Raw genomic sequence first — 72,089 nt, forward strand, 5'->3', positions numbered from 1 at the left:
AGAAATATTAATCCATATAAAATCCCCGACATTGTCACATTTGTATTTATGGTGTTTATGTCAGTGCCAGTTTGGATATTCTCACAGTAATTTGGGAATAAGGCAAACTGCAACGACAACGCTTCCGAACGCGCACCACTGTTTAGTCGAGGCGCCCGGCTCTAGCCTCCCTCTTACAGCTGCTGCTGTATCCCCGCTACAGACAAGCTATTTGGGAAGAGCTGCATTCACTTTGAAGGAGGGCCATGTGACAGACTTGTATCGTCCTAGTCGTCGCATTGGAATGTCAAAAATGTTCAAATGTGTGTGAAATCTTATGGGACTTAACTGCTAAGGTCATTAGTCCCTAAGCTTACACACTACTTAACCTAAATTAGCCTAAGGACAAACACACACACCCATGCCCGAGGGAGGACTCGAACCTCCGCTGGAACCAGCCACACAGTCCATGACTGCAGTGCTCCAGACCGCTCGGCTAATCCCGCGCGGCATTGGAATCACATCTTGTGCACACGAGACAAGACGTCGTATGCATATGCGTGGGCCCTGACTCATCCAGTCACATTAATGCGACCACTTGTCAAAAGCTTGAATAACCACCATTTGCAGCACAGGCTGCTGCTAGGTGTGCACGAAGAGTGTCAGTGTGGTTCTGCAAGGTACCGACAGGGAGGTGTAGCCAAGCCAATTCTAGTGCTATGGCCAGCTGTGCTAAATTTCTCGGTTGAGAATCCATGATGTAAACAGCCCCATCGAGATGATCACATAATCGATTGGGTTTAAATTCGGGAAGTTAGGTGGCCAAGAAAGTACGGTAAACTCATCCTGGTGCTCTTCGAATCACACATGTACAGTGCGAGCAGTGTGACAGGTCGCACTGTCTTGTTTGCTAGATGCCATCATGCCGAGCAAAAACAATCCGCATGAACTGGTGAACATGATCTCTAAGGATAGATGGATATGTGCAATGTTGTATAGAAGTATACTCGTGTTGATGCACTGTGCCTTCCAGAACGACCAGATCGCCTGGGGAATGCCACGAAAAAATTCCCATATGAAAAGGCCACCTGTCGCCACTCAGTGGACTACCGGGTTTCGGTATTGGCGCGAAAATTCCAGCCTTCGTCGCTGATGAGCAGCAGTCAGCTGGTTGCATGAAGCAGGTGCCTGCTGCGGAGGCCATAAGCAGCCACGTCCGCTGAAGAGTCGTTGAGGAGACACTGTTCGTTGCCCCTTGGTTCATCTGAGCGGTAAGTTGCTCAACTGTTGCACATCCATTCGCCCGTACAGATCTCCGCAGCCGTCGTTCACTGATATTATCTAGGGCCCGTATTCACTGATGTTATCTATGGACAGGGGTGCTCACCAGTTGCCTCGGCGCCGGTTTTGGATAGCGCCATTTTGCCATGCGCGATGTACTCTGATATGACAACCGTCTATGTCCGACGGCATCGTGCAACAACGATTCCCAGACGACAGGTGGCAGATCTAGCAGTGGACAGCATAATGTGTTGTTGTTGTTGTGGTCTTCAGTCCTGAGACTGGTTTGATGCAGCTCTCCATGCTACTCTATCCTGTGCAAGCTTCTTCATCTCCCAGTACCTACTGCAACATACATCCTTCTGAATCTGCTTAGTGTATTCATCTCTTGGTCTCCCCCTACGATTTTTACCCTCCACACTGCCCTCCAATACTAAATTGGTGATCCCTTGATGCCTCAGAACATGTCCTACCAACCGATCCCTTCTACTGGTCAAGTTGTGCCACAAGCTTCTCTTCTCCCCAATCCTATTCAATACTTCCTCATTAGTTATGTGATCTATCCATCTAATCTTCAGCATTCTTCTGTAGCACCACATTTCGAAAGCTTCTATTCTCTTCTTGTCCAAACTATTTACCGTCCATGTTTCACTTCCATACATGGCTACACTCCATACGAATACTTTCAGAAATGACTTGGAAAACAGTGCGTGCAGTCATTGTGGTAATACGGAAACGAAGCGGTTCAGCTGCTGTACAAAAGGGCATGATCATTGGGCTTCGGGCCAAAGGTGGGAGCATTTCCGAAAGAACTAAGTATGTAAACCAGCACGAAAACCTGCCGTCTGGGAGTCGTTATTGCACGCTAACGCGGCCATAGGCAGCTGTCACATCAATGAGACTGGACCATGTAAATCCGTCTAATTTACGATTTCCAGCCTCGATCTCCACACTCGCTTTCATCCGTCGTACATCGATATTCTTCAAATAGAAAAAACTATCAAAGGCAGGGGGGGAAACACATTTATAAGCCGCGCGGAGTGGCCGCGCGGCTTCAGGCGTCAAGTCACGGACTGCGCGGCCACTCCCGCCGAAGGTTCGAGTCCTCCCTTGGGCATGTGTGTGTGTGTGTGTGTTGTTATTAGCATAAGTTAGTTTAATTAGTGTGTAAGTTACCGATGGCCCAATCAGTTTTGTCCCTTAGGAATTCACTCAAATTTGAACATTTGTACACATTTATAATTTTCTCATTAACAAATGTGATTTATTAGCCACAAAGGCCGCATAACAAAAACCGACCATAACGCGTTTAGAAAGATTATGAAAAGTTCGACCCATCATCTGCAAGCCGGACAAAGATTCCTTTAGCCAAAACCGGAAAATGGCTATGGCGTCTACAATAGTCATTAGGGTCAGCCCGGTGGCAAACAGGATAAAAAACTGACTGAAACACTATAAGTTTGGTATTTACCATCCCGTCGACATCTATGTCATCAGAGGCCCACAATTTTAGTATTCATTAATTACTCACAATATTCAAGGATAACGCGATCTGACTGTGTTTCTGTGTTTGTATGTTGGCAGCGCTATGTAGCGCTCTGCATTAATAACACTGACAGCGCTGTGCGCGCTCTGTAAGAGACTCTGTAGCTTCTCGCACTATCAGTTGGAGGTGAACAGCCAGCAGTGATGGAAGTTGGAGGTGAACAGCCAGCAGTGATGGAAGTTGGAGGTGAACAGCCAGCAGTGATGGAAGTTGGAGGTGAACAGCCAGCAGTGATGGAAGTTGGAGGTGAACAGCCAGCAGTGATGGAAGTTGGAGGTGAACAGCCAGCAGTGATGGAAGTTGGAGGTGAACAGCCAGCAGTGATGGAAGTTGGAGGTGAACAGCCAGCAGTGATGGAAGTTGGAGGTGAACAGCCAGCAGTGATGAATGTTGGGTGTGAGTAATTAATGAATTCTAAAAGTTTGAGTTCTGTTTGTCAGGGAAAATGGTGGGTCAGTCTTGAGATGATAAGAATAAGTAAAGAGACAGTACGTTCAATTTCACTGAGCAATATAAGCAGAAAAATGAAATCAAGAAGTTTCACTTGAAAGCTCCTTGTGTCACATATATTCTAACAGCCTGGGTAGTACTTCTGTCAGAAGCACAAGGAATATTCAAAAGGTTAAACATAGAGGGTACAGGTACGGACGCATTGTCTGTTGTTCAGAAAAACGCTGCAAATCTGTGTCAACAATCCTTCGCAATTGTAGTGTGAAGGATTCTCGACGGCACATTATATCTCGGTCTCTAATGGAGAAGGCTTCATTAGGAAAATGTACGTCTCCAGAATATTGGATATCAGCCTCATAGGCGAACATTACTCATTGACGGAAGAGGCCGTGAGATCACATATCAGCAGCAATTACAGTGTGAGCTTCCTGTGATTGGCGGGATTAGTTACCTCCGACTCATTCTATTAATTTCTGCATTTACAAAATAAACAGTTGCGCAACGGATAACGCTCGCTGTGACAGTGGCAGACCAAAGAGTGGTGGTGGTGGGGGGTTGAAGTTTTATGCTTCGTGCTCGACATTTAACTAACTGTCCTTCCGATCTGTTATCCCTATCATTTACCTTCTTCCTTAATAATTTTTAACCGTTCTCTTATTCTTTCCTTACTTTTATTGTTGGACATCAGAGGCTGAAGGTTTTTCAAGTGTGGAAACCACTGCTATGATTTCAAACAAAGGTTAATATTTTTATTCATAAAACAGATGTTTCTCATATTCACGAAAATAGTTTAGACTCAATTTTTACACAAGTATCCAAGATAAATTTTAATTCCCATCCTGGACATTAATTGGTGTCCTAAACTAAATTTATTTGTGCCATACTGCTAGGATTCTGCAGGCAGGAATGACAGCACAGTAACAACGATTCTATCATCATTCGTCTCATCCAGAGCTCTCTTTTCATTACGAACTATATTTTAAACATTACTAAGTGCCCAAAAATGATCGAAGTTGAAACCTACTTACTGTGGCTTATGATCTTAGAACGTGGAACAGAACCTATCACATTTGTAATTCATAAGTAAACACTAACTTTAATCGAAAAATAATCAAATGTACTCAGCATTTGTATTTCCCTCGTACCACTTATTACCACTCGATAGCGGTGAATCAAGCTACCATAGATTTGGAATAATCTGCATCTATCTGACTAAAAATACAACCACTAAACCAAACCATAATTTGTGAAGAAAAATCAGAAATGCACCAAAATTTATCACTTTGTATCAGACATGATTTCTATTCTCACTTATTCTGGCAAGATTTAATATTTTATTCTCCCCAGTACGTTAGCCGGTACACAGATGGTCAAGTAATGGTACCAAAACCCGTCACAAAGAAAACTTATCTAAAAGCACATAAAATGTTCCTGATGCACATTACAAAATAGCCGAGAAGTATTTTAATGAGCACCACCTACAGTGAACAGTGTCTACCACACTTGGCTCGAAGTGTACAAGCTCTCGCTCCACAAAGAAAACTACCTCTAAATTGAAATAAAATTTCCGTTAAATTATTCTACATGACCCTCAGCTCATTTTCACACTTAACATAGTGGGTAACTCCACTTAATCTCAAATAATAGCGAAGTTAAAAGCTCCTTACAACAACGTGCTGCGGTACGTCGAACAACAGCACGATAGAAAGAAAACTGCAAAAATATGTATATTTAGCCGGAATCGCTACTTTGACAAAATTTTCACACGTTTAATATACATTTGAAAGTTTCTTACTACATTAAAATTTCCACTTTATAAGCCATGAACAATTAAAAAAAATGGTTTGTACCAAACACATGTACAACTACTACACAAAGAAAACATTGTTAATTTTGATAAGAATCCCACATAACCATATATCAGAATGCAACATTTTACTCCCGCTTTTACGTACTGAACATTCGGTTTAACGTTACCCTCACAGAAAGATGCCACGCTGAGGGCCTGCACCACAATACCAAGTCCCAACTAGCTAAACGATCAAAATTACGAAAATTACACCATCTTCTGGTATTTCCCTGTCAACGGTGACTTTAATAAAGACGTTTCTTCCTGATCGACGATGATGTAGCTCGTTTTGCTACAGCACTGTCTTGCCAAAACAACACCGAAGTGAAGGCGACAGCACACATCAACTCCCGGCGACAGGGAAGCGAACGAGGCCACCTGGCCGCTAACGTGACCCTCGTTGAAAAAACTGGGAGCGGAAGAAAGCCTCATTGACTGACCGGCCAAACTCCCTCTAAACTATTGATACAGACCAAAGCCTCTGCTAGCCTCCTTGCTGAACCTTCACTTCTACCCTTTCTTTGTAAACCACCATCTCGTACACATCTTTGGTTAATCGTCTGCGAGTTGTCTGTACACATATTTTCGTTCATCATACAACTGCCGGGAAGGGAAGGACGAAATGAAGGAAGTGTGACAAAAGAGATAAAATGAAACACTGTTTGCACACATTTCTTCATTCCACTGCCCACAGTGTAATCAAGTATTGCTTGGTAGCTTGCCATTATGCTATCAGAATTGTTAATATCATACAAAACTAAATATTTAAATGGAGCGTACTTCCAGCACTGCTTCAATTGTAACGTCCGAGACACTATAGTGTCTCGTGCAAAAAGACCAGGTGTCCCTTATTTTGCACTTAAAATATTATTTTTTCGGAAACATTTTCCTCTCACGCCTTCAATTTGGTGAGGTTTTCTCTGGACAAAAATTTCATCTCAAATTTTAATGTTTAGGATTTCAGGTTCTGCAGTTTTAATCAGCGTAAAAGTTACTGACGATGGCGTAATATCGAAATACCTTTCTGCTTTTTAGAATGCATTTAGTATTCTTGAGAATATTTTTTTTTAAAATTGTTTTATACAGTTTGCGATGTTCTTGAACACACGCAATTCAAATTCCTTTTGCTACTCCTCTACGGTCAATAGTTCTTGAATATCTTGCATTAATTTAACTCACTTTTCAGCAGAGTAATAAACAACTTTTAACTCCTATGCAGTGCTGCTTCTCCATGTGGAAGGGCACTCTTGAATAAAATTAGTGGATACAATATTTAGGCAGTAGCAAAGACGTCTGCTGTTGTATGACACGAAGTACACTAATGATTTCTCTGATATTAAGATGAGATTGAACTCGGAGATGAATTAAAAACCGGTAATGAATGCTACTCAGAATAATATTTGACTTAACATATTATGGTCCAATCGGCTCTCCAAAAAAGGAACATATCTCTTTTCTATTTTTATCTTATGTCTGTCCAGATTTGCTTCTAATTTGATTTTGGGTTCTACATCTGCTACATCATCAAACAGCGATAAGAGAGACAACTGTTCAGATAAATAATGCAAATGATGACTAAATTTCCTTATAGTTGCCTTTGAAATTGGGGAATCTTCCATATGACTTCAGATGTTTTAAGAAGCAGAGATCCAGATGAGTTTCTACAGCTTCATTACCACGAAGCCACGGTTTGATATAATCACTTACAATGAAAAAAGAGTCACACCCCTCAACACGATTTTATTTTCAATGGATAGTTAAAGTTATGATCTTAGCAGAAACATTTATTAACAATATATTGTCCTTACAATCCATCTTGCTTGATCCACTGCTCTAGGAGCGTATATTTTTAATATTTTTTGCAAAGTTACCTCAGGAAAATATTGCAAGAGCTCAATGAGTTTATGGTAATCACTTCTCGCTATTGGTTTAACTAATTCATTTTCTAAAAGTCTAACATCTCCCTTCATTCTGATTTTGCTAGTGTGTAAATTACTGACGTTGATACTCTCCCAGTTTTTGTATGCCCCATTAGGATAGCCAGTGTTTTAGGCGGATGTGCCGTTGTAGAGAATTTTCACGTTGTCTCCAGTACTATAATACCTTAACGTATTCCTAACAGCGTTCGCAGTCCAGCTTTCGCTTTCTTTTTACCAGAAAATTCTACAATTTTGGAATTCCAGTGAGCTATTTACTATCCCGAAATGTGACAATGATTCGAATTGTTTGTTTGAGTCACTGTCCCGTAATGCTGACAAAATTTTAACATCCTAATGAACAGTAAGAACCGCGGCAGCATCATTCTTGAAAGATGATTTTACTGCCTCAGACCGTTCTCTTCTCTTCTTTTGTCTGATTTTGTGATCTAGAGCCTCTGCTGTAGCCTGACGTCCTGGAAATGGAAAAAAGAACACATTGACACCGGTGTGTCAGACCCACCATACTTGCTCCGGACACTGCGAGAGGGCTGTACAAGTAATGATCACACGCACGGCACAGCGGACACACCAGGAACCGCGGTGTTGGCCGTCGAATGGCGCTAGCTGTGCAGCATTTGTGCACCGCCGCCGTCAGTGTCAGCCAGTTTGCCGTGGCATACGGAGCTCCATCGCAGTCTTTAACACTGGTAGCATGCCGCGACAGCGTGGACGTGAACCGTATGTGCAGTTAACGGACTTTGAGCGAGGGCGTATAGTGGGCATGCGGGAGGCCGGGTGGACGTACCGCCGAATTGCTCAACACGTGGGGCGTGAGGTCTCCACAGTACATCGATGTTGTCGCCAGTGGTCGGCGGAAGGTGCACGTGCCCGTCGACCTGGGACCGGACCGCAGCGACGCACGGATGCACGCCAAGACCGTAGGATCCTACGCAGTGTCGTAGGGGACCGCACCGCCACTTCCCAGCAAATTAGGGACACTGTTGCTCCTGGGGTATCGGCGAGGACCATTTGCAACCGTCTCCATGAAGCTGGGCTACGGTCCCGCACACCGTTAGGCCGTCTTCCGCTCACGCCCCAACATCGTGCAGCCCGCCTCCAGTGGTGTCGCGACAGGCGTGAATGGAGGGACGAATGGAGACGTGTCGTCTTCAGCGATGAGAGTCGCTTCAGCCTTGGTGCCAATGATGGTCGTATGCGTGTTTGGCGCCGTGCAGGTGAGCGCCACAATCAGGACTGCATACGACCGAGGCACACAGGGCCAACACCCGGCATCATGGTGTGGGGAGCGATCTCCTACACTGGCCGTACACCACTGGTGATCGTCGAGGGGACACTGAATAGTGCACGGTACATCCAAATCGTCATCGAACCCATCGTTCTACCATTCCTAGACCGGCAAGGGAACTTGCTGTTCCAACAGAACAATGCACGTCCGCATGTATCCCGTGCCACCCAACGTGCTCTAGAAGGTGTAAGTCAACTACCCTGGCCAGTAAGATCTCCGGATCTGTCCCCCATTGAGCATGTTTGGGACTGGATGAAGCGTCGTCTCACGCGGTCTGCACGTCCAGCACGAACGCTGGTCCAACTGAGGCGCCAGGTGGAAATGGCATGGCAAGCCGTTCCACAGGACTACATCCAGCATCTCTACGATCGTCTCCATGGGAGAATAGCAGCCTGCATTGCTGCGAAAGTTGGATATACACTGTACTAGTGCCGACATTGTGCATGCTCTGTTGCCTGTGTCTATGTGCCTGTGGTTCTGTCAGTGTGATCATGTGATGTATCTGACCCCAGGAATGTGTCAATAAAGTTTCCCCTTCCTGGGACAATGAATTCACGGTGTTCTTATTTCAATTTCCAGGATATATACTGTGCTGGCATCTTTTCAAGACAGCCCCTAATTTTTTAGTAATAAAATCTTTGGTACCTCGCCTTGCAGCATCCTCCAATGAACTTCTCTCAGAAGTAGGTCACAGAAACGTACCTTCACTACTAACATCTGTTTCATCTCCATATGCGTTCTGATTCTTCAGATGAAATACAGCAGAAAATGTAGTAGATGCTGTGCGCATTTGTTTTTCTTGCTTTTTCTCTTCTTCCCATTTGCTGTGCCTCGATCTTTCTTCTTTATCCGGTCTGCTCCTTCAAGGTGACCTTTACACCCTGGGACACTCTGTCGAACTAAAAACATCCTGTCTTCATCCAATGTGATCGTTAGTAGTGGCTTGTGCGATATCAAATAAATTTTCATAAACATTTTCATAAACATTTCTTATTACAAACACGCGTTCCTTGACACTGAGTAAATGACGCGACATCTTAGATAGCGACTGTAAAATACGTACGATGTGATCGGTAACAAATCATCTATTGACTGCACTGCACATGCGCAAACTGATGAGGTTCTGTCAGCGCGACGTCTGCGCCTAATGTGAAAGATCACGTTCCTCATGCGAGTTCGCGCTGCAGTCAGCACCGATTATAGTGCTTCATCTCAATAAAGTTTTGTACATATACATTTTAGAGTCTTTCAAACGATATTGAAAGGTGGGCGCTCAAAAATACTGGTCAGAAAATAAGGGAGACTAAAGTAAAGAGGTCTCAGTAAGCTGACGATCGGTGAAGGTGAAAAAGTGTTTGTTCTATGCACTGCTATGTGGACATTAATATGGCAACAACAGAATTCTGAAAAAACAAAAGCTTTAATGCCGGCTGCTACAAGCAGGGCGTAAGTTTGCACAGTGTTATACCAGAGAGCCGACCGTTGTGGCAAAGCGGTTCTATGCGCTTCAGTCCGAAACCACGCTGCTGCTACGGTCGCAGGTGCGAATCCTGCCTCGGGCATGGATGTATGTGATGTCCTTAGGTTATTTAGGTTTAAGTCTAGGGGACTGATGACGTTAAGTCCCATAGTGCTCAGAGCACTTTCAACCATTTTTGTTATACCAGAGTCTTGTTTTCAATAGCCATGAAACAAGTTTCGAAACATGGTGTGTCAGATGTCTCCTACATGGGTACATAGTCCAATGAAAGCTATCAGCCTTGAAATGCTCCCACTCCTTTTTAAGCTGTGGGTTTTCTTGCAAGATCATGAACCGTGTTTCCGGCCTGAAATACATCCCTACACACTGAAGATGACACATTAGCTACGAAGTATGACTTCAAAGCTTCAGTGTGGAGATGGCAAAGTTTACGAAACTTTACGAAAAAAGGGCGGCGAGTGGGGAGAATGTTTCTCGGAAGTAATATACACTCATGCTCATAAATTAAGGATAATTGCAGAATGTGGTGCCACACAACGTGCACTACACAAAACTGGCTTTAATAGGATAGGCACATAGGGAACACACACGACACAGATCTGTAAGTCCACGGTATTGGTGATAAGTTGAGAAAACCATCCCGAAACACATGTGCTACAAAACGACACTGTTTCCTGCGCGTGTACCCCGACATCAATTTGGGATATGATCACCATGCACACCTACAAAGGCCGCACAGTGGGTTGGCATACTCTGGATCAGGTGGTCGAGTAGCTGCTGGGGTATAGCCTCCCATTCTTGCACCAGTGCCTGTCGAAGCTCATGAAGTGTCGTAGGGGTTTGAGGACGTACAGCGATACGTCGGCCGAGAGCAACCCAGACGTGCTCGATGGGGTTTAGGTCTGGAGAACAGGCAGGCCACTCCATTCGGCTGATATCTTCTGTTTCAAGGTACTCCTCCATGATGGCAACTCGGAGGGGCCGTGCGTTATCATCCATCAGCAGGAAGGTGGGACCCATTGCACCCCTGAAATGACGGATACACTGGTGCAAAATGACGTCCCGATACACTTGACCTGTTACAGTTTTTCTGTTAAATACATGCAGGGGTGTACGTGCACCAATCATAATCCCACCCCGCGCTATGAAACCACGACCTCCATACAGGTCCCTTTCAAGGACACCAAGGGGTTGGTATCTGGTTCTGGTTCACGCCAGATGAAAACACGGCAAGAATCACTGTTCAGACTATACTTGGGCTTGTCTGTGAACATAACCAGAGACCACTGTTCCAGTGCGCATGTACTGTGTTCTTGACACCAGGCTTTACGGGCTCTACTGTGACCAGGGGTCAGTGGAATGCACCTTTCAGGTCTCCGGGAGAATAAATCATGTCTCTTCAGTCCTCTGTAGACTGTGTTCCTGGAGACAACTGTTCCAGTGGTTGCAGTAAGGTCCTAAGCAAGTCTACCTGCAGTACTCCGTGGCCGTCTACGGGCACTGATGGTGAGATATCGGTCTTCTTGTGGTGTTGTACACCGTGGACGTTCCGTACTGTAGCACCTAGACACGTTTTCTGTCTGCTACAATTGTTATCATAATCTTGAGATCACACTTTGTGGCACACAGGGGGTCCGTGCTATGACCTGCTATATTTGACCACCCTCCAGTCGCCATAGTATTCTACCCCTCATAACACCATCAATATTTCTTTGAGCCACTTTCAACACACAGTCACCATTAGCACTTCTGCAAACGTCTGCACACTTACTCGCTGCACCGTACTCTGACATGCACCAACACACCTCTGCGTATCCACGTGGACTGCTGCCAGCGCCACCGTGTGCCGACCGCAGGTAAAATACACCGCATGGTCATACCCCGAGGTGATTTAGACCCGCAAACTCCCACCATATATCAGCATTATCCTTAATTCAGTAGCCTAATATCAAACCCGGAAATCTGACCTCCTGGTCGAAATTCAGTTAGCAGTCGATTCTGATAGGAAATTTTCCGCTCTTTTCATTGGTGAAGTCCATTTGTTTCAAAAATGGACCTAAATGTGATAAATTACTCGTTGAAGTTCACTGTTCACTTTCAAACGTGGACACCTACAGAGCTTGGTATCAAATACGGACATTTGATTAATAAGTCGATTTGAACCAATGGCAGTACCGTATATGATCACGTGACTGCCAAAATGAAACATGGTGACAGTCTGTGACAGACACTAACACGTGCTAACCTGTACTTTATGTTTAGAAGCATTTTTTACAGTATGACTGCCAATATTTACCTTTTAAGTGAGTGAAATGGAACAAAGTGTTTCACCAGCCACATGAGGGAAAGCCAGGAAGAGAATTCGGCAACTTGAGAAGTGGAAAAGAAGCACTGAAAAGAGACAAAGGTAAGGATAGCTTGTAATCTTCATTGTTCCAGTTTTGTGTTGCTTGTAATTACCAATTGTTGGAGTGTATTTTGATGTCAGAAGTAATGTAAGAATATAAGGGAAAAAATCTAATGAGAGTTTTAATTGGCCTTATGCTATGACTTTCCGAGATTCCGGGACATAAAAAGTAGTAATAGACCACGTTATTGACTGAGAGAAGGGCAAAGTCGTAATCGTTATTCTGGTGATAAAATCGGTGTTTGTGGGTTTCATTGTTGGGTAATGCGGCCTAGGGGAGAGGAGAAAGATTCAATGTTAAAAATACACACTAAAATACTATAAAAATAAATAGTTCAGGGCAACATATGAACCAACAAAGTAAATGTGTTTTCAAACGCAGTAGCGTTAATATAACCTTATAATCAGTATATTAATGGAGTAACGTAGATATTTTGTATATGGTCCTGTCTCTGTTTTTGTATAATTTATTGCGCTGTTAAAAGTGTCTATTATTCTTATATGACAATATACAATTGTTATAATGTTCTCATTGTTTTGTGTGCCCAGTTATTCCGTTAAAGGCCTCCCTGAGTTTCCTACATGTAACCACAGAATTGGTTATCAGTGTGCATTACTAACGATGTCTGACATCAAGGACTTCCACGACGCATTTTACTCCATCCCTGAATAGAGTAAACAAGATGCATTCATTCTCAAATATTGTCATGCTGAAACACCCAACCCTAAGAGGAATAAGAAGAAAGACGTGGTTAAAGGAAAATCCACTACATTCAAATACAGTGTTGTAAATCTTTGCGTAAACAATCTGCAAGTCTGTCGTGAACCATTCCTCAAGGTGTTGACACCAATAACGAAGCATAGGATCATAGGGGTCTTCAAAAACTTCAAGAAAGGCAACTCCCATGTCCCAGTGGAAACCCGAGGTGGTAATCGCAAGGAGATCAAATTTAGCCCACTTAGAGAAGCGGTGAAGACCTTCATTTGCAGTCTAAAAGCCTGTGAATCGCATTATTCAAGAGAAAAATCATCCTGTGTATATCTGCCAACAGATCTCAACATCAGTAAACTATGGAGAATGTTCAATGCAGAAAGAGATGATCAACAAAAAGTTACTCAAGCCTTTTTCGGAAAAGTCTTCTGCACAGAGTTTAATATAGGATTTTCTTACCCAAGTGTAGATGAGTGTAACACATGTATTGAGCAGGGAAATAAAATCTCAATGGAACAAAATAAGACTACGTAGGGTGGACTGACAATGAAACTGGAGCTACACAAGAAACAAGCACAAGCTTTTTTCCAGTAGTTGCGTATAAACCAGCAGGTTGTTTTCTCTTGAGCTTTGACTGTCAAAAAAACCTTGTTCTACCTAAGGTAACAGGCCAAATTGCCTACTACTCCAGACAGTTTTATTGCTACAACCTTTCAGCTGTTACAGGCTTGTCAACTGATTGTCTAAATCCTGCTAATGTGTCAATATACAGCTGCACGGAAGATGAAACCACGAAATCGTCGAATGAAGTGGCTTCCATCGTATTCAATGAGTTGAAAGCTGTTGATCTCTCAGGCTACGACACAATTCGTTTGGTGACGTAAGGATGTGCAGGGCGAAACAATAATATCAATATGTTAACAATGTTGAACAAGTTCCTGGCTAGCTGTGCTCCAGCAAACATAATGAGAATTGAAATAATCTTTCCAGTTACTGGCCACTCTTTCCTACCTTCAGATAGAGTGTTTGGCCTAACAGAAAGAGGTCTACGGAAAAAAGATACCATCATCAATAAACATGAATATCACATAGTTTTTGAGACGTATGGAACTCTGAAGGTGATTGGCTTAGTTTGGGTACCCCAAGATTGGAAAGAACAAGCCAAGCGTCATATGAAGTCAGCAGGTCAGCTCCACTTCAACCTGTCAGCATGCAAGCGCATAATTTTCCGGAAAACAAAGTCAGGCAAAGTTGTGGTTAAAGGGGAACTTGCTTACAACATAGACGTGGGAACAGAGAGATCTATTTGTAAAGTGTACAGCAAACCAGAAGATATAAACACTAAGAACATTCCAATTGGTGTACCAATCAAGGCAGAAAAACTTCGAGCTGTTGACAGGTTGTTAGTGAAACATTTTGGAGAAAACTGGAAGAATCTTGAGTGGTACAAAAATGTACTACAGAGACCACCCCGTGACTCAGATCTGCCTGATGATCAATGTGAATGTGAAACACAGCAGAACGATTTTGGCAGTGACCTCGTTTGAATGGTTATTTGAGATCAGATTCAAGTCTATTTGAAATTATATTTCTAAATGTAAATTAAAATTTTAGCTCTCTGTGGCAATTTTCTCTTAACGTAAGAACTTGCAAATAAAACACGTGTCATTACTACTCAAAATCCTGTAAATAAGCATAACATGGAAAACATCACTAAAAGTTACATCTTATTTTGTGCGTAACACTCAAAAGATTATTACAAATATTGTAATTTTTTATTTTATTGAATAAAATAGTATGGTTTAAAACTTAATTTCTTTCTCATTATGCCCAAATTCCTACAATTTCACAGCAGGTACCCTTGTAAAAGATTCACAGCATTATGAAGCGATTTCCTGAGCATCAAAAATAGACACCTGCAAGCATGTTCACAACAAAATTGGACACCTACATATTTTTTGTTTCAAAGATGGACGTCTGTATTTTCAAAGTTAATTTTAACTGGTTTATCTAATTAAATTGATGTTGAGTACTTTGCAGAATGATTTCTGCAGTACTAAAGTTAATTATGCACCAAGCAGCATGGAAATATATCAATTCCACATTTCGCAGTAAAACATGACATATATCTCAATTCTTTGAAAACGACAGATGTCCATCTTTGATAATAAGCTACTCATTTATGAGCATGAGTGTATATACATTGAGGAGACAAGTCATGGGATAGCGATCAACACAAATACAGATGGCGGTAGTATTTCGTACACAAGGTATAAACGGACAGTGCATGGCGGAGCTGTCGTTTGCACTTAGGTCATTTATGTGAAAACGTTTCCGACGTCATAATGGCCTCACTTCGGGAATTAACAGACTTTGAACCCGGTATGTTAGTTGGAGCTAGACGAATGGGACAGCCCATTTCAGAAATCTTTACGGAATTCAACATTCCGAGACACACAGTGCTAAGACTGTACCGAGAATACCAGACTTCAGGTGACACCTCTTACCATGGGCAACGCAGAGACCGACGGCCTTCACTTAACGACCAATAGTAGTGGCGTTTGTGTAGATTTTTCAGTGCTAACAGACAAGCAACGCTGCTTGAAACAGTCGCAGAAATCAATGTAGGACGTATCACAAATGTATCCGATAGGACAGTGCCGCAAAATACGGCGTTAATGGGCTATGGTAGCAGACGACCGACACGAGTCCCCTTGCTGACAGCACGACATCGCCAGCCGCACATCTCCAGGGGTCATGACCACATCGATTGGACCCTAAACGACTGGATAACAGTGGCCTAGTCACGTGAGCCTCAGATTCAGTTGGTAACAGCTGATGGTAGGCTTCGAGTGTGGTAAAGACTGTGCGAAACCATGCAACCACGTTCAAGCTGGTCGTGGCTCCATAATGGTGTGGTCTGTGTTTTCATGGAAGGGACTGGGTCCTCTGGCCCAACTGAACAGATTATTGACTGGAAATTGTTATGTTGGGCCATTTATGGGATACATGTTGCATGGGGGCTTAATTAAAATATAATGCAATTAATTTTTATTTTTTGTAGCTGTCTGTCCGATTACGAAGTCTCGTAACGGTTGGCCCTAAGTAGTATTATTACGCTATCTGACTGCATAGAACAATAACAAAGAATGAAATGGAAATTTTCATTAACACAATTAATTAATTAAGTCCCCAGCAACTATAAAACCTACGAAACCAAAGCACAAGTATAACTGTTCTGTGTGTGGAAGTATGACTCAACGTACGCATCTGGCATGGTTCTTCTTCAACAACACAAGAAATTTTAAATATCATTTATACTGAATTAATTAAAGAAAATAGAAATACTACAATTGCGCAAGAAAACCAGGATTACACTCTAATCCCAGAACACAAGCCAGATGCTTTGTTGACTGAACCTGTAATGAAGCATTATTTACGACATTAAATAATGAAAAATAAATCAAGTTTCGTTACCTTCATATATTGACCAAAATCACTCTAATCATTACAATATATCTCCACACCGACTCGCTATTACCACATCTCAACAAGAACTTTTCCGTATCACATCTCAGCAAGCACTCTCTACTAGCACATCTCAACAAACACTCTCTGCTACGAGTTCTTAACAAGCACTGACTACCACGAGCTCTCCCCAAGCACTGCCCACTACGACATCTCAATAATCACTGCCAGTGGAGGCGGCGGAACAATACTCTCTAGCGCGATCTCTGGCGCTGTGGCTCAGTGTAGCCACCTTTCATATGCCCTTCCTCCACGGGCTAGAATTTGATGGTATTTTTGCCAGCATTGGTGGTGAAAATACCACCAAATTCATCAAAAAAATACAGACAAAAATAAAAGATAATATTAATGCGTAAATATCATATAACTAGATAAAATTTTGGCTTTGCACTGACCTTTCAATAACCTAATATATAAAATACAGTAAGCAATACAAATTCTTTCATACATGTGACTTTACATAATAGTTTACACAAGTATTATGTGGTTAAACAGTTCAATCAATAGCGTCAGCAATGACGAATATGTGCAGGTAAGAGTCTCATAACTTTTCACAACAGTAATACACAAAAAATCAGTTTATACAAATATTCACATAAACGCTTTCCATAGCCCAAGAAACAAGTAGTTGACAGTTCCAGCAGTAGCACCCATCAATGGTCAACAGGTGCAAATACCAACAAGTGACATTTTTTTCAGTAGAATCAGTCCATCAGTGGCACCCAGTAATGTTGAGTAGGTGCAGACACCAACAAGTAACACCATTTCAGTATAAGCAGTTCCATTAGTGGCACCAGCAATGTTGAGCAGGTGCACACAGCAACAGGTGACATCTTTTCAGTAGAAGCAGTCCATCAGTGGCACCCAGCAATGTTGAGCAGGTGCCGACACCAACAAGTGACATCATTTCGGTAGAAGCTGTCCATCAGTGGCACCCAGCAATGTTGAGCAGGTGCAGACACCAACAAGTAACACCATTTCAGTAGAAGCACTCCATCAGTGGCACCCAGCAATGTTGAGCAGGTGCAGACATCAACAGGTGACATCTTTTCAGTAGAAGCAGTCCATCAGTGGCACCAGCAATGTTGAGCAGGTGCACACAGCAACAGGTGACATCTTTTCAGTAGAAGCAGTCCATCAGTGGCACCCAGCAATGTTGAGCAGGTGCCGACACCAACAAGTGACATCATTTCGGTAGAAGCTGTCCATCAGTGGCACCCAGCAATGTTGAGCAGGTGCAGACATCAACAGGTGACATCTTTTCAGTAGAAGCAGTCCGTCAGTAGCACCCAGCAATGTTGAGCAGGTGCAGACATCAACAAGTAACACCATTTCAGTATAAGCAGTTCCATTAGTGGCACCAGCAATGTTGAGCAGGTGCAGACACCAACAAGTGACATCATTTCAGTAGAAGCAGTCCATCAGTGGCACCCAGCAATGTTGAGCAGGTGCAGACAGCAGTCCATAATATTCACTTTCACTAATCACACTGTTCATCAGCAGAAATTAAACATGACTAAATGTCACACATCATGTTGAAAAGTGCAGTACCATCACTAATCAGACAGTTCAGGCATGAACAATAGTTTGAATACACATACAATGCTTTTACACTAAACATACAAATCATAACAAACACACAAATGATATCAGATAATTGTCCTATTAACTATTACAATACACAAATACCAGTAAACCTATAATATTTATGGGTGTCAGTGCAAGCCACAACAAACAAGTAAAATAATATTTAGGAGATAGGTTGGGATCACTTCTCTGGGATTATAAAAGGAAAACACACAAAACACACTCACTCATCTTTCATCCACATTAGTGCTACTGTGTAATTGAATAGTGTTAACTGTGTAAATGCAATTCTGTCAAAATTTTATGTTCATCATGTGTATCAAGTAGTAGTGGCAGCAATGTATAACAGTCAATAATAGTTAGCCAACGTCATAGTCATCATGTCAAGACCAATGTTTGCCAAGCCAGATCAAAATGTACGGTTGCTGAACAACTGTCAGTGAGCCAAGATATGCAAATACTTCCTCTCTTCAAAAAAAGTATATACTGCTTAGTGATTTAACAAAGTGTGTGTGTAGACAATCTTCCTTCTACTTGAGTGTTCTAGTCTGCCATCTTTATCCTCCTTGTTCCATATAGACCAACAAAAAAAAATATGCTCCTCACTTACTTCACCTCTTATCCACCAAAACTCCAATAATCATCAGCATCACATAATCTCAATACTTCAATAATACCTCTTCAATACGTCGATCATCAATATCTCTTGTCCACGAAAACTCCAATAATCAACAACTTCCCATAATCTCAATACCTCAATCATACCTCTTCAATACGTCGATATATATAACCTCATTGCCAATATCATTTCACTTCCATAACAACTCTTTCCTCTAGTCAGTCTCCTCGAACAAGTGCAGACAAAATCCTAATGCAAACCTCAATTCATCATCTCATACAATCCGAAGACACAATGTCAACACACAACCTCTCGTGTAATCCATCTGATCCAAATCTGCTACTCATTATAAATTATAAGATACATTTTGTTTACCTTGTCCATCATTAAATAAAAGAAATGCGTACATGACCTCTAACAGACTTAGTTCGAATAACTCTCAGTAATTAATTACGATTACGGAGTGTGAATGATCATAATATTTCACAGTGTGTACACCACTTCAAGAATCATGGCAGAAGCAAACATGTGGAGTATTTCTTGTGTCAAGTGTCACTTCCTATTTCAATTACTCACGAAAAATGCAGTGTAATAACTGTCGATGGTCTAAACCTAGTGTTGGTATGTCATGTCGTTATCTTCCTTCCTATTAGCATAAATTTATACAGCTTCCATAAAACCTCCAGCTCATGTGGCTTCTATGAAGTTTCTCGTACTAATGTCGTTCGTCGAATTATAGCAGTTCATTTTCTTATCTTAAAAATATCAGGCACTGAGCATAAGCAAAACATGCAATAGCGAGTAAATTTACCAGTAGAGAACAGAATGTCAACAAGTGGATGCAGCACAATCCCTACAACGAGGCTCTGCCAAGCAAACAATCTACAATTAATACCATACTGTGGCCTAAACTCCATGTACGTACACCGTATATCAGCAATTCTATACACCAAATTAAAGAGTACTTATGACAACAAAAGGAAATGTGTTAATATGCAATACATACGCAAAGCAGCAAATATGTATCTTACATAATAAACAGGCCATTATCATCATATCAGCATAAGCAAATAAATGTTCATATGTAACCTTAATAAGTAAATATGAAGGCGCAAGCAGATAAATCACAAAGTATATCTTACATACATAACCACAGTCAGCACAATTAATCAGTTGACAATTACAATTTAAATAAGCACAGCAGGCACATAATAAAAAAATATAACATCAGTGAAAAAGCAGTGCAGCCAAGCGATGCATAATATATACAAATAACAAGCCTGTTCATTAATCAATCATTGTCAAAATCAGCAAATGTACACAAGCACGTCGCTTCACAAGTAAATTCATAGAACATGAAATTTAGCACAAAGTCTGAATCACGTAATCGCGAGCAGCAAATTACGTCTAAAGTACGTACCTAAGTGGAAATATGTTACCTGAAAAATAAACTCAATTAATCGTTACCTTTTTGGTTTTTTACTTATTTTTTTCGAAATTACATTCTTCCTGAAATTTTCTCCATAGCAAGTCCTCTTAACGTCGGACACACACAGAATTTACCTGAAGGTCTTAAATACTTTATACAACCGTATCCTGAAAAATACTGAACGTTAATAACATAATTTATAAAGTCACCATAGCTTTATACAGAATTTAGTCGGAGAAATTAGACTGTGTATTTGTTTACGGCTGTCAGTGCATTCGCACTGAGCGCTCGATCAGCTGTAGGCGCGTGACGTAGGAAGTAATTGTTTGCGGTCAACGACTGCCTTGTGCGGCGCGCAGACTGACTGTTGCTTTGAGTATGTGCCGCCGCCAAAACACAGCGCGGTATCCTTGCATTCTCCGTGTGTTTACGTAGCTGTTAGTTTCTCACAAGTATGTCATTCCACAAAAATTTTAACGTTTGATATATGATGTATTCCTTTAGAGCGCAGAGATTTAAGAGTTTCTATTTCAACAGTGTTATCATGAATGATTTTGCGAACCCTATATGGACCGTTATAAAGCAGAAAAAATTTGCGACATAAGCCTTTTCCTTTATGAGACAAACGATGAGATTTAATTAACACCTTTTGACCAACTGACAAAAAATTTTTAAACGACCAGGACGTTTCGCTGATTTCTCTCTTCTAGCAGCCGCAGATGCAATATTTCGTAGAGCCAGGTTGAAAACTTCAGAATGCCGCAGTTTCCGTGAAGGCGGAAAAGGAACGATTTCAGAAATGCGATTTGTTGGTACTTTATTTTTTAATATCAATAGAGGCGGTAAAGAAGTTGAGTCATTAGGAAGTTCATACAGAATGTTTTGAAAAATATGAAGATACTGATCCCAAGTTCTGTGATTCTGATGACAATAAAGACGGCACAATTTATTGATTTCCTTCATCCATCTCTCTGAAGCATTAGATTGAGGGTCAAAAAGTGAAATAAAAATTGGTTTAATCTTACGACGCCGTAGAGTACGAAGCCAAATTTTAGAGCGAAACTGTGATCCATTATCTGATATAACCTTATCAACATGACCCACTTCTTTAAGAAAATGTTTGATGAAAGCGTTAGATACTGAACGAGCTGTTGCTTTGCGTAAAGGTGTAAAATACACATATTTTGATGTCAATTCCACTGCTACGAAAATGTACGCAAAACCATTAGTAGAACGAACCACTGGACCGAACAAATCAACTGCAGCCATCTCCTTTAATTTCGCTGGAATGATAGGAAACAACGGTGCTCTGTGAGAAACAGTTGGCGGCTTAGCCTTTTGACATAATTTGCATTTGGCAAGAACAGATCGAATACGTTTTTCCATGTTACTGAAGTAACAATTTTCTCCTAATTTATGAAAGCATTTTCTGGGACCAAAATGTGCATAACTGAAATGTGTAAACGAGGTGTGGCCAAATCATCCAATCTAACAAAGCGTCTAAGAAAATTAGAGACACCAAGAAAACTACGAACATCACGTTTTGTGGTAGGAACAGCATAATTACGAATAGCGTCTAGCTTCTCTGGATCGGGAAGAATACCTTCTGTAGAAATAATGTGACCGAGAAATTTCACCTGAGATCGACTAAATTCAGATTTTTCCAAGTTCTCTGTAATGCCAACTTTTACAAAAATACGTAATAATGAATCCAAAATTTTGTTATGCTTACTCCAAGAACGTTTAGCAATAAGAATGTCGTCAACATATGAAGTAATATTGTCACGAAGATAAACAGGTAAAATTTCATTTAAACTACGAATGAATGCTGCAGAAAATATAGTAAGTCCAAACGGTAATTTCCAAAGTCACTTTTGAGTAAAACAGTCAAATCCGGTTATTGTTTACCTACTGTCTAGATAGATGGATAGCAGAAGAGTTGTTTTTTATAGATGCAAAGAATAGTATAAGAGTAGGCAGCGGTGCAGAAAACTAAAAGGAAAATAGCACCACTACAGCTCGGGGCCCTGTGATCGCTACGGCACATATTCACTTAGTGTAGTGAATCCCCTGAGGACTTTAATAGCTGCACATAAATTTCAGTTTGTGACTTAGTGGCAAACTTGGCGGAAGTGCGTACGTAAATTGATCTAACCATGCACATGGATGTATCTCATTCTTAGAATTACGAAAGATCTTAAATTTCCGAACAGTCAAGAAGTGTTTACAGTCAAAGCTTCCGCCTCGTGGCGACAAAGACCTACCGCGTCTGTCCCAGTCCCAATGTCGATTATTGTCAAGTTCGCGCGCCTGGCGCTCTCTTGTTGCATCCCGTAAATGAAACAAATTACTTTCTTCAAAGCCCTCTGCTATCTGTGATACTAAAATTCGTCTGCTGTCTTTTCCTACAATTTCCCCTTCAATTTGTTTGACTTGCTTTCGTAATGCCTCAACTTCCCTTTTCACGCGTTCATTAAATTTATCCTGATTTTCAACATGCTTATTTATGTTCTGGTACTCTTCGGTTTCTGCAAATGGTAATGGAGCTGTATCATCCGAATCTCTGTCCCCATGTAAACTAAGACTTGTCAATTTATCTGAAATCTCCTCAACTCTTTCCGATAAGTCACCTATTTTTTCTTTCTGTTTATTTACGTCTTCCGTAAGTGTCGCGACTCGGGTTTCAGTGTCGACACATTTGGTAGTTAACTGTTCATATTGTTGTGTTAGATTATTTATTCTGTCATTTGGTACGGATTCCTCGATTCTCTCAAATATTTCTTCCTTATCGTGTGCACGTTGTAAATTTAACTCTGAAAATTTTTGTACTATCACGCGATCTCTTTCTTCCTGTTCTCTATCCTGTTCCCTTTGTCTAATCTCTACTGCAATTAATCTATTATTGTGAGAATTCAAACTCGGTTGTACTTCTTCTCTAATTTCTTTCTTTAATTCATCTTTCATATTTTTGAAACATGTCCCTATTCGTGAGTCTAACCATGTTTCCATTGTTCCCATCTCAGTTCTAATTGTTTCTATTTGTGACCCCACTGAGTCTAACCGTGTTTCCATTGTTCCCATACCAGTTGTAATTGTTTCTATTTGTGTTTTAATTGTTCCTATTTGTGAGTCTAACCGAGATCCCAAATTTAATATTGCACCCATCAACTGCTCCATATGATCTGGTTCGAAATTCCTTTCGCCCCTAACATTTCCCACAAAACCAGCTTCCTTCGTCATAGCTGTAAAGCTATCTGTGTTCGATACTATTTCAGAACCTTCTATCGTTAATCTCGTATTCTGTGAATTTTCTGATTGAGAAAAATTTTGAAATGGTTCCGGACTATTTTCCCGACTTATTAAATTGTTTTCCACTTCATTATTCATGATACTGTTTTCCTCTGTTGGCGAGTTCGCCATGTTAACAATTTCGTCATTCTGACTATCCATCATTTTTGCCTTTTTCATTGATCGCGTAAACATTTTCAAAACATACAAAACTCGTCACTATATGAAAATTACACACAATGACACTTTATCTCCAACAATACCATTCACACGAAATGTTTCCCACAAACACGATTAATCGAACAATTGAAATAATTGCACTAATTGTCAAACCCGTAGACAAGACAAAAGAAATGAAATTTTGCAAAAAAAATACCATTAGAAGAATGACAATTACCAAATCTACACATGCAATATAGACTACAATTACTAAACTACAAATCACTACAAGAATACTACTGTCTACTATTTTTACAATCAGAAGAATTCCAAGGGACGATCCGAAGCAGCGGTCGCCACGTGCATGGGGGCTTAATTAAAATATAATGCAATTAATTTTTATTTTTTGTAGCTGTCTGTCCGATTACGAAGTCTCGTAACGGTTGGCCCTGAGTAGTATTATTACGCTATCTGACTGCATAGAACAATAACAAAGAATGAAATGGAAATTTTCATTAACACAATTAATTAATTAAGTCCCCAGCAACTATAAAACCTACGAAACCAAAGCACAAGTATAACTGTTCTGTGTGTGGAAGTATGACTCAACGTACGCATCTGGCATGGTTCTTCTTCAACAACACAAGAAATTTTAAATATCATTTATACTGAATTAATTAAAGAAAATAGAAATACTACAATTGCGCAAGAAAACCAGGATTACACTCTAATCCCAGAACACAAGCCAGATGCTTTGTTGACTGAACCTGTAATGAAGCATTATTTACGACATTAAATAATGAAAAATAAATCAAGTTTCGTTACCTTCATATATTGACCAAAATCACTCTAATCATTACAATATATCTCCACACCGACTCGCTATTACCACATCTCAACAAGAACTTTTCAGTATCACATCTCAGCAAGCACTCTCTACTAGCACATCTCAACAAACACTCTCTGCTACGAGTTCTTAACAAGCACTGACTACCACGAGCTCTCCCCAAGCACTGTCCACTACGACATCTCAATAATCACTGCCAGTGGAGGCGGCGGAACAATACTCTCTAGCGCGATCTCTGGCGCTGTGGCTCAGTGTAGCCACCTTTCAATGTTTCCAAACAGCGATGTAATTTTTATAGATGACAATGCGCTGTGTCACCAGTCCACAACTGTTCGCGATTGGTTTCAAGAACTTTCTGGTCAATTCGAGCATGATCTACCCCCCCACATGACCTGACATGAATCCGATCGAAAATTTCTAGGGCATAATCGAGAGGTCGGCTCGTTCACAAAGGCTTCCTCCAGCAACACTTTCGAAATTGTGGACGGCCATAGAGGCAACATGGTTCAGTATTCTGCAGGGGACTTTGAACAACTTATTGAGTCCACCTCATGTTGTTTGCTACACTACACCGGGAAATGGAGGTCAAATATATTATGAGGTATCTCATGACTTCTGTCACCTCAGCGTATGCCCTATTACGAAACACTCATTGACTTACAACAAAGTGGCAATGAAAGCAATGCTCAAATTCGCAACACAAATGTTCTTAAAGTGTACGATACTCGTATATGACCTTCTTGTATATGAAACAGAAGAAGCCACAGCCGGCCGGAGTGGCCAAGCGGCTCTAGGCGCTTCAGTCTGGAACCGCGCAATCGCTACGGTCGCAGGTTCGAATCCTGCCTCGGGCATGGATGTGTGTGATGTCCTTAGGTTAGTTAGGTTTAAGTAGTTCTAAGTTGTAGGGGACTGATCACCCCAGAAGTTAACTCCCATAGTGTTGAGAGCCATTTGAACCATTTTTAGAAGAAGCCAAAACTAACGGGATGGAACGTCTTGCTTAATCTGTTTCACAAATTATAAAAAAAGATATTGCAGATACCTGGAACACGTGAGCCATTCATGGCTCATGTTCCCGCCATCATGTATTTTACACCCTCACTAAGTTAATTTAAGTTACTGGTGTCACCGGGTTGCTGCTTTGCCTAATCGTGAGCGGCGCTAGCGGCCCGTATCAACATATCCCCTCTCGTAGTATCTTTGCTCGACTGCTATTACTTCCCGGTCGTTGTTTGTCGTAGGCGAGTTCGGGCCGCGAGTTCGGTCTGCCAATCAGTTGGAACGCGTCTGGAGCGCAGTCCGGACCTGCCAGTCCGTGAGTTGCAGTGCGGCACTAGTGCAGTTGGATTGGAGCTGTGAGGTCTGCGTCGACATAGCTCGCCCGACCATTGCCACCACGCATCATTTGAGCCGGGCCACGGTCTTGGTGGATCGTCAGTCGGTCGTCCTACAGGACGATGCGTTTTGGCTCGCCGATCGTTTATGAGTCGATTGTTTGTGTGTGTGTGTGTGTGTGTGTGCATCGACACCCAATTTGTCCTTGTGTGTGCTTAGTTACTATTGGGTATCGTTTAGGTCTTCGTGCAAGTGTTTGTCAAGTTGTGTGTGTAGTTGGCGTTATTTCCATTGACGACTATTTTAGATGTTGTCGGCATTCTGAGGGCAGTCGGTCAGTTGGTGCGGACCAGGGAGGATATCTCCCTGTCGGCTGGGTCCGCTGCCGGTCCCTGCGCAGTGTCGGAGAGTGTCTGGAGCTGTCCGATCGCTAGGAGCCTCGTGTCTCACCGACCCAGGACGTCAAAGTTGAGTGATGTGTTCAATACCCAGTCCACGTCCGCTCATGTTGTGTCGTTTTTTCCGTGGTTCGTGTTGGGGAGCTTTTGCTGTGAGCAACACTGAGTGTTTGTAGTGCTGAAATCGTGCCGCCGTGCGGTGGAATTAACTACTTTGGTTCATTACAATTCAAGTGCACCAGCAGAATTTTCTGCCTTGTGGCCGTTAGTGTTCCAGTTACCTGCCCTGGCCACTAACGTAATTTCAGGCAGGGTCCTTTCCTCACCTGTTGTCGCTGTCCAACATGGTGTGTAGTTTTGACATCTTAATACATATTTCCATGTGGATAATCACGTCTCTAACAGTTTGGTCTTTGAGGTTTTATGAACTGATTGGTGGCTAGCAAGTCGTTTGGTCAGTCGGTCCGTGACTCTCTTGCTTGGGTTACCGACGGATCAAGTGTAATTGGGCCCACCACCTGTCTCACCTAAGTGAACGTTAATGTTTCGAGGGCAGCCCCCCGCCCCCCTCCCTGGAAGCGTCTGAGTGCCATTGTCTATACTGTCCTTTTCATTGGTGTTTAATGGTCTGTTGGTAGTCTATTATAGGCAATGCTTAAAAAGAAAAAAAAATTTATTGTGTTTTATGTAAATCAATTGTGAGCCTTCAGCCGCTTAAAACATTCTTAAATTTAGTTATTGTCATTGCGTTGCTTTTTCATTTAGTGTGTGTTCCCCCATTAAAAACTTAAAGGTTAAGGTTTTTTTTTAACTTTTGGAAAATCAGCTGTGGGTCTTCAGCCGCTTAAAGCCTTACTCTCAAAATTTCCCTTCAAGCGAAAACATTGCGGTCTTCTGCTTTAAATATACTTAAAAATTTAGAAATTTAATTTGAAACTGGTAGTTGTAAAGGGTCGGCTATGTGCCGTTTTGGTTTAACGGTGTTATTAAATTACAATTTTGAAGTGAAACTGAGTGACACCTTATTTGGCCCTTTCCACAATCCTAATTACCTGTTCTGCCCAGCGGGTTTAGCGGGCGTCTCAACACGTCTCACATAGCTATTGTAACAGGCACAGCGTACTTACAGGGTGTTTCAAAAATGACCGGTATATTTGAAACGGCAATAAAAACTAAACGAGCAGCGATAGAAATACACCGTTTGTTGCAATATGCTTGGGACAACAGTACATTTTCAGGCAGACAAACTTTCGAAATTACAGTAGTTACAATTTTCAACAACAGATGGCGCTGCGGTCTGGGAAACTCTATAGTACGATATTTTCCACATATCCACCATGCGTAGCAATAATATGGCGTAGTCTCTGAATGAAATTACCCGAAACCTTTGACAACGTGTCTGGCGGAATGGCTTCACATGCAGATGAGATGTACTGCTTCAGCTGTACAATTGTTTCTGGATTCTGGCGGTACACCTGGTCTTTCAAGTGTCCCCACAGAAAGAAGTCACAGGGGTTCATGTCTGGCGAATAGGGAGGCCAATCCACGCCGCCTCCTGTATGTTTCGGATAGCCCAAAGCAATCACACGATCATCGAAATATTCATTCAGGAAATTAAAGACGTCGGCCGTGCGATGTGGCCGGGCACCATCTTGCATAAGCCACGAGGTGTTCGCAGTGTCGTCTAAGGCAGTTTGTACCGCCACAAATTCACGAAGAATGTCCAGATAGCGTGATGCAGTAATCGTTTCGGATCTGAAAAATGGGCCAATGATTCCTTTGGAAGACATGGCGGCCCAGACCAGTACTTTTTGAGGATGCAGGGACGATGGGACTGCAACATGGGGCTTTTCGGTTCCCCATATGCGCCAGTTCTGTTTATTGACGAAGCCGTCCAGGTAAAAATAAGCTTCGTCTGTAAACCAAATGCTGCCCACATGCATATCGCCGTCATCAATCCTGTGCACTATATCGTTAGCGAATGTCTCTCGTGCAGCAATGGTAGCGGCGCTGAGGGGTTGCCGCGTTTGAATTTTGTATGGATAGAGGTGTAAACTCTGGCGCATGAGACGATACGTGGACGTTGGCGTCATTTGGACCGCAGCTGCAACACGGCGAACGGAAACCCGAGGCCGCTGTTGGATCACCTGCTGCACTAGCTGCGCGTTGCCCTCTGTGGTTGCCGTACGCGGTCGCCCTACCTTTCCAGCACGTTCATCTGTCACGTTCCCAGTCCGTTGAAATTTTTCAGACAGATCCTTTATTGCCGGCCGCGGTGGTCTCGCGGTTCTAGGCGCGCAGTCCGGAAACGTGCGACTGCTACGGTCGCAGGTTCGAATCCTGCCTCGGGCATGGATGTTTGTGATGTCCTTAGGTTAGTTAGGTTTAAGTAGTTCTAAGTTCTAGGGGACTGATAACCACAGCAGTTGAGTCCCATAGTGCTCAGAGCCATTTGAACCATTTTTGAGATCCTTTATTGTATCGCTTTTCGGTCCTTTGGTTACATTAAACCTCCGTTGAAAACTTCGTCTTGTTGCAACAACACTGTGTTCTAGGCGGTGGAATTCCAACACCAGAAAAATCCTCTGTTCTAAGGAATAAACCATGGTGTCTACAGCACACTTGCACGTTGTGAACAGCACACGCTTACAGCAGAAAGACGACGTACAGAATGGCGCACCCACAGACTGCGTTGTCTTCTATATCTTTCACATCACTTGCAGCGCCATCTGTTGTTGAAAATTGTAACTACTGTAATTTCGAAAGTTTGTCCGCCTGAAAATGTACTGTTGTCCCAAGCATATTGCAACAAACGATGTATTTCTATCGCTGCTCGTTTAGTTTTTATTGCCGTTTCAAATATACCGGTCATTTTTGAAACACCCTGTATTTATCTGGACGTGAGTGTATTCAGTTATGTGACTTAAAGATAGAAAAGAAAGTTGTTTCCGTGCTTTTTTTATTGTATATCGTTTTCATCTACGTTGTTAAATGCAGCATTCACTGTCTGACAGACAGTGCGAAGAAATTAGTTCGCCTGACAAGGCAATAGAAGAGCCTTGAACATCGCCTCCTTGCAGACTCGAGTTCTGAAGGCAGGGCGTTTTTGGCAAATGTGGCCAATACTCGTAAATATTGGCCCAGCTAATGCTGCACTCCTCATCTGCAGAAGTAACGCCTCATGAATTCCATTTCCAGACGCAGGTATAAGAAAAGAAAATCTGAATCGAGATTGAGCTGTCCAGCGCAAATATAGTGTCACAAGGGGGCAGCAAACCGAGCGAACACTCGGCCTCGCAGCGAGTTTCGAAGCGATCGCTGTGAAGCACTCCCCCTTCTATAGTGAGACGGCCGGAAAGCGTCTTCGCAATATGCATACAAGGCTTCTTCCAGAGAAACTCGTCGTATTCGAGGCGGAAGACAACGGGATGATAAACAAAGGAAAGAGTGGCGCAGGAGTATCGAAAATCCGACAAGCGTGCAAGTAAACGCAAACAGTAAACAGTACCACCAGAAGCATCTCCGTATATTTCTTCTGTTTTCGGGAACGAACGCTCCGCAGAATTCTTCTCCATGGTTTCTTCTCCATTAATAAACGGTACCACAAGTAAATTTAAACGGAGGAGACAAAAAGTCATGGGGAAGCATGACGCATACATACAGATTGCTGTGGAGTCGTAATTTGCACTCATATGATTCACGTGGAAAGGTTTCCGACGTGATTATAGCCGCACTACGGGAATCAATAGACCCTGAACACAGAACGGTAGATGGAGATAGACGCTTGAGGCATTTTGTTCCGGAAGTCATTAGGGAATTCGCTATTCCGTAGTGTTAAGAAGGTGTCGAGAGTGTCAAATTTCGGGCATTACTTCTCACCATGGACAACGCAATGTCCGACGGCCTTCACTTAACCACCGAACGCAACGACGTGTGCGTACAGTTATCAGTGAAATGACAGCAGAAATCAATCTGGAACATACGACGAACTTATCCGTTAGGACAGTGCGAAAATGGTTCGAATGGCTCTGAGCACTATGGGACTTTGCGTCTGTGGTCATCAGTCCCTAGAACTTAGAACTACTTAAACCTAACTAACCTAAGGACATCACACACATCCATGCCCGAGGCAGGATTCGAACCTGCGACCGTAGCGGCCACGCGGTTCCAGACTGAAGCGCCTAGAACCGCACGGCCACACGGGCCGGCTAGGACAGTGCGGCGAAATGTGGCGTCAATGGGCTACGACAGCAGACGACCGACGCGAGTGTCCTGCTAGCAACACATCACCTGCAGCGCCTCTGGTGGACCCTTTTTCTTGTGTTCTGCCTTGCGGCAGGTCTTGTCATGGGGGAAGCCTCGTCGGAGACGTCCACAGCATGAGCGTCTAGGGAATTCCAGTTGCCTAGCCCTGGTGACGATGAAATGATAATGAGGCCAACACAACAGCCAGTCCCTGAGCGGAAAAAAATCTCCCAGCCAGGAATCGAACCCGGGCCCCTTGGCGTGAAATGCCACCGCGCTAACAACTTTTTTTTTACATCTTTCTTTTGATTACCACTTTTTTTCTTTTGTTTTTTTTCATTTTTTGTTTTTTTCTTTCTTTTTAACATTTTCTTTTCTTTTTGAAAACACTTTAATAAAATGGAACTACAAAAAAAACCAAGTGGCACCGCCACTTTTCATCCTATAACAAAAAAATCTGGTCCACTTCAGGTGTTGGCTCCTGACTAAATCTACCCCAGAGAGCTGCCTATATACCAGGGAAAATATGGGAAATCAAGGTTAGGGCTATCCTTACAAACAAAACAAAATCTTCCTTTTTCTGAATTTTATTTTTATTGTTTTTATGTTATTTTATTATATTTTATTTTATTTTTTTGTTTAGTTTTGTTGTGTAATTGATCAGAGGCCTTCTGCGCCCCGCTGGTAATATGTTGAGTCACGTCTTCTCGAAACTGATGTGTTCCGTTCAATTGTTCAGAAATGTTCATTGCTTCAAACAGGAAAACTTCTTCTCTCTTGGCTTAACACATTACAGCTGTGAGGCGGGTCGTGTAAAGCACTCCCAAGGAAGTTCGAGAAAAATTGTCTGTATTTTGGGTGACGGACAACGACATAATGACGGTCATTGAGCTATGTCCAAAAATCGAGTACAGAGTCTACAGTTTGTCCAAATAGGTAGTGAATGGCATGTCCGTGAATCCAATTCACAGCATTGGTCTTTGTCCGAGGAAAATAGTCACGTTCCGGAAATAATAATAAAAGGGGAGTAATCCGATCCGGAATGTCCCGCGTTAGAAAAGCGACAATACGACGAATCAAGTGCCAAACCTCCGCCGCCGGTCCGCAAACAAACCGATGTTCATAATTGTCTGGCATTCCACACGTGGAACATAGAGGTGATTCGGCGAGGTGGATACGATTAAGGCGAGATTGGTTGATTTGCTTACCATTCACAGTTAGGTACCAGACAGATTGAACATTCGTGTGAAGGTAACAGGCGAAAACCGGGCGCCATACATGACGCCAGCCAACCTGGGGGAACTTTTGTTCAATCGGGTTAGGTGGACGACCTAATTGGAGGACATTGTATACTGCCTTTATCTTGAGTAAAAGCTGTCTTGGTAAGGTGAGGCGTAGATAACTGAGTTCAAGAAAGAAGTATCGTATATAATGGAACTGGGAGGGATCATCACTGGGGCTGACAGTGAGACCGGCGAATATGCCGACAGGAGGAGACCAGTGAGGCTCGTTGGGCAACGTGTCCATGCCGTCATCTATAGTTGAATTCTTTTATCTTGGCGGCTCGCGCATGCCCTCCCAGACGCGGGAGATTGCTGCGTTGCCAGTTGCACACGACGCACGCACCAAGAGAGACAGCGCCATAGTACAGTATAGTTCGCAAGCTTACGTTTAGGGGGGAGCGCGCAGTTTATGAAGTAAAGCCACCACGGCCGCATTAACCCTTTCGCTGCTACAGACACGTGCTCCCCGCATTCCGCGCAGTGCGCGATTTTGTCACTGCACTGATCGCCTGTGCTGACACATGGTGTTTCCGACTGCTTTGACACACTTATCATTCGATTCCACAACAACTATTTGGCCCAAAAATTAGATTTTTACACATCTTCTTGACTGATACCTTCCCCCCACTTCCTTTGACTGACTGAAGTGCTTTAAAATAAAGCCAAACGCGCCCGGTGTAAATAAAACTTTTATTACAGTCGCGAAAGACGGAATATTTCTCAATATTACATACGACACCTATGTGGTACTTAAATTAAATGAGATATTGTTATACAGTAAATTTTATATGAAATTTAGGTACCTTGTCCACATTTCATTCTCAACATTGTGGCAACTAAAATCGACCATACGGAAAGTATACGCTATGGACTTTTACCTCTGCAAACTCTTCAAAATTTAGTGCAATGGTTTACTACATTTAATGCTGCACAATAACTGGGTTGAACATCGAAACAAAATTAAGTCATTTATGGGGGGAAGGTATCAGTCAAGAAGATGTGTTGTCAAAGCAGTGGAAACACCATGTGTCTGCACAGGCGAGCAGTGCAGTGATGAGAAAATTGCGCACAGCGCGGAATGCGGGGAGCACGTGACTGCAGCAGCGAAAGGGTTAATGAAGAGACAAAGCACTAGAAATTTCAAAAAACTGCATTCAAACGAATAAAATTCGTGAAGTAAGACACTTCGACATTGTTTTAAAATAAAAAAAATATTTAGCATCACACAAGGTTTGAACTCATAACCTGTCGCCTTCTAACCCAACGCTTTAAGCATTACGCTAATGCAGCTCGTCCTGCAATAACTCTCCATAAGGACTCTAACACGTCACGCAAAATTCTGACAAACACTGTTGGTATGCCTATGAATTACTCGCACTTCGTCGAAGTACAATAGGAAATAAACAATTACCGCTGTTCTTTATTGCGAAAAAGCGGCTCGTGAAATTGATACAAACACCTTTCCTTGCTATCGCCTGAATTAAGAGTCTTATTGCTTGTTTGGTTTAATTAATTAATAGAAAATGAAGCAATTGGCATAAAGAATGGTTTTTCCAAACTTTCAAAAAACAAAGTCTGCTATCAAGACATTGCTTCTGTTCTATTACTTTATTTATGACTGAACGTTTCTAAAACTGAAGACACTCGTCCGTGCTCTGTACTACAGTCGAGATCTGGCAACGTCGGTCTCTGTTCATTGGCTGACTGTATGTTTTGACGTCAGATGCGCAGAACGAACCTAAACTCGGCCGCCAAGATATATGACGCGCACTTTAGGAGCTGACAAATAGGGCGCGAGCTCTATTCGGCACGTGAAACAGGCCTATCGCACCTCGTTCACGGGGAAGAGTAAGGGTTGCATAGTTAACTCTGAACAACAGCCCAGAGCTGACGAAATATGCCATCGCTGCCAACATGCGACGTGCCACAGTAAGCGGGAAAGGTAGAACTTGTGCTACATGGGGAACTCGGGATGCGAGATATATACACTCCTGGAAATTGAAATAAGAACACCGTGAATTCATTGTCCCAGGAAGGGGAAACTTTATTGACACATTCCTGGGGTCAGATACATCACATGATCACACTGACAGAACCACAGGCACATAGACACAGGCAACAGAGCATGCACAATGTCGGCACTAGTACAGTGTATATCCACCTTTCGCAGCAATGCAAGCTGCTATTCTCCCATGGAGACGATCGTAGAGATGCTGGATGTAGTCCTGTGGAACGGCTTGCCATGCCATTTCCACCTGGCGCCTCAGTTGGACCAGCGTTCGTGCTGGACGTGCAGACCGCGTGAGACGACGCTTCATCCAGTCCCAAACATGCTCAATGGGGGACAGATCCGGAGATCTTGCTGGCCAGGGTAGTTGACTTACACCTTCTAGAGCACGTTGGGTGACACGGGATACATGCGGACGTGCATTGTCCTGTTGGAACAGCAAGTTCCCTTGCCGGTCTAGGAATGGTAGAACGATGGGTTCGATGACGGTTTGGATGTACTGTGCACTATTCAGTGTCCCCTCGACGATCACCAGTGGCGTACGGCCAGTGTAGGAGATCGCTCCCCACACCATGATGCCGGGTGTTGGCCCTGTGTGCCTCGGTCGTATGCAGTCCTGATTGTGGCGCTCACCTGCACGGCGCCAAACACGCATACGACCATCATTGGCACCAAGGCAGAAGCGACTCTCATCGCTGAAGACGACACGTCTCCATTCGTACCTCCATTCACGCCTGTCGCGACACCACTGGAGGCGGGCTGCACGATGTTGGGGCGTGAGCGGAAGACGGCCTAACGGTGTGCGGGACCGTAGCCCAGCTTCATGGAGACGGTTGCGAATGGTCCTCGCCGGTACCCCAGGAGCAACAGTGTCCCTAATTTGCTGGGAAGTGGCGGTGCGGTCCCCTACGGCACTGCGTAGGATCCTACGGTCTTGGCGTGCATCCGTGCGTCGCTGCGGTCCGGTCCCAGGTCGACGGGCACGTGCACCTTCCGCCGACCACTGGCGACAACATCGATGTACTGTGGAGACCTCACGCCCCACGTGTTGAGCAATTCGGCGGTACGTCCACCCGGCCTCCCGCATGCCCACTATACGCCCTCGCTCAAAGTCCGTCAACTGCACATACGGTTCACGTCCACGCTGTCGCGGCATGCTACCAGTGTTAAAAACTGCGATGGAGCTCCGTATGCCACGGCAAACTGGCTGACACTGACGGCGGCGGTGCACAAATGCTGCGCAGCTAGCGCCATTCGACGGCCAACACCGCGGTTCCTGGTGTGTCCGCTGTGCCGTGCGTGTGATCATTGCTTGTACAGCCCTCTCGCAGTGTCCGGAGCAAGTATGGTGGGTCTGACACACCGGTGTCAATGTGTTCTTTTTTCCATTTCCAGGAGTATATATATATATATATATATATATATATATATATATATATATATATATATATATCGAGCTCGTTGGAGAATATCTAGGGATCGAAGGCGATGGTCCATAAGACCTGCTCTGATCATTAAAAGGAGGCGTCGGCAGTTGATGGTGGCTGAACGCCGGAGACCAGATGAAAAATCTATTCCCAAACAGCGAATGGTATCAACGGTTGTGAGAGGTGTAACGCACTCCACGGGTAGTCCCGTGCCAATGAACATAACTTGTGACTTACGTAGTTTAAAGAGCTTCCCGACGCCTCACCATAAGTCGCTACCCACGTCAAAACAGCTCGAACCTCGTCGGCATTACGTAAACAGATGACTACATCGTCAGCATAGGCCTGCAACAGAATCGGTATCGATCTATGGTCAACTCAACCAAACGTTGTCTGAGTCCACATAGCAAGGATTCCAAGGAAAAGGCGTACAAAATCGCTGATAGAGGGCAACCTTGACGTACGGATCGACCTATTTTTATCGGAGGAGTGAGTCTGCCATTGTGCATAATCCTGGAAGAGGCACCCCGCAGAAGGCGCATCACTACCGTGATAACGGCGACTGGGAAACCCATATGGTGGAGAACGGCCGTAGGGAACGAATGGTCAACCCTATCAAAAGCTTGACTAAAGTCCAAAGACGCAAGTGCCCCAGAGAGGCGTTGTACCTGGGTAACGGCGATCATATCCCTGTTGCGGCATAAAGCCGTGCGGGTATTATTATCCCCTCCCAAAGATGCTTGGTCTGGCGAAACAACATATCGGGCCACGTTTTTAAGTCGAGCCGCCAAAAGGCGGATGAAGATTTTCATATCACTGTTAAGGATGGATCGAAGGAAGTCCTCTCTGGCTTCCGGCGGCTATCTGATTTGGTGAAGACTGCCAGTCTCGCTAGCGGGATGAAAGCAGAGCTCACCATCTGCAGCATCGTCGACAGGACTGACTGCGGACCTTTGGTACAGAGCTGAGTGGAGGGTCTGAATCAGAGGCTGAGACGGTTCTGCGACCATGTGGGCTGCAGATTCCTCGACTTGCGCCATAGGGTGGTGGGGTTTCGGGTTCCGCTGGATAGATCAGGAGTCCACTACACGCAACAAGCGGCTACACGGGTAGCAGGGGTTGTGTGGCGTGGGCTGGGCGGTTTTTTAGGTTAGATGGCCTTGGGAAAGTACAGAAAGGGCAACAGCCTCAACGGGTGCAGGGCAAAGTCAGGACATGCGGGGACCAAGCAGCAATCGGTATTGTAATTGTCAATTGTCGAAGCTGCGTTGGTAAAGTACCGGAACTTCAAGCGCTGATAGAAAGCACCGAAGCTGAAATCGTTATAGGTACAGAAAGCTGGCTGAAGCCAGAGATAAATTCTGCCGAAATTTTTACAAAGGTACAGACGGTGTTTAGAAAGAATAGATTGCATGCAACCGGTGGTGGAGTGTTTGTCGCTGTTAGTAGTAGTTTATCCTGTAGTAAAGTAGAAGTGGATAGTTCCTGTGAATTATTATGGGTGGAGGTTACACTCAACAACCGAGCTAGGTTAATAATTGGCTCCTTTTACCGACCTCCCGACTCAGCAGCATTAGTGGCAGAACAACTGAGAGAAAATTTGGAATACATTTCACATAAATTTTCTCAGCATGTTATAGTCTTAGGTGGAGATTTCAGTTTACCAGATATAGACTGGGACACTCAGATGTTTAGGACGGGTGGTAAGGACAGAGCATCGAGTGACATTATACTGAGTGCACTATCCGAAAATTACCTCGAGCAATTAAACAGAGAACCGACTCGTGGAGATAACATCTAGGACCTACTGATAACAAACAGACCCGAACTTTTCGACTCTGTATGTGCAGAACAGGGAATCAGTGATCATAAGGCCGTTGCAGCATCCCTGAATATGGAAGTTAATAGGAATATAAAAAAAGGGAGGAAGGTTTATCTGTTTAGCAAGAGTAATAGAAGTCAGATTTCAGACTACCTAACAGATGAAAACGAAAATTTCTGTTCCGACACTGACAATGTTGAGTGTTTATGGAAAAAGTTCAAGGCAATCGTAAAATGCGTTTTAGACAGGTACGTGCCGAGTAAAACTGTGAGGGATGGGAAAAACCCACCGTGGTACAACAACAAAGTTAGGAAACTACTGCGAAAGCAAAGAGAGCTTCACTCCAAGTTTAAACGCGGCCAAAACATCTCAGACAAACAGAAGCTAAACGATGTCAAAGTTAGCGTAAGGAGGGCTATGCGTGAAGCGTTCAGTGAATTCGAAAGTAAAATTCTATGTACCGACTTGACAGAAAATCCTAGGAAGTTCTGGTCTTACGTTAAATCAGTAAGTGGCTCGAAACAGCATATCCAGACACTCCGGGATGATGATGGCATTGAAACAGAGGATGATACGCGTAAAGCTGAAATACTAAACACCTTTTTCCAAAGCTGTTTCACAGAGGAAGACCGCACTGCAGTTCCTTCTCTAAATCCTCGCACAAACGAAAAAATGGCTGACATCGAAATAAGTGTCCAAGGAATAGAAAAGCAACTGGAATCACTCAACAGAGGAAAGTCCACTGGACCTGACGGGATACCAATTCGATTCTACACAGAGTACGCGAAAGAACTTGCCCCCCTTCTAACAGCCGTGTACCGCAAGTCTCTAGAGGAACGGAGGGTTCCAAATGATTGGAAAAGAGCACAGGTAGTCCCAGTCTTCAAGAAGGGTCGTCGAGCAGATGCGCAAAACTGTAGACCTAAATCTCTGACGACGATCTGTTGTAGAATTTTAGAACATGTTTTTTGCTCGCGTATCATGTCGTTTTTGGTTCAAAATGGTTCTGAGCACTATGGGACTCAACTGCTGAGGTCATTAGTCCCCTAGAACTTAGAACTAGTTAAACCTAACTAACCTAAGGACATCACACACATCCATGCCCGAGGCAGGATTCGAACCTGCGACCGTAGCGGTCTCGCGGTTCCAGACTGCAGCGCCAGAACCGCGCGGCCACTTCGGCCGGCCTCGTTTTTGGAAACCCAGAATCTACTATGTAGGAATCAACATGGATTCCGGAAACAGCGATCGTGTGAGACCCAACTCGCTTTATTTGTTCATGAGACCCAGAAAATATTAGATACAGGCTCCCAGGTAGATGCTATTTTTCTTGACTTCCGGAAGGCGTTCGATACAGTTCCGCACTGTCGCCTGATAAACAAAGTAAGAGCCTACGGAATATCAGACCAGCTGTGTGGCTGGATTGAAGAGTTTTTAGCAAACAGAACACAGCATGTTGTTATCAATGGAGAGACGTCTCCAGACGTTAAGGTAACCTCTGGCGTGCCACAGGGGAGTGTTATGGGACCATTGCTTTTCACAATATATATAAATGACCTAGTAGATAGTGTCGGAAGTTCCATGCGGCTTTTCGCGGATGATGCTGTAGTATACAGAGAAGTTGCAGCATTAGAAAATTGTAGCGAAATGCAGGAAGATCTGCAGCGGATAGGCAGTTGGTGCAGGGAGTGGCAACTGTCCCTTAACATAGACAAATGTAATGTATTGCGAATACATAGAAAGAAGGATCCTTTATTGTATGATTATATGATAGCGGAACAAACACTGGTAGCAGTTACTTCTGTAAAATATCAGGGAGTATGCGTGCGGAACGATTTGAAGTGGAATGATCACATAAAATTAATTGTTGGTAAGGCGGGTACCAGGTTGAGATTCATTGGGAGAGTGCTTAGAAAATGTAGTCCATCAACAAAGGAGGTGGCTTACAAAACACACGTTCGACCTATACTTGAGTATTGCTCATCAGTGTGGGATCCGTACCAGATCGGGTTGACGGAGGAGATAGAGAAGATCTAAAGAAGAGTGGCGCGTTTCGTCACAGGGTTATTTGGTAACCGTGATAGCGTTACGGAGATGTTTAGCAAACTCAAGTGGCAGACTCTGCAAGAGAGGCGCTCTGCATCGCGGTGTAGCTTGCTCGCCAGGTTTCGAGAGGGTGCGTTTCTGGACGAGGTATCGAATATATTGCTTCCCCCTACTTATACATCCCGAGGAGATCACGAATGTAAAATTAGAGAGATTAGAGCACGCACGGAGGCTTTCAGACAGTCGTTCTTCCCGCGAACCACACGCGACTGGAACAGGAAAGGGAGGTAATGACAGTGGCACGTAAAGTGCCCTCCGCCACACACCGTTGGGTGGCTTGCGGAGTATAAATGTAGATGTAGAAGGAGGGTGAGGGGCCGATAATCACTGATATTGTTGCCACCATGCGGTTTATGTATAGGAATAATAATTCCTTCCATGAAAGCGTCCGGCACAGGTACTTCCGGAGACATCAGTTCCCGACAGATGGAGGTGAAGGTAGACTCTAACAAATCACGGAAGGTGCGATAAAATTCGAGGGGAAGACCGTCGGGTCCTGGGGAACGATTGATGGTTCCTGTCCGGATCGCATCGCGGATTTCATCATCAGTCACCTCTGACATCAAGTCAATCGCCGCATCTCCTGGGATACCACCGAAGTTGAGCTGTGAGACTTCCTCGATCAACTCTGGGGAATGTGGAATTGCGGCGTAGAGCTACTGGTAGTGGGCGTGAAGCACATTCCCTATTGCAGATTAGGTTACGTAGCGACGCCCTTCTTGGTCTGTTAGGACGTGAATCAATTTTCGGCGTCGATGTTGACGTTCTTGGATGATATGGTACATCGACGGATGTTCATGAGGCATGCGATCAGCAGTACGGGATCGTACTATCGCTCCTTCCAAATGCCTTCGCATGAGATTGGGTATTTGGGCCTTAACATGGTTCATCCATGTATGGCGCTCAGGGGAGGCTGGCATCGCGGAGCATTCTCGTAGGATCCTGTAGTAAAAGTCCATAGTGCTCTTCCTCCAGGCGACAACATCTTTGCCATACCGGGTCAAAGTTTTTCGAAGAGCAGGTTTTGCACACTGCATCCACCAGGATATGGTAGACGGATACGTGGGACGGCGTCTATTACATGTAATCCAAGTGTCTTCTATTAGAAGTCGACAGTCAGGTGAATTAAGAAGTGCCGTGTTCAGTGTCCAGAAACCACGTCCTTGCCATACTGCCTGTCTTGTGAGAACAACGTCACAGAAGTAAGCCTCATGATCTGAGAAAGCAACAGGCCAGATTTCAGCCTGTCCAGTGTGTTGAATTAGGGATCGCGAGATGTAGATGCGATCCAGTCGGCTAGAGGAGTGCGCAGTGTAGTACGTAAAGCCCAAAAGATCGCCGTGAACATGTCTCCACGTGTCGACGTATTGTAGCCGCGTGATGACTGTTTCCAGAGCTGCGCATGGTGAGTGACGCGGCAATTGATACTGAGGTCTCTGGGTGCAGTTGAAGTCTCCACCCATGACCCAGTCATCGTGTGGTCCCATAAAAAGGAGCGTAACTTCATTCGCGAAGAAGGTATTGCGTTCACGACGGTAGCTGGAGCCCGACGGCGCATAAATGTTGACGATGCGTACAGCAAAGAGAGTAAGGGCCATACCTCTGCCGTTGGGGAGGTATTGGACAACTTCGGCAGAAGACCTTCTCGTAAGATGATGGCAACAACACTACCGGTGTCCGAAGCGGGAGAAAGATGCGCCGTGAAGCCATGTGGTGGTGAAAAATCGGCGACATGCACTTCCTGAAAAAGCGCATTATCTATGTCCGCATCATAAATCATATCGCGGAGCAGCGCTAGTTTGTGGGGCGCACGAATGGTCGCGAGGTTAATCGTTGCGACACGATAATGCTGGTGTTGGAGTCCCACAGGCACAGGTGGGGCTCCTCTTTCAGGAGCGAGAGGTCGTCGATCGTGCCGGTCCGTTGAAGAGGCTGCTATTGTGGAGAGTTTGCGGTCGCGGGCGCAACCGATGGGGGCGCCACATCATCAGCACCGTCCACCCCATTCCCTTCGATCTCCACGTCGTCTGCCCAGGAGACTGATACTGCGGTAGGGTACCGGCTGTGTACATCATGTGGAGAGGAGACGTAGTTTTCGGCTCAGCGGATAGACTCTCTTCAACGTCGACCTGTGGGGGCGACGGCGCCAGTAAGGAGGGGTGTTCGTTGCCAGTGGTCGCCTGTGGCGGGTCTTTCGCATCAGAGTTTTGGTCACCAAAGAGCGGTTTGTCGTCCATCTTCGGGTGTGCATCCCTGGTATCCATCCGTAGAATGGATTCATCAGGGTGTGTACGGCTACGTTTCTTTCTCTTTCGTGTCGACCCTTGTTTTCAAACAGGTCGTTCAGTGTCCGATTGCGGTTGGTTTTCGTCTGACTCCGGACCAGTCTGAAGGAAAGCAGAAGTAGGTACCACTCCCGGATCAACGTCCATCTCAGTAGCATTTTCAGTCACAGTGCTGCGATGATTCGTCAGGTCAGGATCTGGCGTCTGTGGCACCTCAGAAGGAATCTCAGGAGCGGTTGCATCTACCTGATCAGACGACGTCAACGGAGCAGGAAGACTCTGTGTAGACGTGCTACCTTCCTGGGCAACCTTGGCATATGTGACAGGGATCTGAGTGATCACCGCTGGGGACGCTTCCTCGCCACCGGCGTCTGGATCAGGCGGCGTCGCATGCAGGCGGATCTGACGTGGCCTTCTTGTCCACAACCCGCACACGTTCAGGGTTGGCCGTCGTACATGACAATGGCTCGCACCCCGCCAATTGTCAGGTATGATGGTATACGTTCTTTTAGTTCAATTTTGACCTGACGCACACCATTAAGGACATTGTAGGTCGTGAAGGTTTGCCATTTTTCCTCTACGTAACCGATGGCGTTACCGTATGGTTGTAACGCAGAGACAACTTCGCCCTTCGGCACTTCAAAAGTTAGTTCAAACACCCTAATCGTGCGTTGACCGTACTCTGCGAGTTCGATTGTTACAGCTCCGACGTGACCATCAGAGTATTGGCATGGCGGCGAATAACATCTTCACATACCTCGGTGTTTGTAATTTTAATATGAACGACACTACTCGTAATCGAAAAATGGATTCCGATAACGTGGTTAGGATCTAAACGAACTTCTTCACGTATGAACGTTTCAACTTCATGTGCACGAGGCCGCGCACGTTCTGCTGGGAAGGAAACTTTAAGGGTCGCACGGCGGTAAGCGCTCGACATGTTGTTCACGGTGGACGGACACAAGCCTTAAAGCAACGACGCGGAAGTAAACAACGCCTGCAGCGGAGCACTGGCCGGCGCGCGGGGCCGTCCGCACGCTGCCACGGCTGGGAGCCGACTGAACCACTGAGCTATCGGGGCCTCGTGGACCCTAGACGACCCAAAAAGCGTGGCTTGCTCAGATGAGTCCCGGTTTCAGCAGGTAACAGCTGATGGTAAGATTAGCGTGAGACGCAGACCTCACGAAGCCATGGAGCCAAGTTGTCAACAAAGCACCGTGCAAGCTGGTGGTAGCTCCACAACTGTGTGGGCTGTGTTTACATGGAATGGCGTGGGACCTGAAGTGTTTCATTGACTTCATATTTCCAAAAAAAGGTGTCCTAGTCACCGGACCACAATTGTTCACGACTGATCTGTAGAACATTCTATGTAAACGGAGAGAGTGGTTAGGCCACCCAGATCGCCTGAAGTGAACGCCATCGAACATTTCTACACATAATCGAGACGTCGGTTAGTGTATAAAATCCTCCACCGGCAATATTTTCTCTGTTATGGGCGGCTATAGAGGCAGCATGGCTGAATATTTCTTCAGGGACTTTGTAAGTAGGCTGTTTAGGTTTTTTTATTGGTAACGCCACCTCTGTATGAAAATCACTGGCTGTGCTGTGTGCAGTCTGTGGGTGCTTTGCATTGTTGTCTGCCATTGTAGTGTTGGGCAGCGGCAGCTGGATGTTAACAGCGCGTAGCGTTGCGCAGTTGGAGGAGAGCCGCCAGCAGTGGTGGATGTGGGGAGAGAGATGGCGGAGTTTTGAAATTTGTCATGAACTGCTATATATATATTATGACTATTGAGGTAAATACATTGGTTGTTCTCTATTAATATCTTTCATTTGCTAACTATCCCTATCAGTAGTTAGTGCCTTCCATAGTTTGAATCTTTTATTTAGCTGGCATTAGTGGCGCTCGCTTTATTGCAGTAGTGGGAGTAACCAAAATTTTTGTGAGGTAAGTGATTTGTGAAAAGTACAGGTTGATGTTAGTCAGGGCCATTCTCTTGTAGAGATTATTTAAAGTCAGATTGCGTTGCGCTAAAAATATTGTGCGTCAGTTTAAGCACAGTAGTGTATTATTGTTCAAAGGGGAAGTTTCAACTTCTAACGAGTTGCGCCCATGCCACGCCGCGATGCTGTACTACATCGGGCAAAACGAGGTCCGACACGCTGTTAGAAGGTATCCAATGAGCCTCATCACCTCAGTTCAATGTCTACGATAAGGAAGAATGAAAGATACTGTCATGTTTACGAAAGAAAAGTGATGCTTCATACATAATGTATCATGGCTATTCCGGTGAAATGAGAGCAATTGTGCCTATTAATGGTACAATAACACAGATGACGTGACATAAATAATAGGCACAGGCAATGCGGCTTTGTGGGCTTTCCGCCGTAGCATTTCAATCCTTTCATAGGGGCCGCACGTACCGTGGGACTTTCGACCAATCGGTTTTGCAGTGGTCTTTCCTTCCAACCTCTCCCCCCACTACTGATTTATGAGCCTCGCCGACAATCTTCGTTTCCGCATAGTTTCGCAGGTCGAATCTATTTCATTTATATACACTGTGAGTAATAGAAATAATTACCTGAACGAAATGAAGCCGTGTCGGCACATAACATGTGATTAGCATACAGGCTGATTGTGCATGAATTCCGAATGGAGCAAGTATGAAGGCTGCTTAAAAACTGGAAATGGCAGAATCATCGTTCTTGCCCACCTGACATGGCAGAAGGTCGGATTAAAAAACTAATGCGTAACTGCAGGAAGAGAGGCCATTTTTAAAGAAGATTAAGAAACGAATACGTAACTGCAGGAAGAGAGCCAATTTTTAAAGAGTAATTTCAAGATTTGAAAGACAGAAGTTCAGATTTCGTCGTAAATGTGACAGGTTATGAGAACTTCAAAACTGCATCATATAAAGCAATAAGGCAAGCTATCGGGACGAGCCAGAGCCTTGGAACTATTTCGGAGATGCAACCGAGCGAAGATATTTTAAAATAAACAGAAGGTAATAAATAGGTGTTCGATTGTGTGAAAAAGTACTTGTCCAGAACTTTGACCTGTTATTTATGGCTTAAACGATCCAGTTTCTTGCACTTATCCACATCTTTAATTTCTTCCAGTTTGGTGACTGCTGTTAGAAACTTTTCCCTGCACATTCTTTCGGCGTTCTGAACACTCTATCGTACTACATCCTACATTAAATGTAGGAATGTTGGCTCTTGTAGCGAGTAATCCCTTTCTTCGCCAAACAGTTTTTTCGATGCAGCTCGATGACTTTGCTTACAGGTAATAAAATGTTCCGGGCTGTTATGCTGCGGTTGAATGGATTTCACCCAGTGTTCCGTCCCCTTCTCTGTTAACAGTGTTGTATAATCCAACTTACATCAACTTCGTATGAAACTTCAAGAACTTTCATAGGAAAGACTTAAGAATAACAGTACCCATTCTGCTTTTTTATTTTTCCTCAAGTTTAGGGAATTTATAGTGCAAAATTTTTCCGTTTTTACTGCTTACATACATTTTTAATAAGTATTTATTACATTATCTCCACACTCAAATTATTGACAGGGTGGAAGCTGATACAGGCCTTATCTGAAAAGAGAGCCTATTTCGTATCGTAAATGTTACCATCTGGACTCCTGTAATTATTTGGAACTGCTGCCGCAGACATATAGTATTGTGCTGATGGTTTCTGCTTGCTGTTATACAGATATCGGTCCTGCACGTATGCTGTCGTTCTACAGCACTTGGCCGCATTTGAAAATATTTCCTTAGCGCCTCATCCAATTTCTTCTCCATACGCATGTTGATAGCTTCCTGTTGAGATTTGAACGAAAGGTGAGTCTCACTCACTGGAGTTACAGTTGTCACGTCCGAACCAGTCCCTAATTGCGCAGCTCTACTTATTTGTCGATGGCCACTGTCGCATGAACATCCGTGGATTCACGTATTTTCGGGTCGATGCGATGCTCCGCGTTATTTTGCCGCTTTTCCATGCTTTCGACATTCTTGTTCAAATTGATCACCGGCTCTCGTCCTTGCTGTTCTGTGCGATTACTCGTTTTCAATGCTTCAATTGCTACTCGTCTTCCGATACTTGCTACTGCCTTGGCGCTCTCTGCCGTCTTCTTAAAATCACGTGCAATCTTTAAACCTTTCATTGCTTTCGTGTTTATTTTACGTAGGTTTTAGCGGAGCTGCTTTGCCCATGACTTGTGTTTCTCTCGCATGTGATTTACCTGAGCACCGATATTTTTGATGTCCTCCTCTTCTCGGTATTATCTCGTACTAACTTATTAATTTTGTCCTCCATTCCTCTTAATCCGTTTATCTATTCCTCCATTTCTCTTAGTCTATCAAGTTTCTTCTCCATTCCCATTGAAAATGGCACCAGATTTAAGTCCTCTTCCTTTTCCTCTGTATAGTGACACACCAAACTCATACTTTATTTCTGCGGTGTTGTATCCGCATCATTGCATTCTGATACCGCACTGCCTTCTCTGTCCGGATTTCTAATAATCACTTCTTCTTCGATATGTTGTGGTACGCTCACATCTTCTATCACACGTAATCTGACACTGCCTGTCCTCTCATGAAAAGACATGTCGCTTTCGTCTCCCAGATTTCCTTGTTGCACGACATCGTTGTTACTCACGCCGTTCAACAGCAACGCCTTCCTACGTTCAAACTGTGCCTCCACCGTTTCATTGCGCTCTTCATCCTGGACGTATGTTTTGTTTTCCTCCTTCCAGTCTACTTGTCTCTGTGCCCAACTTATTGTTATCGTTCAAAATCCCTATCCACAACAAACTTTAATTATCCGTGCAACACGTGGACAACCGTATTATCTATCTCGCAAGATAAACGCAGTATGATACAATGATGTCAAAAAAATTAGCAAAGCAGTTTTCAGTCCGAGGCTACGACAACAGTATACTAGATCCAGACCAACAAACAACCAAATACGAAAAAGGCTACAATAATAAACACCACAAAAATAATTCGACAACATCATGGCGTTGTCATATTATTTTTATGGTGTTTATTATTGTGAACGGTCGACATGTGACACCAATACACTATAAATAAAACAAATAAACACACAAACAACACAATCAGAGAACTAAATCTACAACATACTATGGAACTATATCTTCAACTAACATAATGTGGACCTGTTTGGCAAGGACACTAAAATGATAGCATCACAGAAGTGCCAAGAACCTAGATCCTGGCAGGGTCGCCAGTTGCAAGCTTCCAACTTTCAATTGTAATCATGACTTTAGTAAAAATGGCAAAGGATGTTAATCAGAACACTGGGAGGAACTGTGGTCTAAATAACAATTGATTTGTTCATTCTTAATATCACAAGACAAAAAAAGGCTAAAGAAATGGCACACAAACATTTTTTATTGGACAAACACTTTCAATTATATGCAGTTGATGGTGAACAAAGTGATCAGCTGGCAATCAATACACGACACTAACCAGAACTAACTGCTTTTCCTTGACTTCATACATGTCAATCTGTGGTACCGCCAATAAACTACACTATGATCAAGCATCTATACTCTACTATTCCATAAAAAAAAATGCTTACAAAGAACAGGATGCTGGGAAGCATATATTGGAGCCCTACGCCATAACAGCGAATACTTTCCCCTTCTGCAGGTCAGGGCAGCGCACCATGATGTACTCGGCAACTGGAGTCATGGATGGTAGCAATCCGTTATTAATGACCTGCGCCCGAAAAATGCAAGTACGCAGTCTCGTGTTCAGCTAATTCAGAATGCAGGTACTTCCCTAAGAACCTCTGAAACCCCTGTAGATTCCAGTGTGCAGGTGGACCTGTTGCTGGTCTGCCAAACTAATTTTATTCCACTCCAAGACTATGCGTGATTGAATATGTCAAATGTTTAGACGGCTGACTAAAAGAAATAAGTACACCCACACATCACTCGATGTCACCCACACATCATTCAGTGTGTGCGTGATGCTAGAAACAGTACCTCTGACGGTTCATATGGTGACTGGTACAGGCTCTAAGTGCCACATTAGCAAAGGACACAAATCTTACCGTTTAGGTAAAGACCTGCAGTTCTTTACCAGTACAAAAGTGTCCTCTTTCTCTTAGCTTTCCTCGCCAGCTTGGTAGCATAGCACATTGAGATGCTTCGACTGCACCCACTCTAGACCAAGCCAATCATGAGCTGGAGCACGGGAGACCACCCCTTGCTCTGTGTACCCAGATATGAAAAACCAACGACTTTAAAATGTAATTGGGAGAATAGAAAAAAAGTTTCAGCTTCGCGGCCTGTTTCCCATACATTTACACTGTATCTTTTTCTAAAAGCATGACCTGGATGGAACCACAGCCTTCCGTAAAAAAAGATCGTTGTCTTCCCTATTCCATCCACTTGGAACTTTCCAAGGAATGGCCATAAAGGGGCTAAAAGCCTCAAGCTTTCAAAAATATGTTTTGTAGCAGAGTCTGGACGTCTGGGCGGCACTGACTGAACTACGGAAATTCGCAGAAAACTCACAGTCGTCTCATCGGCTTCCTGCTTAACAAGAGCCCATCCCCTGCTTTATTGCTGGTCTAAAATGTTCTGCCCACAGCAGCAGTGACTCCTTGCCGCTATCAGCCTACCTGGACAAGGCCGCCGACCGACCGGAGCCATCCAACGTGTTTGAACAATGAGACTGAACAACTGGACAGTCCACATCCTTTTCACACAGGTTCTGCAGAAGAAACGCTCGCCTCGTCCCTTAACCACCGTAAACTTTTACTGCAGTCATTTAAATTTGCACCGTCTTCCTTTCAGCGCAGGTAAAGCTTACTTCTATGCCTACACAAGAGCACACAAGCAAGAGTGTTAACTACCGCCGACCATTTCAGCATACGAATGAAGTAAGATCGTAGCCAGTATAGCAACAAAGTAATGAAGATCTTCTTCCTTAAGGACTTTACACAGTATAACACCATAGCTGAAGTGAGTGTGCCCTATAATCACTCACAGTTACCACAATCGCACTGCAAGACGTTGTCAGAAAGGCCACTGGAACCGCTGTGTCCGATCAGACTATGAGCGGTACCTGCCAAATATTCTACTGGAAATCGACAGGCTCTGCGAAGGTATGGGGAGGTATCAGTGTTGACACTGTCTGGGTCTTGTCATTGCCTTACCACCTGGCTGTGGAACGAAAAGATCCTGTTTGGCCATGTGTTGGCTGCTGCATATCATGTTGGGCCTGAATTCCTTCTTATGCATGATAATGCCAGCTCACACGTCGCGGGCGTCACCAGGGACGTCTTGCGGAGCCTGGACATTGAAATATTCAAATGGTTACAGGTGAGTCCCAAAATAAATGCCATTGAACATGTATAGGGTATGCTTGATTGACGTGTTCAGGGTCGTCCTGCTGCACCACAGATTCTCCAACAACTCTCCGGGTCTCTCATTAACAAATGGAAACGTGTACCACAGGGTGACCTCCATAGACTTATACAGAGCGACGATATTTTGTGGTGCACCTAATTACCATTTTTTTGGAGGTTTCACCAGTGTTCTGACTGGTTTGATGTGGCCCGCCACGAATTCCTCTCCTGTGCTAACCTCTTCATCTCAGAGTAGCACTTCCAACCTACTTCCTCCATTATTTGCTGGATGTATTCCAGTCTCTATCTTACTCTACAGTTTTTGCATTGTACAGCTACCTCTAGTACCGAGGAAGTCATTCTCTCATGTCTTAACAGATGTTCTATCATCCTGTCCCTTCTCCTTATCAGTGTTTTCCATATATTCCTTTCCTCTCCGATTCTGCACAGAACCACCTCATTCCTTACTTTATCAGTCTACATCTTGCTTGTCTGTAGCACCACATCTCAAATGATTCGATTCTCTTCTGTTGCGAATTTTCCCACAGTCCATGTTCCACCACCATTCAATGCTGTAATCCGGAAGTACATTCCCAGAAATTTCTTCTTTAAGTAAGACCTATGTTTGATACTAGTAGACTTCTCTTGTCCATAAACGACATTTTTGCCATTGATACTCTGCTTCTGATGTCTCTTACTCCGTCTGTCTTGGTTATTTTACTGCCTAGGTAGCAGAATTCCTTAACTTCATCTACTTCATGACCATCAATCCTGATGTTAAATTCTCGCTGTTCTCATTTCTGCTACTTCTCAATACTTTTGTCTTTCTTTTTTTTTAATCTCAATCCATATTCTGTACTCAATAGATGGTTCAGTCCATTCCGCAGATCATGTAATTCTTCCTCACTTTCACACAGGAGAGCAATATCATAAGCGAATCGTATCATTGATATCCTTTTACCTTGAATTTTAATTCCACTCTTATGTTTCCATCATTGCTTCTTCGATGTACAGATCGAACAGTAGGGGCGAAAGGCTACATCCATGTCTTACACCCTTTTTAATCCAAGCACTTCGTTCTTGGTCGTCAACTTTTATTATTCCCACTTGGCTCTTGTGCACATTGTATATTACCCGTCTCTCCCTATAATTACCCTTATTTTTCTCAGAATTTCTAAAAAAAAATGGTTCACATGGCTCTGAGCACTATGGGACTAAACTGCCGAGGTCATCAGTCCTCTAAAACTTAGAACTACTTAAAACTAACTAACCTAAGGACATCACACACATCCATGCCCGAGGCAGGATTCGAACCTGCGACCGTAGCGGTCGCGCGGTTCGAGACTGTAGCGCCTAGAACCGCTCGGCCACACCGGCCGGCAATTTCTAACATCTTGCACTATCATCACTGAACACTTCCGGGCTGAGATGCCGTGGTCCATACATAAGACTCTCCCCTGACGTTTCGCCTTCGACTGCGGAAGGCATCCTCTGAGGACAATCGGCGTACTGTCCTCGGAGGATGCCTTCCGCAGTCTTAGGCGAAACGTCAGGGGAGAGTCTTATGTATGGACCACGGCATCTCAGCCCGACAGTGTTAAATGATGACAACACCTGCCGTGAAAGCCTTCATTCTATGATCTTGCACTATTTTATATTGTCGAACGCTTTTCCCAGGTCGACAAATCCTATGAAAGTGTCTTGATTTTTCTTTAGTTTTGCTTCTACTATCAACCGCAACTCAAGAATTGCCCTCTTCGTGCCTTTACCATTTCTAAAGCTAAACTGATTATCTAGCATGTCCTCAATGTTGTATTCCATTGTTTAATTAAGATATAATTTGGTAAGATAGCCAATCCCCAATTACAGTTTAATGAAGTGTGTCACATCAGTACTGAAGTAAAGAAGAAGATCTTTGTTCGAGCCTTTGATTGACGAAACTATCTGCAGAATTTGGAACAAAGTTTAGCAGTGTTAGAAAACTGTGCTACCATCAGTTGCCTAGTACTATTATTGAAAGGTAGCTATCGAGAACCTTCCAAGCAAGAACAAATAAGAAAAAGTTTGTGCAGCTTCGGCACTTGTGTATTACCATTAAACAATAAGATCCCCAATAAACATTCGATAAATTCTCTTGAGTATAGTGACTCGAACATGTCTGTAAAATAGACAAACACGTAACGATACTGGTTCACGATAGCTCTAATTTTATAGTTAAAACTGATTAGCAGCGTCACCTAGTTAATTTCGGAAGGTTGAGTTGCAGCACCTTTGTTATCACCGGAGTAAGAACAAAAACACTGAACTAATAACACATAATCTAAAGGAGGAAGAAGATGGAAGAAATAAGTCGCCGCGTGCGAAGGCGGGACCGTTATCCCTCTATTCGACTACGAGTAGAATTGTAGCGTGCTTTCACGATGGGGTGCACCTTTTGCATAATAAAGTGCTCTGCGGGTTTCGCTTGAAGAAACGCCTCTCGCTACTGACCTTAAAAGAGCGTCTCCAAGCGTAAGACGGCATTCTTTTCCTCATAAATTTTAAATCTGAGAGCGCCAGGATTGCTCTTGCACCAAAGGCAGAAAGATGGCTTTCTGCTTCGTGTGGTTTCCACACCGCTCTCGCTTCAGATGTTCCTGATGGATTCATGCATGAGTATTTGTGGCACCTTTCATAATCCCACGTTTGCTGTCTTTAGCTTAGTCTCTCCTCGGGTAAGGAAACTCTGTAGACCTGAAACGTTTTACGTGAACCAGAGCTTTATGATGAACTGTCTAACATAAAAGACAGTCTGGTTTATAAAGTCGTTGGTGTTCCAAAGCCATTTGGCACCATTTATATATCTCATTATGTTTTGAGAAAAAAACGGCGTGCTAATTCATTAAGTTGATAATATGTGTATTATTCAACGAATTCTATCTATACTTTGTAAGTAAAATTCACGATACCTGTAATAGAATGAGAGACGGGGAGTGAGTCGTGCTTGGGTAGCTCGGTTGGTAGAGCACTTGCCCGCGAAAGGCAAAGGTCCCGCGTTCGAGTCTCGGTCCGGCACCCAGTTTTAATCTGCCAGGAAGTTTCATATCAGCGCACACTCCGCTGCAGAGTGAAAATCTCATTCTGGAAACATCCCTCAGGCTCTGCCTAAGCCATGTCTCCGCAATATTCTTTCTTTCAGGAGTGCTAGTTCTGCAAGGTTCGCAGGAGAGCTTCTGTAAAGTTTGGAAGGTAGGAGACGAGGTACTGACACAAGTGAAAGCTGTGAGGACGGGGCGTGAGTCGTGGTTAGATAGCTCAGTTGGTAGAGCACTTGCCCGCGAAAGGCAAAGGTCCCGAGTTCGAGTCTCGGTCCGGCACACAGTTTTAATCTGCCAGGAAGTTTCGATACCTGTAATAGTTTCCACGGCGAGGAGAAAGACAAGGAGTGTATGATTGCTGTCCATCATTGTGATGGCTCCGGGAGTGTAGGATAACCAGTAAGCCTTATGCTCTGGTTTTCAATCATAATTCGGACATAAAAGTTTTTATAGACCGTTAGAATCACATTCATCTCACAAAATTCGTTAGTTATATGGAATTTTAAGAAAATGTGAAGTAGCTCTTTTCTTCGAATCCCGCATGAAGTGATCCTTTGTAGATATCTACACAAATAGGGTATTATTTTAGAGGAAGATACTGGGATACTACCACCGATAATGAAACGCTATGCTGTTCAGTTGGTCTTGGGCAGATGAAATATACGAGATACAGGGTGACAATTATTGAACTACACGAAATAAAATCGTCATAACCTCTGAACTGTTTGCGTTAAGACGCTAAAACTACACGTTTGGCCGCGTGGCATCATGAGAATTAGTATGCGCATGCGCATGGTTTGGTTTAGCGACGAAGCCCACTTTCATTTGGATGCGTTCGTCAACAAGCAAAACTGGTGCATTTGGAGGACTGAGAATGCGCATTTCGCGATCGAGAAGTCCCTTCACCCTCAACGGGTGGCTGTGTGGTGTGCAGTGTCCAGTCACGGAATAATCGGTGCGATATTCCTTGATGGCACGGTGACTACCGAACGGTACGTGAAGGTTTTGGAAGATTATTTCATCCCCATTATCCAAGTGACCCTGATTTCGACAAGATGTGGTTCATGCAAGACGGAGCTCGACTCCATCGAAGCAGAAGAGTGTTTGACGTTTTGGAGGAGCTATATTAAAGACAAGGTGTACAAAAATAACCTAAAACCATTGCTGAACTGAAAACAGCCATTCAGGAGGTCATCGACAGCATTGATGTTCCGACACCTGAGCGGGTCATGAAGAATTCGTCTGCGTCACATCATCGCCAATCGTATCGAACACGTCATACGTTACGGCGTAAGTCAAGCGCCGGCACGCCAGTCGGGAACGGTAGAACAGAGGGGACTGTGGGAAGATGTCAGCCAATTGCGCACTGACCGACTCCTCTCCAGGACGACAACGCGACAGCAGCGACCCCTATACGAAGAGAACATATGCGCCTCTACATCTACATCTACATGACTACTCTGTAATTCACATTTAAGTGCTTGGCAGAGGGTTCATCGAACCACAATCATACTATCTCTCTACCATTCCACTCCCGAACAGTGCGCGGGAAAAACGAACACCTAAACCTTTCTGTTCGAGCTCTGATTTCTCTTATTTTATTTTGATGATCATTCCTACCTATGTAGGTTGGGCTCAACAAAATATTTTCGCATTCGGAAGAGAAAGTTGGTGACTGATATTTCGTAAATAGATCTCGCCGTGACGAAAAACGTCTTTGCTGTAATGACTTCCATCCCAATTCGCGTATCATATCTGCCACACTCTCTCCCCTACTACGTGATAATACAAAACGAGCTGCCCTTTTTTGCACCCTTTCGATGTCCTCCTTCAATCCCACCTGGTAAGGATCCCACACCGCGCAGCAATATTCTAACAGATGACGAACGAGTGTACTGTAACCTGTCTCTTTAGTGGACTTCTTGCATCTTCTCAGTGTCTTGCCAATGAAACGCAACCTTTGGCTCGTCTTCCCCACAATATTATCTATGTGGTCTTTCCAACTGAAGTTGTTAGTAATTTTAACACCCAGGTACTTAGTTGAATTGACAGCCTTGAGAATTGTACTATTTATCGAGTAATCGAATTTCAACGGATTTCACCTCACACTTTTCGTTATTTAGCGTCAACTGCCACCCGCCACAACATACAGCAATCTTTTCTAAGCCGGCCGCGCTGGTCTAGCGGTTCTGGCGCTGCAGTCCGGAACCGCGGGACTGCTACGGTCGCAGGTTCGAATCCTGCCTCGGGCATGGGTGTGTGTGATGTCCTTAGGTTAGTTAGGTTTAAGTAGTTCTAAGTTCTAGGGGACTTATGACCTAAGCTGTTGTCCCATAGTGCTCAGAGCCATTTGAAGCCAATCTTTTCTAAATCGCTTTGCAACTGATACTGGTCTTCGGATGACCTTACTAGACGGTAAATTACAGCATCATCTGCGAACAACCTAAGAGAACTGCTCAGATTGTCATCCAGGTCATTTATATAGATCAGGAACAGCAGAGGTTCCAGGACGCTTCCCTGGGGAACACCTGATACTTCAGTTTTACTCGATGATTTGCCTGCCGTCTATTACTACGAACTGCGACCTTCCTGACAGGAAATCACGAATCCAGTCGCACAACTGAGACGATACCCCATAGACCCGCAGCTTGATTAGAAGTCGCTTTTGAGGAACGGTGCCAAACGCTTTCCGGAAATCTAGAAATACTGAATCAACTTGAGATCCCCTGTCGATAGCGGCCATTACTTCGTGCGAATAAAGAGCTAGCTGTGTTGCACAAGAACGATGTTTTTTGAAACCATGCTGATTACGTATCAATAGGTCGTTCCCTTCGAGGTGATTCATTATGTTTGAATACAGTATATGCTCCAAAACCCTACTGCAAACCGACGTCAATTATATAGGTCTTTAGTTAGATGGATTACTCCTACTACCCTTCTTAAACACTGGTGCGACCTGCGCAATTTTCCAGTTTGTAGGTACAGATCTATCGGTGAGCGAGCGGTTGTATATGAGTGCTAAGTAGGGAGCTATTGTATTGTTAGACTGGTCGCGGCACAGTTCTACAAAACTTCAAGACAAGCTGCTTGGATAGAAGCGTCAACTCTGATCACTTGCTTGCTCTGTCTATGTAACAAGGATTTGGAAATTGTTATGCTGAAGAGATTTCTTGTTTTGTCTGTCGCCTTTGCTTGCGACACATCTAGGTAACACAAAGTATTGCATATTTTTCGTTTTATGATAAAACTCATTAATACGATATGTCTGAATGTTGTCTAGCGATCCTAGAAAGTTGGTTTCCTAGACACCCCATATTTGACGACTAGGCTGGATTTAACATCATAACCTAAATCCGAATATCCTTGGTGACGTTTACATGTTGATAAAGTATGTGCACACCGTAATCTGTAACTCATTTAAGGATTTTTTCATTAGTTTAATATTTATCACCGTGTATTTCAAAATGCTCAGCAGGTTTGATGATTCAGGTTGCTAAAGATCTGATTAGAGTCAACGTCAACGAGCGACTTGAAGTCCACATTTTATAGTAAGAATGATGATCATCATGATGACTTACATCACAATTACGTACGTTTTAGCGTCCCACATAGAAGAACATGTTTTCACAACAGTCATACGAAACAAATTCGTAACAAAATTAAAGCCACTCAAGTAACAAATCGAAAAAACAAGATAGAAGAAAATAAATAAAAAATTATGTTTGCAAAGTCGTATAGATCGATAAAACTGAATAATTTCAAACTCGACTGTCAGATCCAGTATGACAAACTTACTTTACTTTGTCAAACATATATGACGTCCGTTTAACGAGTTGGAAGAAAAATTGTCACTAACCATAAAACCCAATGGCTAAGTTAGGATGTAAAAAATAAAAAAAAAATCCATGGTGGTGTCCGGCCGCTGTCTCATCCCCTGCATTGGAACGTCATTTATCCGCACCCGTCAAATGTAGCGTCTTTCATTGATAATCAAAACTTCCTGCGTCCAGGGTTAGAACCTTCCCACTTTTTACATAATGAATAACAATCATTAGTAATAGTAGCAGAAGATTTCCGGCATAATAGGTCACACTCGTTCTGCCAACGGCCTTCTAAAATACGGTGCAGGAGCGAACAGAGGATCAGGGCACTCCCTTGCCCTATCGGTGGGAAACTGCACCTAAAGGCGGAAGAATCAGCATAAGGGCAATGGAAACCAGTGCATTAAAGACACATAATTTATATCAACAGACATTGATGGTCTATCATTGAAAAACTGTCATGATGAGCTCTCCATTCGCAAAATATTCCGGACTAGTATCCCATTCGGATCTCCTGGAGGAGACTGCCAAAGGAAAGGGGGGGGGGGGGGTGACCATGAGTAAAAGGTTCAATAACCAAAGAAAGCATAAAGTTTGTTCGAGTCGGAGGGTAGGATATCAGAAGATTGAACGTGTTAGGGAAGCTAGAAAATCTGAAAAGAGAAACGCTAAGACTCATCTCCATATAGTAGGGGTCATTGTAGTGAAACGGAAAGAAGTCAAGGAGCTCTGTTCAGATGAATATAGGGTAATATCGACAGCAGCAGAAAACGGTTCTGAATAGGAAGGTAGGGCAGAGTGTGTTACTGAGAACAATTAGGTGACAGGATTGTTCTCGTCACAAACGACAGCAAACCAAAACGAAAACAATAATTAAAGTATACATGCCGACGTCGTATTCAGAAAATGAAGATATTGTGAAATACTGTATATGAGGATATCCAAAGGGCGTTTTAGTACGTAAAGGGAGATGAAACAGACATGGGAGTTTGGAATGCTGTTGTAGGGGATAAGTAGAGGAAAGAATTATGAGAGAATATGGGCTTGGGAGCAGGAATAAGTGAGAAGAAAGATTGGGTTGTGCAACAAATTTCAGCTAGTAATAGCGAATACTCTGTTCAAGAACCACAAGAGAAGGAGGTGTACTCTGAAAACACCCGGAGGTACGGAAAGATTTCAGTTAGATTACATCTTGTTCAGGCAGAGATTCCGAAATCAGATATTGAATTCCATGGCGTACCCAGGAGCAAATAGAGACTCCTATAGCAGTTTAGTAATGGTGAAGAGTAAGCTGAGACTATTCAGGAAGGATCATTGCGCTAGAAGTGCGACACGGAAGTACCACGGAATAAAGAGATACGATTGAAGCATCCAAGTTGCTGACCAGATTAATATGCAAAAGGAAACTGAGGATCTGTTAGAGGACGATCAATTTGGTTGCAGAAAAAGGACGTTCTGACGTTTCGGTTGACAATGGAAGCAAGGCTGAACAAAAATAAAGACACGTTCATAGGATTTGTCGTCCTGTAAAATGCGTTCGACAATGTAAAATGGTTCTAAATATTAATAAATGTAGGCGTAAGCTATAGGGAAAGACGGATAATATACAATTTATACAAGAACCAAGAAGGAACAATAAAATTGGAAGCAAAGGAAGAAGTGCACGGATTAAAAAGGGTGCAAGAGAGGGTCGCAGTCATTCGCCCCAAATTTTCGATCCATACGTCGAAGAAGCAATAGCGGAAATAAAAGGAGGCTTCAAGAGTGGAATTAAAATTCAAGGTGTAAAGATATCGATGATAAGATTCACTGATGACATTGCTATCCCACGCAGTGAAAGTGAATAAGAACTACATGATCTGTTGAATGGAACGAATAGTCTAATGAGTGCAGAATATGGATTGAGAGAAAAGCGAAGAAAGACAGTAGTAATGAGAAGTAGCATAAATGAGGACAGTGAGACTCTTGAGAACTGGGAATCGCGAAGAAAATAGAGTTTTCTGCTATTTAGGCAGCAAAATAATCTATGATGGTGGATGTAAAAAGCAGACCAGCATTGGCTGAAAGAGCATTCCTGGCCAAGAGAAGACTATTAGTATCAAACATAGTTCTTAATTTGAGAAAGAAATCCTTGAGATATGGTGCTACAGAAGAATGTTGAAATTGAATGACAGGGTTCTCCGCAGAATCGGCAAGGAAAGGAATATTTGGTAAACAGTGTCAAAGGAGAATGGACAAACGATATGACATCTGTTACGGCATCGGGGAATAACCTCTGTTATACTGCAGAGGAAGTAAAAACTGTAGAGACTGTAATACATTCAGGAAATAATTGAGGATGAAAAGGTTGGCAGAGGACTGAGTGGACCATTGTCCTGTCCTCACACCAAGGAAAAATCCCTGGTCGTTCCGGAAATAGGTCCTTCGGAAGGCGCTCAAACATGCCGACTGCTCTGTTACAGAGGCGGATATTAAGTTAGTAGATCAATTTATTAGTTGGCAGTTCGTACGTACACTCCAGGAAATGGAAAAAAGAACACATTGACACCGGTGTGTCAGACCCACCATACTTGCTCCGGACACTGCGAGAGGGCTGTACAAGCAATGATCACACGCACGGCACAGCGGACACACCAGGAACCGCGGTGTTGGCCGTCGAATGGCGCTAGCTGCGCAGCATTTGTGCACCGCCGCCGTCAGTGTCAGCCAGTTTGCCGTGGCATACGGAGATCCATCGCAGTCTTTAACACTGGTAGCATGCCGCGACAGCGTGGAAGTGAACCGTATGTGCAGCTGACGGACTTTGAGCGAGGGCGTATAGTGGGCATGCGGGAGGCCGGGTGGACGTACCGCCGAATTGCTCAACACGTGGGGCGTGAGGTCTCCACAGTACATCGATGTTGTCGCCAGTGGTCGGCGGAAGGTGCACGTGCCCGTCGACCTGGGACCGGACCGCAGCGACGCACGGATGCACGCCAAGACCGTAGGATCCTACGCAGTGCCGTAGGGGACCGCACCGCCACTTCCCAGCAAATTAGGGACACTGTTGCTCCTGGGGTATCGGCGAGGACCATTCGCAACCGTCTCCATGAAGCTGGGCTACGGTCCCGCACACCGTTAGGCCGTCTTCCGCTCACGCCCCAACATCGTGCAGCCCGCCTCCAGTGGTGTCGCGACAGGCGTGAATGGAGGGACGAATGGAGACGTGTCGTCTTCAGCGATGAGAGTCGCTTCTGCCTTGGTGCCAATGATGGTCGTATGCGTGTTTGGCGCCGTGCAGGTGAGCGCCACAATCAGGACTGGATACGACCGAGGCACACAGGGCCAACACCCAGCATCATGGTGTGGGGAGCGATCTCCTTCACTGGCCGTACACCACTGGTGATCGTCGAGGGGACACTGAATAGTGCACGGTACATCCAAACCGTCATCGAACCCATCGTTCTACCATTCCTAGACCGGCAAGGGAACTTGCTGTTCCAACAGGACAATGCACGTCCGCATGTATCCCGTTCCACCCAACGTGCTCTAGAAGGTGTAAGTCAACTACCCTGGCCAGCAAGATCTCCGGATCTGTCCGCCATTGAGCATGTTTGGGACTAGATGAAGCGTCGTCTCACGCGGTCTGCACGTCCAGCACGAACGCTGGTCCAACTGAGGCGCCAGGTGGAAATGGCATGGCAAGCCGTTCCACAGGACTACATCCAGCATCTCTACGATCGTCTCCATGGGAGAATAGCAGCCTGCATTGCTGCGAAAGGTGGATATACACTGTACTAGTGCCGACATTGTGCATGCTCTGGTGCCTGCGTCTATGTGCCTGTGGTTCTGTCAGTGTGATCATGTGATGTATCTGACCCCAGGAATGTGTCAATAAAGTTTCCCCTTCCTGGGACAATGAATTCACGGTGTTCTTATTTCAATTTCCAGGAGTGTATATACGTTAGGATACACTTTGATGAGAAGTTCAATATACAGATACGCCATAACTGTATACTCTGAATAAACTGACCGCCGGACGGGGTGGTCGTACGGTTCTGGGCGCTACAATCTGGAACCGCGAGACCGCTGCGGTCGCAGGTTCGAATCCTGCCTCGGGCATGGATGTGTGTGATGTCCTTAGGTTACTTAGGTTTAAGTAGTTCTAAGTTCTAGGGGACTGATGACCTCAGAAGTTAAGTCCCATAGTGCTCAGAGCCATTTGAACCAAGCCAATAAACTGATCAGGTGCGAGAAGGACTCACGCTCTGAGGATTCCGCACAAACTTAATTATGTACAGTGATGGATCATCCATCCTAGGAATCGAGAAGCTCGATGATTTTTGCCTTACTGTTATTTTATTTACACGTATAGTTCAGCGCGGAGTGACCGCGTGGATAGAGGAACCATGTCACTGCCCGCATCTCGTGGTCGTGCGGTAGCGTTCTCGCTTCCCACGCCCGGGTTCCCGGGTTCGATTCCCGGCGGGGTCAGGGATTTTCTCTGCCTCGTGATGGCTGGGTGTTGTGTGATGTCCTTAGGTTAGTTAGGTTTAAGTAGTTCTAAGTTCTAGGGGACTGATGACCATAGATGTTAAGTCCCATAGTGCTCAGGGCCATTTGAACCATTTGAACCATGTCACTGATCGCACGGCCCCTCCCGGAGAAGTTTCGAGTCCTCTCTCGGGCGTGGGTGTTCTTAGCATAAGTTAGCTTAAGTAGTGTGTTAGTCTAGGGACCGATCACCTCAGCACTTTGGTCCCATTGGAATTCACACACACACACACACACACACCAAATTGAGGAGCAAATCTCCAAGGTCATGGAAGGTGTCAGTACGTGAAATTCCAACATAAAAGTAATACCAAATAAAATAAAAATGTTTATGAACCCAAAAAAAAGTCAAACCATAAGTTTAAGTAAACGCAATCGTCAATGTAACATAAGAATCAGCTTAATTTTTCAAGGAACTCCTCAACTGAAGAGAAGGAATGATCCATAAGGAAACTCTTCAGTTTCGATTTGAAAGAGCGTGGATTACTGATAAGATTTTTGAATTCTTGTGGTAGCTTATTGAAAATAGATGCTCATTTTTCTGCACAACAGTTAAAGGAAGTGCGATTCAAATTCAGATTGGATTTCCATCGCGTAATAACTGAGTGAAAGCTGCTAATTCTTGGGAATAAGCTGATATTGTTAACAAGAAGTGACATTAAAGAATATGTGTACACTGAGAAGCCAATGTGAAAATCCCAGACTAGCGAACAGGGGTCGACAAGAGGTTCGCGAACACCTCTTAATACCTAAACTGCCCGTTTCTGGGCCAAAAATATCATTTGAGAATGGGAAGAGTTACCCAAAATACAATACCATACGACATAACCGAATGAAAGTAAGCAAAATATACTAATTTTCGTGTCGAACGACGACTTACTTCAGGTGCCGTCCGAGTAGTAAAAATGGCATCATGAAGTCTTTGAACAAGATCCTGAGTGTGGGCTTTCCATGACAAGTTTTTGTCTGTCTGAACACCTAGCAATTTGAAGTGTTCAGTTTCACTAATCATATGCTTATTCCGTGAAATTAAAACGTCGGGTTTTGTTGAATTCCATGTTAGAAATACTAAGAATTGAGTTTTACTGTGAATTAGCGTTAGCTTATTTTCTACAAGCCATGAACTTACGTCTTGTACTGCACTATTTGTAACAGAGCCGATGTTGCACACAGCATCCTTTACTACTAAGCTAGTGTCATCAGCAAACAGAAATATATAGAATTACCAATAATACTAAAGGGCATATATTTTACATAAATAAGGAACAGGAGTGGTCCCAACACTGATCCCTTGGGCACCCCCTACCCTCACTCCATTTGACCATATCCACATCACAGCCATTCTCAACGCTGTGAATAATGACCTTTTGCTGTCTGTTGTTGAAATAAGAGGTGAACCAATCGCGAGTTACTCCCGTATTCCGTACTGGTACAACTTCAGGAGCAATATTTTATAATAAACACCGTCAAACGCCTTAGTTAAATAAAAAGAATATGCCTAGCGTTCGAAACCTTTTGTTTAATCCATCCAGTACCTCACAGAGAAAAGAAAAAATAGCATTTTCAGTTGTTATACCACTTCTAAAGCCAAACTATACGTTTGATAGCAAATTCTGTGATATAAAATGGTCAATTAACCTTACATACACAGGCTTTTCAATACGTTTAGCAAACACTGATGGCATAGAAGTAGGTCTAACAGTTGCCTACATTATCCCTTTTTATAAAGCAGCTGTACTACTGAGTACTTTAATCGTTCAGGAAACTGGCCATTCTTAAAGGAAAAAGTACGAATATGGCTAAGCGCACGGCTAACATGTGCAGCGTAGTACTTTAATATTCTGCTAGGCACTCCGTCATATCCATGAGAGTCCTTAGTCTTCAGTGATTTAATTATTGACTCCATCTCTCCCTTGTCAGTATCGACATCGATACTGGCAAGTTATCGTAAAAGCGAACTCCCAAGACACTCGAGAAATGTTTAAATTTAGGTTTAAATCGTTGTGTATGTTTGCATTTGCTATTGTAATTTCTCGTTTATTTTATTATTTCTGGAATTATATTAACATGCTATGCTAATTAGCAATATCCATTGTTTAATTTTTTTAATCGTTACTGAGTAATGTGCGAATTAGATGAATTACAGTTTAAAGATTATTGAATATAATTTTTTGCTATCTTAGGAAGTCAGACATAATTTAAGTTTTTAAATTACGGAAACCTTCCTTCTGGATCAGTGTGAAGTACCTTACAAAAAAAATGGTTCAAATGGCTCGGAGCACTATGGGACTTAACATCTGAGGTCATCAGTCGCCTAGAACTTAGAACTACTTAAACCTAACTAACCTAAGGACATCACACACATCCATGTCCAAGGCAGGATTCGGACCCGCGACCGTAGCAGTCGCGCGGCTCCGGACTGAAGCGCCTAGAACAGCTCGGCCACCGCGGCCGGCGAAATACCTTACAGGTTTTGAAAAGTTTCCAAGTACCAAAATATGACATAAACGGCCGAATCTTTCGATTGCATTGATTTAGAAGCTTAAGTTTCTTATACCGCCAAGGAATGGCAGACCTTAGCATGTGACGTAAATTTGAACTTGATTCGTGTACCCGTTCCTGAGAAAAAGCGGTCTTGACAGTCGGACAGACTGATAGGCAAGCAGGCAGACGGAGAACAAAGTGATGCTGTAAGGGTTCTGTGTTTACCGGCTTAGGTACGGAACACTAAAAGGAGTTGGTTTTTGGACCAGAGCATACGAAGAGATAAAATGTACAGGACGGAGCAATTTAAATGTTTCTGTTAATATAGTACACTGAATTGTCATGGGATAGCAATATGCAAATATACTGATGGTAGAATCGCACACACAAGTTATGACAGGGCAGTGCATCGGCGAAGCTCTCATGTGTACTCTGGGGATTCATGTGATAAGGTTTCCGACGTGATTATGGCCACATGACGGGGACTAACAGACTTCCAACCTCAGAAATGTAGTTGGAGCTGGACGCAAGGGGCATTACATTTTGGAAATCGTTAGGAACCTTTCAATACTCCGAGATCCACAGTGTCACGAATGTGCTGGGAATATCAAATTTTAGGTAGTACCACTCGCTACGGGCAACGCAGGGGCAACGGCGTTAACTTAACGACAAGGAACAGCGGCGTTTGCGTAGAGTTGTCAATTTTAACAGATAAGGACGACTTTCGCTCCTGCGTGTTTGAGCATGTAGAACGTGTCCCTGAACAGATGCCGGCGTCATTTCGTCCCACAACACTTTTATGCTGCTGCAATGATTTCTGTCCCTGACGAAGAAATTCCTCTGCTCCCTGCCTTTCCAGTTCCCCCTGCCCCCCACCCAGCCTTCCACCCCTCCCTCCCACCCCGCCACCCAGGTAAGAATCAACCAACTTGAGCTTATGTCCTGGACAATGAAAAATTTTGGAATGGAGATTAATGGTTGAGCACAGTTGCTTTACAAATATTTATGTCAATGTACGAGGGCGGTTCATAAAGTAACCTCCGATTGGTCACAGTGCGGGTTGTGGGGGGAGTAGCGACGCCATCTGTGCGTTCACGCACTCAACAGGTCAGTCGGCATCAAGCCGTGGTCGAGTGAACGTCGTACCTGCGCTAGTTTAGTTTTTGTGGCAGTTTGAAATGTGTGCTGCAATAGAAAACCCCGCCAAATGTGAAGTGCGTGCTGTCATAAGGTTTTTTACAGCCAAAGGATATTCTGCAGCAGCTATTCATCGTGAGCTTTGTGCCGTGTACAGACCAAGAGTTATGAGTGAAGAAGTTGTCCGTGAATGGGTACGTTTATTTAAAAGTGGACGAGAAAACGTTCATGATGAAGAGAGGAGTGGTAGACCATCATTGGTGACTGACGAACTCGTTCAGACAGTTGATGCAAAAGTTCGTGAAAATCGACGTTTCTCAGTGTCGGAGTTGTCTACTGGTTTTCCACAGATTTCTAAGACTCTCTTCTACGAGATAGTGACAGCAAGATTGGGTTACCGTAAGTTCTGTGTACGATGGGTGCCCAAAATTCTTACCGACCACCACAAAACTCAAAGAATGGCCTCTGCATTAGACTTTCTGTCACGTTATGAGGACGAAGGAGAACCATTGTTAAACAGAATCGTGACCGGTGACGAAATCTGGATTAAGTACGTGAACCCTGAGACAAAAGAACAATCAAAGATGTGGGCACATTCAAATTCGCCTACCAAACCAAGAAAAGCCTCGCAAGATTTTTCTGCCAGAAAACTGATGGCAACGGTGTTTTGGGATGCCAAAGGGGTGTTGTTGGTTGAATTCATGGAACGTGGTACGACCATTAATCAAGACGTGTACTGTGAAACAATAAAAAAAGTTACGACGGGCTATACAGAACAAACGCCGTGGTATGCTGACTTCCGGTATCGTTTTTTTGCACGATAACGCCAGTCCTCACTCTGCTCGCAGAACAACGGCCCTTCTTGAGTCCTTCAAGTGGGACGTTATCAACCATCCACCTTACAGCCCAGACCTGGCGCCAAGTGATTATCACCTCTTCATGCATTTGAAGAAATGGCTCGGGTCACAGCGGTTTGATGACGACGAAGAGCTCAAAGATGCGGTCACAGGCTGGCTCCAGGCACAAGCGGGTGATTTTTATGCAGAAGGAATTTCAAAGCTTGTGAAGAGATACGATAAGTGCCTCAATCGCTATGGAGACTATGTAGAAAAATAGTGCAAAGATGTAGTTGTAAGATGTATATATTAAAATATTTTTATTTAACTTGGTGTATTTTTTTAAATCAACCGGAGGTTACTTTCTGAACGGCCCTCGTATAGTACAGAGTACTGAGCATCAAGAGCATTTTTACTTCTTGAATATCACATCCGACAGATGAGCTCCCCGTCGGCGCACACGTTCCTGCACCCTGATAGAAATGGGCGTGGCTCGACCCAACATCTTAATAGGGATTCTGTAGATTTTTACCTTAAGTTCTTTAGCGGTAGCAGGTCGAGTACGTTAAACCTCATTCAATAGGTAGCCCCACAACAAAAAATCGCACACTGTCGGGTCAGGCGACTCTGGGGGGCCGGCCGGAATGGCCGAGCGTTTCTAGCCGCTACAGTCTGGAACCGCGCGACCGCTACGATCGCAGGTTCGAATCCTGCCTCAGGCATGGATGTGTGTGATGTCCTTATGTTAGTTAGGTTTAAGTAGTTCTAAGTTCTAAGGGACTGATGACCTCAGCAGTTAAATCCCATAGTGCTCAGAGCCATTTGACCCTGGGGGCCATGCCATTCACTGTGCCTTGTACTGACATGGTTACCATTCAAACGTCGCAAAGCTCACATCGCTGTCCGTGTCGTATATGCCGTTGCTTCGCCGTGTTGAAACTAACTGCTGGTTCATATGCAAAAAAAACTTTCCATCATGGCAACATACCAAATGGATGTTACAGTGGTTGCACACCAATTACCATTTTCGGAAAAGTAAGAGCTTATAACGCAACTCGATGCAGTGTCGCACTGTACAGTAACCTTGCTCCTGTGCAATGGACGCTAGTGTATCTGACGTGGATTTTGTTGAGACAGCAAACATTCTTCTATTCACAAAGCCACTGAGGTGGAAGTGATCTCCGTCAGACATACACCGGTTGTTAATGAAATTGTCGTTTCGTGCACTTTTGCGTACAAGCGTTCACAAACGTGTCATTAGGCTGAAGTTGTTGAGGACCTGCAGCTTGCATGGATGGAACCTTAAATCCCGTTTCAGTATTCGTTGAACACTTGCACGATGCAATTGTAAAGACTCACTGTGATGTCAAACGGAGCGTTTTGGGCTTCTTACTGAAGCAGTACTCATAACTTCTACACTCCTGGAAATTGAAATAAGAACACCGTGAATTCATTGTCCCAGGAAGGGGAAACTTTATTGACACATTCCTGGGGTCAGATACATTACATGATCACACTGACAGAACCACAGGCACATAGACACAGGCAACAGAGCATGCACAATGTCGGCACTAGTACAGTGTATATCCACCTTTCGCAGCAATGCAGGCTGCTATTCTCCCATGGAGACGATCGTAGAGATGCTGGATGTAGTCCTGTGGAACGGCTTGCCATGCCATTTCCACCTGGCGCCTCAGTTGGACCAGCGTTCGTGCTGGACGTGCAGACCGCGTGAGACGACGCTTCATCCAGTCCCAAACATGCTCAATGGGGGACAGATCCGGAGATCTTGCTGGCCAGGGTAGTTGACTTACACCTTCTAGAGCACGTTGGGTGGCACGGGATACATGCGGACGTGCATTGTCCTGTTGGAACAGCAAGTTCCCTTGCCGGTCTAGGAATGGTAGAACGATGGGTTCGATGACGGTTTGGATGTACCGTGCACTATTCAGTGTCCCCTCGACGATCACCAGTGGTGTACGGCCAGTGTAGGAGATCGCTCCCCACACCATGATGCCGGGTGTTGGCCCTGTGTGCCTCGGTCGTATGCAGTCCTGATTGTGGCGCTCACCTGCACGGCGCCAAACACGCATACGACCATCATTGGCACCAAGGCAGAAGCGACTCTCATCGCTGAAGACGACACGTCTCCATTCGTCCCTCCATTCACGCCTGTCGCGACACCACTGGAGGCGGGCTGCACGATGTTGGGGCGTGAGCGGAAGACGGCCTAACGGTGTGCGGGACCGTAGCCCAGCTTCATGGAGACGGTTGCGAATGGTCCTCGCCGATACCCCAGGAGCAACAGTGTCCCTAATTTGCTGGGAAGTGGCGGTGCGGTCCCCTACGGCACTGCGTAGGATCCTACGGTCTTGGCGTGCATCCGTGCGTCGCTGCGGTCCGGTCCCAGGTCGACGGGCACGTGCACCTTCCGCCGACCACTGACGAACACATCGATGGACTGTGGAGACCTCACGCCGCACGTGTTGAGCAATTCGGCGGTACGTCCACCCGGCCTCCCGCATGCCCACTATACGCCCTCGCTCAAAGTCCGTCAACTGCACATACGGTTCACGTCCACGCTGTCGCGGCATGCTACCAGTGTTAAAGACTGCGATGGAGCTCCGTATGCCACGGCAAACTGGCTGACACTGACGGCGGCGGTGCACAAATGCTGCGCAGCTAGCGCCATTCGACGGCCAACACCGCGGTTCCTGGTGTGTCCGCTGTGCCGTGCGTGTGATCATTGCTTGTACAGCCCTCTCGCAGTGTCCGGAGCAAGTATGGTGGGTCTGACATACCGGTGTCAATGTGTTCTTTTTTCCATTTCCAGGAGTGTATATTGAATGATAAACATCAAGTCATTAAACCTGAATTGATATGTTTGCTCGTACCACGCTGTAGAAGAGCTCTGTCAAGTAACTGGGAATGTTTCGCGATAATACACCGACGGAAAATATCGCACCGACACCAAAAATATCATTAACGTAGATTAATAAAATTTCGAGAACATATTTGCTAAGTAACATACACTACTGGCCATGAAAATTGCTACACCAAGAAGAAATGCAGATGATAAACGGTTATTCATTGGACAAATATATTATACTAGAGCTGAAATGTGATTCCATTTTCACGCAGTTTGGGTGCATAGATCCTGAGAAATCAGTACCCAGAACAACCACCTCTGGCCGTAATAATGGCCTTGATACGCCTGGGCATTGAGTTAAACAAAGCTTGGATGGCGTGTACAGGTACAGCTGCCCATCCAGCTTCAACACGATACCACAGTTCATTAAGAGTAGTGACTGGCGTATTGTGACGAGCCAGTTGCTGGCCACCATTGACCAGACGTTTTCAATTGGTGAGATATCTGGAGAATGTGCTGACCAGGGCAGCAGTCGAACATTTTCTCTATCCAGAAAGGCCCGTACAGGACCTGCAACATGCGTTCGTGCATTATCCTGCTGAGATGTAGGGTTTCGCAGGGATCGATTGAAGGGTAGAGCCACGGGTCGTAACACATCTGAAATGTACCGTCCACTGTTCAACGTGTCGTCAATGCGAACAAGAGGTGACCGAGACGTGTAACCAATGGCACCCCATACCATCAATCCAGTTGATACGCCAGTATGGCGATGACGAATACACGCCTCCAATGTGCGTTCACCGCGATGTCGTCAAACACGGATGCGACCATCATGATGCTGTAAGCAGAACCTGGATTCATCCGAAAACATGACGTTTTGTCATTCGTGCACCCAGGTTCGTCGTTGAGTACACCATCACAGGCGCTCCTGTCTCTGACGCAGGGTCAATGGTAACCGCAGCCATGGTCTCCGAGCTGATAGTCCATGCTGCTGCAAACGTCGTCGAACTGTTCGTGCAGATGGTTGTTGTCTTGCAAACGTCCCCATCTGTTGACTCAGGGATCGAGACGTGGCTGCACGATCCGTTACAGCCATGCGGATAAGATGCCTGTCGTCTCGACTGGCCGTTGGGATCCAGCACGGCGTTCCGTATTACCCTCCTGAACCCACCGATTCCATATTCTGCTAACAGTCATTGGATCTCGACCAACGGGAGCAGCAATGTCGCAATAGGATGAACCGCAATCGCGATAGGCTACAATCTGACCTTTATCAAAGTCGGAAACGTGATGGTACGCATTTCTCCTCCTTATACGAGGCACCACAACAACGTTTCATCAGGCAATGCCGGTCAACTGCTGTTTGTGTATGAAAAATCGGTTGGAAAGTTTCCTCATGTCAGCACGTTGTAGGTGTCGCCACATTTGCATATTACAGCATCTTCTTCCTGTCTTTTAAATTTCGCGTCTGTAGCACGTCATCTTCGTGGTGTAGCAGTTTTAATGGCCAGTAGTATATTTAAGTGATTAGGATTGCAAGATCACAGGTTAATGTAAGTGCGATGTAAACCACACATTAATAATTGGTGTAACCGTCAGAATGTTGAGTGCAAACATGCAAACGAGCATTAACTGTGTAGTGCAGGTGCCGGATGTCCGTCTGTGGCATGAAGTTCCATGCCTGTTGCAGTTGGTCGGTCAATACAGGGACGCTTAATGCTGTTTGTGGTTGACGCAGGAGATGTCGCCCGATAATGACCCATACGGGTTCGACTGTTTGTGACAGAGCAGATCTGTGATGTTTGGTCCGTGGGGTGCTCAACTGCGCGGTCATCAGCGCCCGTAAAAAGTCCCAATTTTTTCTCAGTCCAGACTTTTTTACACTGTCCTATCTAGCCACTGTCACTAATGACGATGATGATGATGATGATGAAATGGGGACAACACACAGTCCTCGGTGAGAGGAAATCCCCAACCCGGCCGGGATCAGATCTGTGTCGATGCACTGTAGAGCATGTTGGGTTACAACAGCGGTATGAGGGCAAGCATTATTCTGTTGGAAGACACCCTCTGGAATGCTGTTCATGAATGAGGCACAGCAGGTCGAACCACCTAACTGACGTACAGGTTTGCAGCCAGGGTGCTTGGGATAACCACGAGAGCGTTCTTGATATACTAAATCGCTCCCCAGACCTTAGATCCAGTGAAGCCTGCACGTAGACAGTTTGGTCCCAGGCGCTGAACTGGCCTCCTTCTAACCAAAACACGGCCATCACTGACACCGAGGGAGAAAACACAACAGAAAACACAACAGACCTTCGCCCTTACCGCCGGCCAGTGTGGCCGAGCGGTTCTAGGCGCTTCAGTCTGGAACCGCGCGACCGTTGCAACCGCAGGTTCGAATCCTGCCTCGGGCATGGATGTGTGTGATGTCCTTAGGTTAGGTAGGTTGAAGTAGTTCTAAGTTCTAGGGGACTGATGACCTCAGTAGTTAAGTCCCATAGTTCTCAGAGCCATTTTTTTTCACCCTTCCCTCCAATGAGCTCTAGCTTCACAAAGTTACAAATTGTGGTGGTTTGGGGTCAGTGGAATACACACTACAGTGCGTCTGGATCGGAGCTGTCCTTGAAGTAATCGATTTTTAACAGTTCGTTGTGTCGCTGTTCTACTGACTGCTGCTCATACTGCTGCAGCAGAGGCAGTATGATGTGCCAGAGCCATACGGCGAACACAGTCGTCTTCCCTCTCGGTAATGCCAAGTGAACGTCTGGAGCACGGTCTTCTTGCGACTGTACATTCTCGTGGCCAACGCTGCCAACAATCACGTACAGTGGATACATTCCTGTCAAGCCATTCTGCGGTATCACAGAAAGAACATCCAGCTTCTCGTAGCCATATTACGTTACCTCGTTCAACTTAGTCAGGTGTTCACAATGGCGTCTTTGTCGCCTTAAAGGCATTCTTGACTATCTCACCATCTCCCGTCTCAAAGGTAAAAAACACTCTCCGCCATTACAGCAAACCTCTTATACATCCTCACAGTGATACTACTAGCGCCACTCTTATGCGCCTGGCGCGAAATTTGAATAGACATCACTTCCAGAAGTAGAAACACGTCTATCAATTTTCGTTTATGTCGCATAACTCATTCTTGGTCTTGCGATTCTTATTGTTTCAGTGTACTTTATTCATTCATATGCTCTCTCACATTATTTTATCTTTTTTCATTAATTTTTTCTGTTTTGTATTTTCTAACAATCATTCTCCAAACGATGTATTGACGGGGTTGGGTTTGGGTTGGTTGGTGGGAGAGACCAAACTACGAGGTCATCGGTCTCATCGGATTAGGGAAGGACGGGGAAGGAAGTCGGCCGTGCCCTTTAAAAGGAACCATCCCGGCATTTGCCTGGATCGATTTAGAGAAATCACGGATAACCTAAATCAGGATGGCCGGACCCGGGATTGAACCGTCGTCCTCCCGAATGCGGGTCCAATGTGCTAAACTACGCCATCTCGCTCGGTGTACTGATTGGTTTCATGACCGAACAGATATGGCTCTCATGGTTCCACGGAACCCGATAGGTAAATAAATAGACTGCCGTTTCCTACAATCATGAAGAGGCAACGACAATGTCACTTTGGAAACTTACAACAAAGGCTATAAGCACCACTAACATGAAATTGAACGACATAATTTGCTTCGTTGGATGCTGATATACGAGGTGATCTGATTCACAAAGTATTCACGGCAGTGGAGCGGCACTGCTGCCAACTCAAAAGTGACGCCTTTACGGCTACCTCCTCTAGCAGGTTGCTGCGCTTGACTGACTGCAAAAAATTGGTAACGGAATATGCCCTTATCCAACGAATTATATAATAAAATTAGATGCACTGTATTTAAATAACACTATACCAAAACGACGCAAAATGATTTACGCCTTTTATTTATTTATTTTACATCAGCGTAAAGTTACCGCGTGTTCCTGTTGCAGCTCGCAAGTTCTACGTTCCTCCTGTCTTGGGGGCAGGGATTATGACATTCGTTAAAACGTCTAGGACGGAATATGGAATGAATATGGAATTAATCACCCATGCAGTGTATCCGAAAATGACGATAATGACGTTGATCACTTATAAGCCGTTTGGTGTACTGAGATATTATACAAGAATAGTTTGCGACGGTTGGTACCAGAAGTACCGTGGACGTCCGTCCGTAGCAGGAGCATCGCTGGGCGCAAACCAATCTCGCAGCCCCATAGAGTGGCAGCGCCAACAGGAAGAGAGACACGCTCTTTAAATAACCGTACACGAGCGCAAGTTATCAGTTGCAAGTTATAAGTCTAGATGGAGAGTTCCCGCAGAACGTTCGTTGTGTCTTCAACTTTTTAGGTCGTCAAATGAGTTAGAAACAATGGCTGATAGACAGACAGTGTTTACTCTTCAATAGAAACAGAACAGTTAATAGAATCATCCTGCTCGGACAGAAATCACCTGATTAGAGATTTTGCTGAGTACTATTGGCTTTGAAATGTCCTTCGAATGCTGTAATCAGAGTTACCAAAGCTGAGCAATATGTTTTACTATTCACCGTTTTGAGTTAGTTTTATTGTGTCTGTTGTGCTGCCCTAGAAACCACGAGCCGTGCGGTGTAGCTGGGT

This window comes from Schistocerca nitens, chromosome 1 (genome assembly GCF_023898315.1).
Source record: "Schistocerca nitens isolate TAMUIC-IGC-003100 chromosome 1, iqSchNite1.1, whole genome shotgun sequence".
NCBI lineage: Eukaryota > Metazoa > Arthropoda > Insecta > Orthoptera > Acrididae > Schistocerca > Schistocerca nitens.